Here is a 51,169-nt window from a genome sequence, read left to right as displayed (position 1 = left end):
GGAGGAGTGGAGAAAGGGAAGGAAAAAGAAGAAGAGAAGAGCAAAAGGAAAAAAAAGGGAGAAGCGAGGGGAAAATAAAGGAAAAGAGAAAATGAAGGAAAAGAGAAAGGGAAAAAGTGAAAAATAAAAAAAAACCAAAAAAACCCACGAGAAAATTAACTAGTCTCCCGTTCTAACCGGGATAGGAGTATAAATACAGTGCAAATGATATTCCCACTCGTCAAACAGGTTTTATTGCAGACAAGCTGATTCCTTCCCAAAACTCTTGTTATTTTTAATATTTTTTTACCCTCGTCCTCTTTAAGAAGTAAAGCTTGCAACCCGAGCCAGTTGCTCTGACAGCAAGGCAAGTGTTGACTGTGTAGACAGCAGTGCTGGATGTGTCCTGTAGCTAGCTCCCTGTCCCATGGTGCTGCTGCATATACCTGTCACAGCACTGAAAATTCTTTTAGGCACAAAGGTGTGAATAGCCACACCCGTGGAACTGCAGCTGACACATGTCAAGGAGGCTGAGAGGGTAAGGCCACCAACCCTGATTGCCAGGTCCTTTACAGCATCTAGAATCACAAAAATTAGTGTGGTGAGCTTGGGAAAGCAAAATGTTGTTACAGCAAACTAGATGCTCTCTGCAAAATAATTTCATCAGTACTTTAAAACCTGAGATGTATTGATCAGAGAACTTTGCAAGGATTTAGTACAGTCAAGCAAAAAACTCACAGACATATCTGATAATCTTAGAGGTGCATTGATTTTAGACCAGGACCCTTATTGTGTCACTATAATCATCTGGAAGTCCTTTGTGTGAGATATATGCAAAGACATTTTTCTCTCTCATATTCATGACTAATGTTTACTTCAGATGACAAAAACTCCATCAATATTTTTTAGAAAAGAAAGCCAAAAGCAGCCACACACACAAAATCATAATCTTCCTTCTTACTACCACCAGTACCAAATATGTCTTACAGTTATATGGATATTTAGAAACCAGTTTCTATATAATCTCAAATTGTTTATGCCATTCTGTAGATTAGTAAGAATCCCACTGAAATTCTTCCTCAGTGGTCTATGAATGCCTTGTTAAGTAAAAGTCCAAGTTTGTATCATTATTTTTGTTAGGACATTGAACTATTAAAGGACAATTGTTTGTTATACAACATGCATTAAAAAAGTAATGATTCAACTCTGTTCAAACTTTATTTTTGAAGACATTTTTTAAAAAAATCTGAAAAATTAATATTATTTTTCAAAAATATTTCAGGTTACCTGAATATTCAAAGTTCTTAAAACGAAAATATAAGACGAAATAGTCCAAAGTTTTATGCTAGTTTAAAAAAAGTGTTCGTAGTAATAAAAAGTTCCCCAAATCCTACTGTAAATAACCTAAAAATAATGAAAATAAACCCTTTCTGTTATTCTCTATAAGCAACATTCAGAAAGTTAACTACATAATGTACCCTATGGACTCATGAATTTATTCTTCACCATCTAGTGGCCTGATTCTTACCTCTCACTGGCCTTGCATCAGTGTAACAGTTAGCAAGTCCATGGGTATACTTTTGAATTACAAAGATAAAAAGATATGCCTATTTACGGTCACCTTGCTAAATCTCTAGAGTTGTCAGATTTGTTAAATTAATAAGTGTTTCGAGGAAACAGGTTTCTCTGTAAATAAACAAAACCAGTAAACAAATTGCATTTTTGTCCTGTGGTCAGACCTTCTCTCTTCATTTTACAGTCATAAAATGTGTTATGTTGGATGGGGATCATCTAGTTCAACTCCCTGCTCCTTGCAGGACTATCTAAAACTAAACCGTATGATAGGGCATCATCCAGACAGCCCTTGGCCTCTGACAAGGTTGGTACTGTGACCTCTTCTCTGTGGAGCCTGTTTCAGTGACCAAAAACTCTCTTGACAAAGAACATTTTCCTAATGTTCAACAGGAATTTCCCCTGATGAATCTTCACTCTGTTTCCTCCTGTCCTGTTGCTGGTTGTCAGAGAGACCAGATCCTTCTCCATCACCCTCCATGAGGAAGCTGTAGTGTCTGGTAAGGACAACCCGCAACCTTATCTTCTCAAGGTGAACGAAGAGTGACCTCATATGCCTTGTCCTCAGGCCTTTCACCACCTTGGTCACCCTCCTCTGGATACGCTCTAATAATCTGATGTCCTTCTTTTACTGAGGCACCCACAACTGCACACAGGACTTATTATGGGCTGCACCAGCACACTGTAGAGTGGGATGATCACCTCCCTCGACTGGCTGATGATGCTGTGCTTGATGCACCACAGGACAGGTCTGGCTCTTTTGGCCACCAGGACATATCGTTGACTCATATCCAACTTGCCATCTACTCAAACCAAGGAATCTCTTTGACATTTCTCTCTGGTCTCTCCACCAATTACGTGTAACCAGGATTACTCTGTCCCAGGCAGAAAATCTGGCACTTACTCTTGTGAAATTTCGTGCTGTGGGTGATTGCCCAGCTCTCTAGTTTATCCTCATCTCTCTCTACCCTGGAGGGAGTTTGCAGTTCCTCCTATTTTAATATAATTGGCAAACTTAATATACATTTAATTCCTGCATCTGGGTAATTTATAAAACTACTGAAGATCACTACCCTAAAATTGAGCCCTGGGGAACCCCACTGGTGACTGGCTGTCAGCCTGATATAACCCCACTTACTGACCTGTCAGCCAATTGCTCACCCAATATATTATGAACTTGACTAGCTGTGTGCTGGACATTTTGTCCGGAAGGACACTGTGAGAGACTGTATCAAAAGCTTTGTTAAAATCGAAAAGCCCACATCTACTGCCTTTCCATGGACAACTAGATGGGTGACTTTGTCATAAAAGGAAATTAATTTAGTGAAGCAGGACTTTTCCCTCATGAATCAGTGCTGGCTATCACCAGTAACTGTATTGTGTCTCAAATGTTTTTCACTAACTCCCAGAAAAAACTTATCCATAATTTTACAAGTCACTGAAGTGGGACTGACAGGCCTGTAATTACCAATGTCTTCCTTCCTACAATTTTTGAAAATTGGGAGATCATTTGCTGTGCTTCTAGTCGACTAGGACGTCTCTAGATTCACAGTACTGTTGAAAAATAGTGGAGAGAGGTTCTGCAATGACATTGGCCAGCTTTTTCACTATACTGACAGGGTCTCAGTGGTTCTCATAGATTTATGTGCATGTAGCTGAAACAGTAAGGCCCCAAAAAATTCAGAGTCAGCTGGGAGTTTATAATTTCCCCAATTACAGTCTTCCAAAACAGAGCTCAGGACTCAATGGTGTTAAAGAAAGAGGAAAAAAAGGCACTAAATGCCTCTCCTTTGACTACATCTTGTTTTTGAGGTGACTGACCTAATCGAATAATGGACAACTATTATCTCTGGTTCTTCTTTTTTAGTTAACATATTTAACAAAGGAGCTTCTTTTGTTGTCCTTCACAGTGCTGTTGAGTTTGGACCTTAATTGAGCTTTGGCCACTGGAATTTACTGTCCACAGTGTGAACAGTATCCCTCTTGTCCTTCTGTTTTCTTCAGTCCTGTGCTGTCTAATCTTTATCTGAGATTCAGAGCTTTCTGAATCTCTTACTTTGAATCTCTAAATAAGGTCATTTAGATCAGTCTTTACTAGCTTATTTGTTTGTTTGCTTTTAAGTCCAGATAGACATATTCACCAATTTTAACACCTTGTTAAAGCCTCCTATCAACTCCTTCATTCTTTCTGTAGCCAGAAGTCTTGATATTTCAGTCCAACAAAGTGTGAATTCTTGTGTGTATAAAGAGATGAAGCTGTTCAACTTCTTGTTGGACAGGCTCTCTGTTGTCACACCATCTCATATGCATCCCCTTCAGGGTGTAAGAGTGAAGGAATAAAAGTTTCTTCACATGACTTTACTGAGCATAGCATTAGACTTGCCTTAGGCCAAACAATGATTTTACATAAGAAATTGGAGAGTGCATGTTATGTTAAACATTTTGAAAGTAAAATGAAATTAAACCAGTGTTTAATTTTTCTTGATGCCTTAGACCTTTGAGGTCCAGAACATGGTGCTGTCTTTGTCCAGGAGGGTGAAAATACTGTAAAAAACCCCATAGTGCCATCACGTGACACATGTCTATTTCTGAAGATCACATCGTGACCTTGATTTTATGAACTTCAGGCATGTAATTTAATCAGGTAACTACTTTCAAGCCTGTAAGAGGGGAACCTCATTTTAATGATAGTTCTTTGCAAATTTAGCTCTTGAGTGATTGTTGAAGATAAATGCATGGGAAATAAGAGGACAAAAGTAATGAAACAGGACAACAACGGGCAACTTGAGAAAAGACTTAAAGTCTTGTTCTCAATGTACATCTTTTTTTTTGCTTTCCACAAAAGATGCATGTTGAGGAGTGCTAGACTTCAAAATGGAAAGAAATAACAAAATAAAAGCAAATTTATTTACAGGGATGATATACTTAAGGGATGTTATACTTAGGGGATGAGACACAACAACTCAGGTTATTTATATCATTGATTTTAATAATAATGGATCTCTTCATAATACTTTTTCTTTCAATTTCCATTAAATAAAGTCTTTAAGATGTCTTAGAGGGCAAAAATAGTTGTAATACAATTCTAAAATGTAGGAATTTTCCTGAAGACAGATCCAAAGGGGGGCACCCACAGACAAACCCTCTCTCAACCAGAGTGCATCCAAGATGAACTTGACTCACCTGTGTCGTAAACATTAGCCTAATTCAGAGACTGCTCAAAGTTTTCAGCTGACTGATTGGGCAATCAGTCAGACCTCACCTTTTGACCAACATAAAATGCTCTACCATACTGACCCGAATGCTAGTATATATTGTCATTGCTTTTCCCCTTTTATAAAAATTATGTTGGAAGAATATGTTGGAAGGTACCTAAAGCAAGTACCTAAAGCCTATACAAGTTTATTATTTCCTTAATAGGTTGACAGTGTCAGATAGATTCCTACAGTACAGCAAAAAGTTTCGTTGATATTTAATCTGGAGTTATGTCATATCAGACTGTGAATGTTTAAGGTTCTTTAAAAAATTAATTTCCTGGAGGACAGCCAGTTTTTGGGAGTTATTTCTCATAATGTGATAATGTATTTCTCATAATAACCTTGCCTTGGAAGTATGGGTTACAGAAATGGGGCCTTTGTCTTCTCTTCAAAGGCTGCAGGAGCATTAAGAGAATTCCAAGTATATGACAACACAGGGTGTGGTAGACAGGAGTCCTGCCTTTCCTGCTTTCAACCAGTTACATCACAATGCCAGTATTCTTTGTCAGATGCTTCTAGGAAGCAACCATTATTTGTTTATTCAAACCAACACCCAGAGGAGGGTGAAGTGTATTGAGAGGGATGTTCACTGCTCCTGCTTTGGTGTCACATTGCATGACTCCTGCTTGGGGAGGGTAATGATGAACTTCTTAAGTGGGTCCCTTAAGAGGAATGAAGATACTCTATAACGAAAGAATGACTGCAGATGAGTAAAGTCAGGTAGACTAACAGAAGGTATTAATAATCACCATCAAGATGACTATTCCTCAAATCCACTGCTTGTTTATAGAATAAGATAAGTTTAGGTCATACGAACCAAAGTCCGATTGTGTGGGGGATTCAGTGTGTAGGAAGTTCACTCCAAAGCAGGCTTTCTCCAAATCTGGCTGTGTACAGCTGTAAGAAAAAGAACTATGAAAGCCTGAAATAGCTATCAGGAGCACCTTACTCTGACATACTATTACCTCCACAGCAGCCTCAGGAGGAATACCACTGCTGTGCATTGTCCTGTGTCCAAACTCCAGGGAACACTGGAACATGAACATGGTGATGAGAAAGTAGCAGGCCGTTTTATTTCTGTTAGTTTTGACACACAGTCTCAGTGACACCTTCTAAAAGCTATTAATCTCCTTTCTGGAACTCCTTGGTGTGGTCTGGGAGAAGAGAGCAGAAAAGGGAAAGCAGTAACAGCATTCAGAAAACAGATTATTATTATTTTCTTGCCTTTGTTTAAAGGGAGGAAATGAGACTGCTGCACTTGCTGTTTCACAGGCTTGTACAAGAACCCAGATGAATCAGAACTGAAGGCATACAGAGAAGGTCCAGTTTTTCAACGTGTTCACAGCAACTTGTACCAATGCCTCCTGCTGACTTCAGAAGCATTAATCATTGCACACAGAGAACATAGAAGCGTATCTAAAGCATTATTATTCTTTCTTTGCTGCTTTGCCCATGTACATACATGATTTCCTTAGGTGCTACCGCCACTAGACAGAGATTGTAAATACCATTTATACAATTCACTTTACTTTAAAAATATATGGGACAATGAACTACACCTATGGGTCAAGCTTAGCATAAAAAGCTTAGAGGCTGTGGTAGTTATTTGTGTCAGAGTTACAGTGGCATTGATGTATGTAAGGCTGTAAGCAACACTGGAGACTGTACATAGAATTCTGTGCAACACCCAAGAGCATGCAGGCATCTCAACAACCTTCAAGGCCAGTGGTTTAATTTTTTTTCCCAATTACAAACTTCATAATATTTTCCTGCATAAAGATACATTGCTGCACAATAGCTTTAAATGTCCTGACAGTAGTTTATACAGACAAGTTAGCAAAAGAAACCTAAGAAACCATCTACAGATCTCCCAAGATTTTTGAGCCTCTGATTGAAAAACTATTTCATTGAGCTGTGCTCCCAATGCACCAACAGAACTGAGTCCTTCAGCTGTTGTGAAATTAATAATGTGCGTCAGTTTTACAAATAAAATGAACAAGAGACCTCTAGATGCAACAATCTAAATTTAAGAATTATTTTTTTCTGGGACAAAAAATTCCAAACATCCAGGGTCCCTTAGATTTATGCCAAAACCTTCAAGTCATGGCCAAGTTTTGGGTTACATCACACTTACATAAAAAAACAAATTGAACTTCTAGAATTAGTCAGATCTGACACATAAGGAAGTAGAACAACATCCTATGAATTATCCTCATCTTTTGCAGTTCTGACACATTACAGGAGGAAATGTGACAGTTGCCTAGTGGTATTTCTAAATCCTTCAACTGTCAGCCCTTCTAATATCACGGATGAATCATAACATAAGGCTTGATTATGAGGACTTTTTTTTGCTATGACATTTAATATTATTTTATTGCAACACGAATTCCAGACACCAGTCTTTTGCTGGAGCCATTTTCATGTTTACTGCTGACCTAGTTGGACCTACATACAAGTACCAATAATTTTATTCTATTAAAAATCTCAGCCTGAGCAGTGATTTGAGAAAATGTTATCGAGCATCCACAGTGGGAAATCAGGTGAAAGATGTATAACACGTAAGTTAGAGAAAATTTGTGGGGACAATTTTTTGTTGTGACATATGGAGGTAGGAAGGTTACCTGAAGATCACTTCTTGTCTTGAAGAGGGGAAAAAAACACAGGGGAAAAAGCTGGATGCATTAGTATAACACAGTCAAATAACAATGAATTAGTGTTCAGGAAACCTTGGTTCTCTTTTCACATATTCTGAGGCCTTCAGGAAAATCATTTCAGTTCTATATGTACCATGTCCCTATCAGTAGGGTGAATTCAATTTGGCATCTCAGTTAGAAACTTTTCAAGCCTTATTCTTGCTTATCTGGATATAGAATTATGAAGTACTTTATTATTGCCAGAGGTTATCACTACTTCAGTTTCTAGTACTTTGCTACCCAAATATTGAGTGTCTATCTCTGTTCACAAAGGGAAGGAGTTTCTATGCTACTAAAAATGCAACAACCTTTGTGAGACTCGGAACAGCAGGGTCTTTCCTCATGTTACCTAAAAATCAGGAGAATAAGACTCAGCAGACGATGTCAGTATAGATAAGATAGAGAGCGGATCTTTAATGAAGGCCTTCTGGCATGCACCGTGTCCAGGGCTTCTACAATTTTATGGTACTATCCATCCAATCTGAGAACTAACTTCCCCCAACTCCTCCCCAGAATTGCCCCTCCTGGCACGTCTCCCCGGGACTGGGTGAGGGGTCTCAAGACCCATTTCTTCCTCATCTTCCTGGTTCTCCTTCTGGCACATATTATCTTTGGAACTTCTTCAAGGTTCTGGGCCTTCAACATTGCTTCAGGTACAAGATACTTTGTTATTCCAGTCTAGAGTGCCTATATTCTTAAACAGGATATGTTTGCTATAGACTTTCCTTGAAAAAGAACCTAAACAAGCCTAAAGAATTTAGAAAATTCTGTATGGAGTGTAAGAATAGGACTGGGTAAGTGTCAGCTGCTATTCTAAAGTGTGAGAAACTACACAGCTGTACTAATATCTACAAAAAGCTAAAAATCCTAAAAATCCTAAGGCATCACTCACAGAATCCTCGTGTGCACTCGTGAAAGCATCAACTGTATCCCACTGAGGTACCAAAGATACTCTTTCCTACAACAGTTTTTGTTTAGTTTTTATGAGTAAATTTTCAGTCCTTCTAGTAAGATAAAATCAAACAGTAAAATCAACATGTTTCTTTAAAATTTCCTTAGCAACTTCTAAAGAAAGGAATAGGTGAGTTGGCTGACAGTAAAGTAAGGTGGTCTCAGAAACCGTACACATAAACACTGCTCTGTTTACTGCTTACTCCTAAAAACAAACCAGAAATGATTTTGGAGAACTTGTCCTGAGCCCACAGGAACATGCTAACCTTCCACCTTCTCTCTCTTTTTGCCCATTCCCCTTCTTTTCAGAGTGTGTCAGTAACACTGCATACTGAATTGCAGCCTTGAGGCTCAACCATAAGCAGTCCTGTGCTATGTCCTGGCACAGCTGAGTGAATGGGTCATGGTCAGGTGAAGAATGTTGTAGCAATTCTTTTTGGTTCAGTAATAAGATGAATCTTTGCGGGTGCCAAAGACAGAGATGCCTAGAAAGTCTACATTTATAATGTATTTTTTTCTTGCTTCAAACTTTCTGGTCATTTGCCAAAGTACAGGTACATCTGTATCTTTTTGTATCTTCAGCTTTAGCCAGGGATGCTGATTAGTTGTACAGCCCCATCTTGCTTTCTCAGTAGGGTCTCTGCCAACATCAGCGCACTTCAGGTGGATAGCACTGGTGGGGAAAGCAACTGTTCTACAATGATTTTTAACTGTTTGGTTGAACAGATTCCTTGCACCTGGCTCAATCATTGAGCATTTTCCAGTCCTTGGTGGTAGCAGTCGGACTTGATGACCTTGAAGGTCTTTTCTAACCTAAAAATTCTATGATTCCACAATTTTGTGTTGTGAAAAACAGTTGCTTTGATTTAACTTGTCTTTCTACATTACTAACTATTTACATTATCATGGCTATTCCTGAAACTTCATTTCTTCCTACTATGTATATAAGAAATATTTCTCTGTAAAAAGACTTGTGAAGGTAAGTCATGGGATAAACATGCTCTTGCAGATGAATCCTTCAAACTTTTCTTACTCACCATCTCCAAGACTAACATACATGACAAAATGGTAGACCCCTGTAGCATATGATGAAAACATTCTAACCACAGGGATTATGACACTGGAATCCAGTGTCTTTATACATTGCTTCAAGTCTTTGGAGAAAATGTACACATTTTCTGCTATAACAACTGCAATTAAAGGGCTGTCACTAGGCTGTGTAAGTTTTCAGTTAAGATTTAGCCCTGCTACCTCTTTCCTTGTTAACAAAATTACCTTTTCCTGCAAACAGGATATAGGCACTGTAGTACTAGTCCTAGAAATTAAGCACACAGAAGTTTGGAAAGTGTTGCAAGAATGACTATAACTCTGTGAAGCGCAACTCAAACTGTCTTGTTCTGTATTCTATTACAATTAATTATGTGATCACAGGCTTTAGTTTCAACCACATCTTACTTTTTTACATTCAATTGCTTCCTGACTCAACACAGTTTCTCTCACCCACGTCTTTCAGTTCCTACCCTCTTTTAGGCTTTGTTGTTTCAGTCTTAATTTTCTTACTCTGTTAGCCCTGAGCTAACTGATGAATGTCTGATTTCCATCCTGTCAATGAAGTGCCATTCCAAGACCAATAATATCACAAATTCATAGAATGGTTTGGAAGAGACCTTAAAGAACATCTAGGCTTCCCCTTCTGTTATGATCAGGGACACCATCCACTAGATTAGGTTGCTAAAAAAAAAAAAAAAAAAGAAAACCCATTTCTCATTCTTTCTTCTCTTTCACTTACAGCCCAGTGAGCAGTTAAATTCCCTGTTATAACTCCAAGCCATTAAGAAGCATCATGTGAGACCAGGAAGCTGTTTATTTTCCATCTTTCTTTGCTTAAACCTAGATCCTTTCTAGCTCAGTCTCCTGAAGTTGTATTATTCAGAATCATTTTTCATTTGATAACACTTTCCCCCCTCATCTTCTGTCCACCTGTTTCCCTTCCACTCACTCTCTTCCAGTCTTCTTAACCTACACCTGACTTTCAAGTTTTTGATTTGTGCATTTTTCAGTTTAGTTTTTTTCTGGGGGGGAAATGATTGTTGTTGTTGTTGTTGTAGCTTTGTTTGGATGGCTCAGTAAAAATGAAGAAGAGAGTTCTTTCTGCTTTTGCTCCTGAGACCTGATTTCACATTTAGACTTGTTAAAAGCAAACATCAGTGTCTGTCATACCAGTCAGTGACAGACTCAATGGTGCATGTACCTACTCATTGCACTTGGCTGCAATGGGGTACAGTGAAGACCCTCTCATCATTCAGGAAGCATGTTACATGAAGGAATGAAAGTCATTGAGGATTTTAGTAGTTCAGGGTAGAGAAAGCCAGCTGAGCATCAGTAAGATACCCTTTTCAACAACAGTCAGGTCTACAGCCTTTGTGGGTATATTACATATATTTTAGGTGTAAAGTGAAGAGGTGCTAGAAGAGAAGAAACATGTTATGAGCATGTATCCAAACGTAAAAAAATTGACTTGTCAGTTTGTTAGTTGGGTTTTTAGCTATTACCTCCCCCATTTTCTTCTGCATGGTAAAAAGTGTTTCTTTGAGTTTCCACATCTCTTCTACCTCTCCTCTGTTAAACAAAGAGAGAAAAACCCCCAAAACTTCAAAATTTCTCTAATCTTATTTCAATAGCTGCCATGAAAATCTTCTGTTTTACTAGGCTACATAAACTTGCTCAAGGCTGTTGCAGGTGAACTGTGTTCAACAGGCCAAAATGATGTCAGTGCCATAACTGATTTCCCTGGACCAGCTCAGAAGAACCATGAACCCTTGAAGTTTGCTTTCTATTTTAGTGATGCCAATATTGTTCCAGTTTCAGCCTTGCTAATGGAAAGGGACAGACATCTGATCATGTCCCATCTGGTCATTGTTTCAATACTGTGAAAGAGTTTAGACTTTTTAAGAGATTTGTAGAAAAAAAAACCATTCTGTGGCTTTAGGATTTGTGGTTTGACCCTGGAAAGAATTAAGATTTAAAGGCTGAAGTTGTGTCTCTGGGATACAGTGCATTGCTGAGAAGTTGAAAGAACTAATCTTCCTAAGAACTAGCCATTTTTTCCCCATGTTAATGTTTGCATATTAATTTTCAGATATTAATCCAATATGGGCTGAGATGAAAAAAGGCTGTATTTTAAGAAAGATCTATCACTGCTACTAAGCATAGAACTGGACTGCAGAAAATATGGTTCTACTCAGGGCCTGAAGAATTGTTAAAAGGAGTTCATATGCTCAGTAAAGTACTGGGAGCACAGCCATTCTAATATTGTGAGAAACGCCAAAGCAGCTAAATAGTGTTTGGTTCAAGCAGAGGCCAGTTATATCAAACCTACTGGGTAAACTGTAGGTACCACACCCTACCTTTCAGTGTTTATAATGGAAACATCTTTTCATATTATATTGAAGTGAAATAAAGTCTGTTTATTTGTAATATAATAGTGATTATATAAAATTAAATAATGTAAATTAAAAGAGGAAAGCATGGGAAGCAGCAGCATTAATGCAAAGCAGAGCTATAATAACAGCACATGCACTACAAAGAGTAGTGTAAGATTCTTTTTATTAGACAGATTCATAAGGAGAACATGACTTGCAAAGCCATTCAAATTTCTTTTTGTTCAGCTTGGATGGTCAGTTTAAACTTCCTGGCTTTGTAAGCCAATTGTGATATATTACTACTGTCTGGAACAATGAAGACATTCATTGACATCCTGAAACCTTCCTATCACATGAAACTAAGTAATATTAAGGAGCATATTTTCAGTTTTAGCAAAATGTCAGGGAACAAACTGCTCATTCCTCTTTTTGTTGTTACAGCAGTGTAAGTGTGAAGTATTCTACACATTTGTCATGTAAGAAGTGGAAGATAGGATTGTTCTTAATTATATGTTTAGAATCAGTATTATGCTTGTTTCTATACTTCAATATAAAAAAATTTTAGCTATATTCCTAGCAGTAGAAACTGGTCATGTATTCAAGGCAAAAATAACTCAAAGAAAAAGAATCACAGTCATAAAGGACAAAATATATATGTTACCAGAGCTCAACACAGTTTCAGCAGAAGCTAAGGCATATTATTCTCAGCATCTGTTAACTCAGTCTATAGAGAGGGTGCTCCTCAATTCTTTGTATATGAAGAAGCTATTGAGGTCCACACACTAAAATTCCTAGCACAATGAAGCCAGGGAACGTAGCTTGACACTGAGACACCCATTAAGCCTGTTTAAATTCTTTTAGGATTGCTTCCCAGCAGGCAGAGGTACACGTAAAACTTGTGCACTCCATAGTTTAGGTATTGTCCCCTTGCTTCTTGTTAGTTCTCCCTACTGCTCCAGGAAATTGCTGATCACTTGCAACAGTACTTCCTTTTGCCACTTAAGCCTTCCTCCGGAGTGCCTCCATGCAGCCATGCAGTGCAGCTTAACAGATCTCTACACTTGTCATTGATCTTCCATCCTCAGAACCTCTGATTGTTCTTGCCAGGTCATGGTTCTGAGGGAATAGCTGGAAAGTCTGACAGTCATTTCTGTTCCATATTTAATTTCACTAAGAAGAATTCCTGTTTTCTGGGACATCATCAAGAAACTGGTTTACAGGTCAAATTTCCATCTAAAACATTCCTATTTCCATCCACTTTGGGAAGGTTGATGGGTAAATGGTGGAAGGAAGACTGAAAAGGCACAAAATGCTTTTGGTAGCACCACTCAATTTGTACAGGTTCTAAAGGTGTGATTACTTTCCGGTCTCAAAAAATTTCTATTGAAGAACTATTATTTTTAATTCAAGTACAATGGCCTTTCCCTCCTTTCATTAGAAATGTAAGTGAATGAAGCTGATAGATTTTTGAGACAAGATATTAGGTTCTTTTATTTGTAAAATCCTTTGGATTCTGGTATTTTATAAGTTCAGTTCATGGATTCATAGACTTACAGAATGGTTGAATGTGACTTAAAAGATCCTCTAGTTCCAGCCCTCCTGCCATGAGCACGGAGACCCTCCACTAGATGAGCTTGCTCAAAGCCCCATCCAACCTGGCCTTGTAGAAGATTTGTTTTAGTACATAAGCAAAATAATTTCTTGGATTCGCAAGATTTCATAGGAAGTATCAACTCACTGTTGCTATCAACTGTGAATTGGCTTGCTGCTAAGACAAACCTTCTTTCTTTGGAAATTTCAAGACAATAGCAGACAGGTTCTGTCTTCTGAAGTAGGGCAAAGGTACTCTTGTTGGGAGCATATTACTAGCTTTGGAGCCAGTTCTAGGTTTTGCAAATAGAGCCTCCCAGGGAAATGACAGTAACTCAAACCCAGAACTGGCATGAATCTTGTAGGGTCTCCTAGCAAAGACACCACACTCATTATTTGAAGCACAGGGCCTCTCATTGTCCCCAGATCATGGGAAGTCAGGAAGTGCATGAAGAACAGGTCATATTGCTGTCCTACTTTCTACCTTGTTGTGGAAAGATTTACTTTTGACATCTTAAAGATGTCATGCAACCCTTCCGCTCCTTTTCCTTTGCACACCACTTGATGTCAACTACTCTTTGCTTATTAGATAGAGGGGACAGATGTTTATTCACCACCGCAATAGCAGCTATACAGTCAGGCTCAAGATCTGTCACAAATGCAATAAGATCTGTGTTTGCCCTTGTACTGATTAGAAAAAACAGTGCCACAAGATAAATGTCAAGGAAAGTGGTTCTGAAGGCTGATCCTATTTATTATGGGAAGTGAACAGTGTCATCAAAGTTGTCAGGTGTAGAAGAGTCAGTTAGTACAGACAATGTTGATATTTTTGAAAAGAATAAAATGAAGAGAACACATTCAATTACTGCCAGGAATGAGTCTTCACCCTCCCCCAAGACAATTACTTTAAGTGCTGTAAGGAGAGGAAATAACTCATTATTTTAAGTGTCTTGAATTGCTTCCATCCCTTCCCAGTTCCCTGGAAAATATTTAACCTGAAACAAACACAGTGATATCAGTAGTCTTTATCATCTTTTAACAGTAACAATTATGAGTAGGGATTGAGGGACAAAAAAAATTAAAAAAAAATTCTATGCTGATTTATTTCCTGTCCAGATAGGCAAAGCACACCCTTATTAAGTATAAACAAACTAATGACAAACACCAGTGTCCTTTAAGGTCAAACAAAATATCATTCTCTGTTAGTGATGCTTTTTGGTTTTGTGGGAAGTAGAGATCTATTTCAAGCGTATGTAAGCATGCAGCACACCTCCAACCTCAAAGGATCAGTCCCATCCTCGTGGCTCTGCGCCCCCATCCGACTGACAAGTTCAACAAGGATAATCTGTGGATCTGTCCCAGTGACCTCACCAATACAGTTTTGGATGTTCATCCAATCTTCGGTCCTTGACTTATGGTCCTCCAATAGTCAGGTCTAAACCACTCTCAGACATTCTATGTGCCATTTAGTACATGAGTCTTGCAGTATCATTTGCTCTGAAGCCAGACACAAAATGTAAATTCAGCCTGTGGGATGTTTTCAGCTGCTAAACCAAATTCTGCTAATCCAAATTATGGCTGCCAAAACAACAGTTCAGTCCTTGCTCGTTCGAGACCTAATCTCTTAGTACACCAGTATGGCTTTTATAATTTGATTTATTTATTTTCATATTGATTTGTAGTATTTTCTCTTTGAACGAGCAACCTTAATCCAGATTAACAAATATGTTTCTGGCATTATCTATATCCTAGCACACACCTTTCTACAAAACATCCCTAAAAGGCATCCACTTTAACATATACTCAGCAATCCCAGTCAGGACCACAATGACCTATATTTAAATGCCTCTTGATGATCTGAACCATGTACCCTTCCTCACTACCTTCACTAAATAAAAATGTAGTCTTGAAAACTCTTCTGTTCGAAAAAGTCGTTCTTGCTGCTTTTCTCCCCTGCCAGAACAAATATCAATCCCAATAATATAATTAATTAACCCCCCCACTTTCCAGAAAATAGGGTAAGACCTGGATGAAGCCTTCCAAACCAGTTATGGCGGAGGGAAAACAGTTTTCTCCCTGAAATTATAAAATGGTAAAGCCCCAGGGGGTGGTGACCCTTGGGGTTTGAGCCAATGAGTGCTTCTGCAAAATATAAACATATCACACTTAGACCGGAAAAGAAAGTAGTTGTAGTTGTTGTTGAAGGAGTAGCCATGTTGTGAAGCCACAAGAAGAAAGGGTGGGAGCCCCCCTGGCTGGGGGGCTACAGGGACTTGGAACAGCATGTGGCTGAGAGCTGCAGGAGTTTCTCTACTGTAAGAAGCAGCAGGAGCAGCGGCAGGAGCAATGTACAGAGGGCAGAGAGCCAAGAGATAAGAGAGAAGCAGCAGAGGCATTGCAGCCAAAGATGAGAGACAGAGAGTTGTCTGAAGAGAAAGAGAGCCAGCAGCAGAGAGAGCAGAACTAAGCTCTACAGAGACAGAGTTTGGGGTAAGAACTGAACCAAAACCCCCAAACTCTTTTTGTGACCTCTCCTAAGTGGAGAGGATGGACTCCTACTGAATGGAAGTCCTAAGATGCAGCATGCACTGCAGAGAGGAGCTGAAAAGCTCAGATGTCCTGGAAAGTTAGGCTGGGATGGCCAAAGGAATGTAGAGGAGGGCTTTTGCCCTCCCGCTGCTTTGAGACAGAGCACGGAGCTCTGCAAAGGGGGCTTGAATCCCCTGAAGATAGGGACCATCACGAAGGCTTCTGCATTTCGTTGACATGACGTGGTGAAGTGACCTTTGTCCGGGTGAACGCAACCCACAGAAGATAAGACCCTCGCTTGGAGTCGAAGGGCCACGAGCGCTTGGATACTCCCCTCATGTGTACTGGCAGAGATCCAGCTACAACTGCTGCATGAAGTGAAATATACTGCTGCCCTGGAGAGAGAGAGAGATAGACTGCTGCCCTAGAGATATTGCTGCTCTGAAAGTGGAAAGGATCTCTTCCTTCTTCCCTCCTGGACTTTTATTTGGAAGGGAGAAGAGATTTGATCCATTGTAAATACTATTTTGTCATGGTAGAGATAGTTGAGATTGTGTGTGTAATGTATTGCAATATATATTTGTAAAGTCATTGTAATATATAACCCTTTCCCCCCATTTTGAGTTTTGTGTGGTGTCTGGAAAACCCATCTCACACTGGGTTGAAATGAGGGGGGGGAGTTTGAACTCGAGAATTGGATTTTGGAGTTCTCAAACCATGACAAATATCAATCCCAATACTATAATTAATTTAACCCCCCTACTTTCTATAAAATAAGGTAAGACCTGGATGAAGCCTTCCAAACCAGTTATAATATTGTGCACAATTACTGAAGTCTCCAGTAAGTCTCTAATACAGCCCAGGAAAGTAATCCTCATTTCTTGGAGTCCCCTTCCAGTGTCCACTCCCATACCTCCGAGCAGATCTAACTCAGCTAGACTTAGATCATCAGCAGTAATCTGCAATTACATATTCATGCACTGTGATATCACCCCACTGCTTTGCCTTAGCTGCTGGTGCTTGCATGGCCTAGACTAGAATTATGTAGTTAACAGAAGCCACTGTGAACATTAAACTTCTAGGCAGCCCCTCCAAAGCCCAGCTTTCGAACTGCAGCTGATATCCTTCTACTGTCTTGAAATGGTTCATCTATAGCTTGCTTTAGTTAAGCAAGTAAAAAGACTAATAGCCTCTGATGACAGCAGTTACCTAGCAGAGACTGTAGCCTGAATCTCCTATCCGGATGTTTCCTGATCCTAATTAAACTTTGTCTGCCTTGGGAGAAGAGCCAAATTGCTGCCTCAGGAGGTGACTAAGACTAAAGATCAGGTTTGACTTCAGGTTCAGGTTAATTGCAGCCAGATAATTGTTATCACCACAGATATAAATTTTTCCAAGTGTCTCCGGCTTGATCTGTAAAGTCTTAAATACAGTGAGACCTTTCAAGCCTACTTTTGCTGACTTCAAGATAATCCTACCTGCGGAGTTCTTGGCGGATCTCCTGGCACCAACCTTTCCCTTAGATGGTCTGCTTTGTCCTATGCTTGTTCCTCTGATAACCCATATCTAGGAAGGTGTTGTCTGAAAGCAGTGCTTTTAGATGGAAGAACACCATGCTTGGAATGTGAAGAATGTGTCAACACAAATTCTAACCTTTTAGAAATTTAAGTTTTCTTTCTGATTTGTAAGGAAGTTACTCTCTGTGCTTCATGAAGATGTCCAGACACATGGTCAGTGCCCATAAATAGCCTGGGATAGAGAAATGTGGAGGTTTTACAAACTAGTTCTACATGCTGTTAAGACATAACGAAAGTCTTTTTGATTTAGACATTAATGGTATATTCCTTATACAATGATAAAGTAATTTAAAAACCTGAATCTTTAGGGAAGTATCTATTCACTTACAAATACTTGGTGATGTCAAGCAAATAGTCAAGCAAGCATTTGGCTTTCTTGGCCACAAAGTGTTAGTAAGAAATTCTGTTTTGTTTTTAAAATACAATCTTTGGTCTATGGACCCTTTTCTCTGAAGTAAGTGCAAGTCCAGAAAAACACGCAATACCTCAATATAGTGTCACAGATGTCCTTCCAGACCCTTGTTCCTATGGAGGAACCTAAGCTACAGTCATTATCTCACCCCTTTACCCAGTTTCTTGGTCTCACTCTCCTAGGTGTTGAAGGAACCATGTCTACACAAACCATCTATCATGTGCTCATCCCTTGGGACTATCACAAGTGAGAATTCAATGTCACCAAACTCTGCTGACAGATGATTAAAATTTCCCTCTTCTCCTCCAGACTCTGCATGCCTGGAACATCAACACAGTGTTATTTGAGAACTTCCATTTGCTTCTTTGCCTGGAAAAGCAACACAAGGTGATTGAGAAACCAGAAACTGTGCTGAGAAGTGCTGGACCACAGGGGCTGAAGGTGATCCACTTGTTTATGGCAGGCTTACAATGAGACGCAGAGGGTCTGGAGAGTCCCTGGTCCTGGCCCTGAAAGCACCCTTGGACAAAATAGCTGCGCTGGTTGCTACATCCAGCTCCTGGGGAAGACCCATGAGTATCCAGTGCCATACTGCCTGCCTACCTCTTCCTGGGTTGTAGGAGAGACTATTACCTGCAGAAAGGGGTGATAAGAAAAGGCTGTTTTTTCAGTTTGGTTTTGGAGCTTTTGAGAAAGTTATTAGAAGGTAAAGCACATTTTTTTTGTGTAATACACATGATTATCAAAAAATAAAGAGGATTTTTTGCTATCCTGAAAATAATGCTGTGCTAGAGTGACAGAGCAAGAGCTACTTGAACAGAAAGGCTCATGCAGGAGGGAAAGAAACTACAGGTCTTTAGAGACAGGCAAGTATTTCCATAATGGAATACTCATTATTCCTTTTTAAAACTTAATCTGAAAACTTGATTAAAACAAGAAATATTCGTTTACATTTTAGCTCTCATTTTCCTGTATGGCTTCCCATCCCTTAAACTTTCTTAATTTTTTAATTGTCTTTTTTTTATTTCCTTCATTTTTTCATCTTTTTGTCTGTTTTGTTTTGTTTTCCTTTCACTGGTCAGCAAAGCATTCAATTATCATACTTCGGATGGAAATTTTCAAGTCAAAACTTTGGATGAAAATGTTTTGCAGAAGGCAAAGTTTCCCTTCCAATAAGTGAAGTTCATCCACATGCATAGGACCTGCTTTCAGTAAGGTGATGCCAGCTATCCCAGGTCCGTTGAAAATATGGTAAACAGATCTCATGCACAAAGATAAATTTCCCCGTGAAGGAACCAGAAGCAATTACCGTCTTCCTCTCTTTCATGTTTATGAAGTTCTTCTCACCTGTCCATCTTTCCAATATTGCAATGACCAATAACTTGTTGCAGATTTCCGATCTGCAGGCTGATGAGAGGTTTGAACCACAAACTCTCCCTTTTCCTGTGGTCTGACCCACTAACCTCAGTATTGCTGGGCTTCATCTGAATAAAGGCTGAAGAGAGAAGGCAGAGAAGAGGGGTCTTTACACACTAACAGGACACTGGTCGCCAAGTAGTTGGGTCTGGGAAGTGTCTCCAGCCTCCCATAATTCAAGCAAATGTCAGAGCTGAGCCTCCTGCTCCATGGGAAGTAAAAACATAGAATCATAGAAAATGCAACCCCTGAGGATGATACAGGACATGGCCACGAGAAATCAAGATTCGCAGCATTCATTCTAGATATCCACTATTTGTTGATTACCAAGAACAATATTTGAACTTTGATTTCCATGTCGTTGTTCTTCATTGTCCATCACTTTGCATTGTCTTACCTTCCATAGCTAACAGGACAGACTTATTTTTCCTGTCACTTCACAAACAGGGGTGAGGGTAAGAGCTGTAATTAACATCTATGACTATTTTCTTCTGGATCAGAAATAGTTTTGGGGTAATTTTGAGCAGAAACACCATTTACTGTCTGTAGGGAAGCTGTAATGTGAAATATTCTCTTCTCTGATCCCAAATCTCCACACCTAGAAAAGGGACTTTAAAGAGTCATTAAGGTTAATTGTAACAAGCCTGAGACTGAGGACAGAACATCTGGAAAAGTTATTCAAAAAAGGAATGACAGCTTCTTATTCACTTAAAGTAATGATGCTTTTTTTGCAGGCCTTGCTGCTGCAGCTGCTGACTAGTCTTCAAGACTGCCAAAGACAAATTCAGATCACAAATTTCTAATATCACAACATATCAGTGTTTGATAGGCCACAATTTTCTTACCATTTTAGGTGCAGGGATAAAAAAAGGCAATATGACAATCACTTCTCTGCCTCAGTTAAAAATAATCAAATTATTGATATTATTAATATTATTAATATTAATATTGCTATTAATATTATGAAATAATAACGAGAAATATATAATAATATATTAATATAAAAACAACAACAGCAACAACAACAATACTATTACAACTGCTGCTACTACTACTACTACTACTGATAATATTTACCTTCCCCAGTGGACAGCATTTACTTGCTGTTGTGAACCAGTAATTGCAGATATGGGACATTTAGGCATGCCTTGTTTCCATTAAACATTTGGTTTTAAAATACTGAGCTGCAACAATTGAAGTAGTGTCCCAGAGTAAAAGAAACTAAACTTCTCTTGGAATAGGAAGATGAGGGACACAAATTAAATTATCTCTCCAGAAAATTGTGCTTGGAACTTGAAGTGCCGTTTTAGTTCCGTAGTTTTCTATTCCGTGGTAGAGAACGACTCGGTTGGTTCGGCGGAGCGCTCCCTTGTGTCCAGGAGCACTCCCTGCTCTGTGAGCTCCCTGACAGGGCCCAGGCGCAGCATGGCAGGATGTCTCCGCCTGCGTACTTGAAACCGTGGTGTAAGTAAAACTCATCTTATTTTATGGTCATATTAAATGCAATTCTTAGTAGTAGTCAACAAGGGTGATATTTTCCCCTTATATAAATTAAAAAATAAGGTGTATGGATAGTCCCCGTCATTCGAAGTCCAACTGAAACCAGAATCTTAACTTTTGATTGACACCAGGAATAATTTTCAATCACTTGATGCTATTTAATTTTATGTCATTCTTTGTATTTAACTAGGCTGCTCATACTGAGGATTAATCCTATATATTGATTTTTAGAAGGTGTTACTAAAAGATAAAATTCCACTTGGAGGCTTTAGGTGCAATTATATGGTTTGGAGGGGTTTTCTTAATTTTTTTATTTTTTTTTTTGGTTATATATTATCTGGTAGTCTCAAGAGAGATATTATTCTTCCTGCAAACTTCAAGTTTAATAGCCTGAGTCCATTTTAGCTGCAACATAACTTTCAGGTTCTATACAAACACTTTCTCACTCTCCTCTCTTTTCCTTTGAGATTTTTTATTTGGAGAAATTCTCTTCAACACAAGGCCTTTTTTCTCTATCAGTAGTTTTCTCTGAAACTTTTTGAACTGGAGCAAAATAAAACTTAACACTACTAGTAAACAGACAGGTTGAATGTACAAATTAAAAATCCTCTTAGGTTCTCATCCTATCACCAGTTCAGCCTCAAATTAAGGTTATTTAATTCTGCAGCATCACTTCCATCTTCTTTTGCAGATTTCTTTGCTTCAAGTTCTTGTACTGAACAGGGGCACTGAGTTCAGCAAGATACCAGCCTTATTCCTTGAAGAGCTCTTACTAATTATGAAATCTAAATCCATGCTTGGCTGATTGCCAAAGGTCTTAAAGTCAGTTTCTATGTGCAAGCAAACTTAGCATACTTTAAAATTATGGTTCAGACCCCCTCTTTTGTCCCCAGCATTTGAGGGATGAAGAGGGAAAGGAAATAACTGGAATTGGCAGTGCCTTACCTAAGAATCCTCTGGTCATTAAGGATGGGTTTGGAAGGATGACACAAAGAAATGCACACTATGCTCTATGTTTAAAAATTTATACGTAAATCAATCCAAGGTTTATTTTAGTTGAAACTATGTTACTCTGATTCCCTCCAATGCGCAGCAAGAAGCAAATATTAATAATGTGACTTCCCTTTCACTTTACCTTAAAACAGTGCCTGCACAAAGCATCTGCTAAAGCCTTCACTTTTTTTCTAAAATGAAGGTTGAATGAGATATCAGGTTAAAATTCTGTTTTGAGAGAGGAAATCTATACATTTTGCTTCAAATTAACATTTTGAATCTAAACATCTCAGTTTTATTCAGGCTTCCTTACCAGCTTATTCTTTTGGTAGTCAAATATTTAGCTGGTAGGCATGCTTTGGACATTAAAGAGTGGTAAGATGACAATCAGAATACACTTGAACAAGAAATCTTGTTTTGGTAGTCACTCTCCTTCTATGTCAACATAAGGGGCCATTATTAATCAGTGTTGCTTTGACCTTCCACACACAGAAGAGGTGAGACTTCTGGTGTTAGAAATGTTTCTCTAAGGTATAAAAGTAGTTCAGCTCTGTGCCCAGAGCAAATATTTATGAAAGTTGTTATTTTACTGCCTACCATTAAGAGGAAGTTAACTGGACGGCCTAATCACCCACCAGATTCCACTAAAATCTTTGATCTGCTTTTGAAAATCTTTTCTTTCATTAGAAATACCAGTTTGTAAGGAAATTTTATTTTTTTCCCTGATGGTGCCTTTATTGTAGGCAGCCAACTTACAGAATCTCTTAAACTTTCAGGGTATATAGTACATTTATTGAACAAAATATACTGTATCTTGGAGCCAACTGCCTACTGTTTTCACAGTAGTATCACATTGGTGTCATAAGGTTTTCTATTGCAAGCTTGTTCATAATGCTTTTTTATTCCTTATTGGAAAAGTTTACACGTGGGAATGGAATTCTTCTTCCTAGAATGCAGGAGAAGACAGGTGATATCATTACTGTGCTGTTTTCCTGCCTCTCATCTTTCTTCATCTTTCAGGTTCACAAGGTATTCTGCAGGTCGTCCTTACCCCTCTGCATGTTCTCTTCCAGGTATTACCCTAAGGGGAGGTGACTATGCACTCAGTGCATTTTTGTGCATCAACATCTCTCTTGAAAGAACTAAATAAGGCTGATTCAATCTTCATAAGTCTGCTACGGAGACCAGTCCTGTAGCCCCAGTTCTTCTTTCAATATTGAATCATCCTCTCTGCTCTAGCTAACATTCTTCCCAATCCACAGATCCTGTTCCAATTCCTAACTCTTCAGGCTTAAGCACTTATCACAGAATCACAGAATATGCTGCCTTTGAGAGGACCCACAAGGACCATCAAGTCCAGCACTTAGTCCTGTACAGGGACACTCCCGAGAGTCACACCATGTGCCTGAGATGGCACTTTATGAAAGCCTTCATCATCAATGTAATTCCTAAATAACGTCTTTGGTTTATGTTATCAAAGAAAAATATTAAGCTACCTAGTGTGACCTATCTTTGATAAACTGTGTCATATTTAATCTCAATTGTATATCCATGGTTTGTTTTGAAGACTTGCACACTATTGAGTCTTAATTAATGGTTGTCATCACACAGAACATTTTTACTTTCTCTTCCCCATAAAATATCATTATTCCTAATTACACAATACTTCAGCTGACATGATGAAATTATTCAGACACTTTCCAGATGGACTTACAGCTTTGTAAGTAAATTTTTCAGCTGTTGGATGAAAATTACAAATTATCTTGACTTAGATATATTGTTTAGTTTCTGTCTTGTAAGCCAATTTCTGTCTATCACTCCTTAGCCTTTAACACTTTCTGTACAAGATCAGCATAGTTCTTTGTACTGAAAGCAGAGATAGACTCTCACTGACACAGAAAAATGTATCTGTCTCATGTAAATCTTGACTCTGATTTATTGTATTTTCATTTATATGGTTAAAGAACTTTTCCAATATTTCCTTTCCAAGGTCAAATGCAGCTTTGCAACCTTCTTTTTGTTTCTAAAATTCCTGACCTTAGTTCCATTCCTCTCTTGAATATTCTCAAAACTTCTATTCATTTAATGTTGTCTGGAGAGAATTTTGATTACTGTTTCATTATTTGAATTCACTAGTTACTACCTACTAACTTTTTTTTTATATGAGAAATAAATTACAAAAGCCAAACTCAAACCCTGATAGACAGCTAAGAAGGCAAAAAGTAGTTAAAATCCCCAGTTGTAGGAGGTGCCTAAGAGGCCTAAATTGTTGTGTTTGTTTTGGTTTTTTGTGACACAGCCATTACAATCTAAGTCAAAAGAATATTAAAATACCATAATATTAGGCCAAAAACTATGTATCGAAAAAGGGCCTATCACCAATTAGATCCATGGGTTTTGGTTCCCTTAGCATAATTATCAATACCTAATCAGTAGTCTCCAAATTTTACATAAATTTCACAATTCTGATTCCTGTGAGATTTCCTGTCTGACAAAACTCTGAAGATGTGTAGTTGTATCCAAATCAGAGGCTCCTTTCAGTTTTTCCTTAGTGGGTCATGGTCATCAGTTCACCATGAATTTAGGTCTATTTTCTTGACATTTCTGAGTATTCTTTACAGCTGTCTTATACAACCCTTATAAGAATAAGACTTTATGAGATGAACATGGAGGAAAAGTCATGGGTAAAAGTGACATCACATGTTTCAGAATTGCTGAATCTAGGACTTCTCAGTTAATACTTTTTTTAAGCTTTTCACTTCCTCTCTTCCTTTTTCGTAATTTTTCCTACCTGGCTTTGCCTCCATAGAAAAATTTGAAGATTATAGTTATCACACACTCAATTTTCTGGTCTTTATTTTTTTTCTTAATTTTCTCATGTCCTGGACATTTCAGATTTCAAACTTAAACTAGATTTTCCACATCAGGAAAAAGCACCAGGCAGCTTCAGTGAATGGTAGAAACTTCTTTTCCATACCCAGACATAGTTGAGAGTACTGCAAATAGTGACCAAAAGAAGACTTGTGAGATTATTATCAAGAATGGGTCAAGCACACAGTTCTCCACTTTCCTTGCCTCTCTGATTCCTCCACTTGCTGTCCCTTTTCTTTTTAACTCTGTAATAAAAATCTACCTTTCTTCCCTCATTTATGTGTGGCAGCTCTAACTAGCAGGCAGTTCTCAGTCTCTGACCCTAAAGACTTGTGACCTGCTTAAAACATGAATGTATGCTTTTACTTTAAGGATTGAACAGTTTTAATGACTAACAACCTCTTCTCAAAACCTGATTTCGTCTTGATATTTTCCTTCTCCTCTCAAGCTTCTGTATGCTTCTTTTCATCCATTGAAGTAAAAGCACTTTAGAAAAGAAGCTCTATTATCTTCACATTATAAATGAGTCAAATGAGTCACAGAGGTAAAAATCTGCTAGCTAAGAACTTTCATCAGGTCAGTAACAGCTAAGTATAAAATTCAGGTCTCCTGACCCCAATCCAAAATATGTTGTATCACCCTGCTTTAATCTACTGAAATCAGCAAAGTGGATGACTTGATAAGTTGCTGCTCAGTACAAGCAAGAATGGCAGGAAAAGATATCTAAGTTGGAACACAAGCTGCTGCTTGTGTATGTGAGGTACTTATTGGCTAGACTTTAATTAAAAGCAAGAGCACAACACAAAATACCTTTGTCTAATTAGCTTTTGTGCCATGGGTGCCACAAGTGAGATTTTTCTTCCTAAGTATCAATCATGTTTGTAAATTTTTGTTGCTGTCTGTACCTCATGCTTGGTAAAATTAGACGATAACCCACCTACCATTTGCTTAGCCAAGAGTACTTGTCTTCCTACTTACATAATTCTCAATTTATAAGCTTGTATCTCCTTGCAACTGAGTATGTGGGCCTTGAGCACAGCTGGTACTCACTGAAACCACTGGGGTTAACACAGCATGTGACCCTACTTCTGCCTAGCAACTTACTGTCTAGGAGGGCTGCCTCAGACTGAAGGAGCTCAATCCAAGTTACTTACCATTTCTACTGATGTTGGTCTCAGACAGAGACACAAGGGTCTTTTTGATTTTATAATCTGAGTGCATGGTGTGGGATTCGTTATTCTGAAAGCAGGAACATCTCTGTATGCCAGCTAAGGACTGCTAAATTAGATTCAATAAGACATCATAGAAAGACAACAGATGATTAATTGGTACTCAGTTATGATGAGAGAGGACATGAGGCTTAAAGCCAGATTCCTTAAGCCCTAGCTCAGGAATCAGTTTGTTACACTCTTGTTGGTTTATGTTGAACAAATTCAACAGCAGCTGCTTAAGGCTATTTTTCCAAGTGTATTCTACAACCTGATGCCTAGGACCTTCTTTCAAAGCACAAGAGTGGGTTTAAATTCCAGTATGAGACAACTGAGGCAAAGTCTCTTATTGCTGGAAAAAATGCACTACCATAGGGAGAGTGGGAGAGAGAAGGGGAATGAGAATGAAAAATGAAAATAAAAATAAAAATAAAGCGAAGGATAGTGCCAGCTGTCCTTTCAAATGAATGCACTTTCAGGTAGCTATGTTTGAGCATAGAGCTGAAGTGTCCAAATACTGGAGTGGCTTCAACTGTGAATCTGTTTTCACAGATCAACATAAAAGCAGCAATAAGTTCAAAACTGTGTTTTGTGAATAAAGTTGATTTCAAATATACTGTTCCCCTCAGAACTCCATTTTAATTCCATGCCTGGCATGTGGTTATACTGAAACACATTTCTACTCACTAAGCCAAGGTATCTATCGTACTTTTTAACACATTTCTAGTCACTTAGGCACAAGTAGACACTTAGGGTGTCTACTTGTATTTTGTATTGAGCTTCTGTCCTGTTCTAGACTTGACATTTTCACAAAAGTACCTCATAAAAGAATTCTGAATATTAAGTGAAGTCAGATGGCATTTGCTGTTGTCAAGTCAACTAAATTTTACCAGATTTTACAGAAATATGCATGGCAAAGGCTTGCAGGTGGCCCTTGAAGAATTCTGTTAAAATCAACACAGAATCTGCATTGCAAAGGTGACTTATTGATGCCTAAGTGTGATTAAAGAGGAAGTGAAACCTGAAGCAAACATATCAAGACCACTGACGGTTTATGCTCTTTATTTTAAAGCAGATGGATGACCATCATTTATGAAATACAGCAAAAATAAACAGTTTCAGTCAGATGCAAAAAAGTGTCATCTTTTCAAACAACAGACTGGTTTGGTGTTGATACACCATCATAATCATCTGAGTAGTGCTGATACTGGTCAGTAAGAAGAGGTTGATGCAACTCATCCTTATTTTTCTTGACACGTACAATACATGCAGCAGCAGCAAAGATAATTGCAACAAGAACCAGTGCAGTCACTATTGCTATAGTTATCATCTCTGTGACACGGAGAGCCCGACCTACAGGAAGAAAAAAGAAAGAGACAGTTACTAAAAGTAAATGTCAAGTATATGGATAAACATCATGGGGACAAACTAAAGCTCAACATCTGTCATTATTCAGTGAGTTATGGAATAGAACTTGTTTAAATTTTGTTTCATAATATGTGAGGAAATTCAGTCTATCTTGTTCCACTCTAAAGCCAGTTCTGGATTTTTCTTCTTCCCTCTGGTTTGTGAGGCATTTGCATTCTCTGTTGTGATTTAATGAAGGCATATGGTATAGGAATAAGGACCTTCTGCAAGATTAAGATCCAAATGAGAACTTCTCTCAGAATTGAAGTGGATAGTGGGAACTTCATACTGAAACAATCTCTGATCAGTACCTACACTTAATGACAAAAACACATTTGGAAAGTTAGGCAGAAAGGAGAAAAAGACTTTTACAAAGACAACAAGTATTGTTTGTGAAATTTGAATAACTTTGTTATATGATGCATAAACTTAAAGGGACAAAGACATGATGAGAAAAAAAGGAAGAAAAAGTATCTAGATATTACAGATTACCTGGCCACTCGACTTCATAACTATATCCCAGGTTTTCTGGTGCAGTAACAAACATTTCATTATTGGTAACAGGAGGCCAGAAAGGTACCATGTTGTACTGTCGGTTATGTCCAATAGGGGCATTCTCCAGTGGATATGTTGAGATATCTAAATTTTAAATTCAAATCACATTTCTGTAAACAAAATTAAAGTAACTTGCCCTATTTAATTTTTTTTTCCATCTCAGGATTTTGAGTACCTCAGTTTTTTCTTTCTAACCTAAGCTATTCCAGGAGGATTGTTTTTCCAGTGCGATGCGTACAGAGCAGAGGGCTCTGCACTGTGCAAAAGAAAGATCACTAATGATATCTCTTTATTTTTTTATGGAAACCACCAATAAATTCTAAAAATTTCTGCCCATTGTGGGCTTTTAATTTCTTCTCACGTGGAAAAGGACAAATATGTATACATGGAGGACTGGGAAAGGCTTTTTTTCTACATTCTAGTTTTGCCTGATTGTAACAGTGGTGAACAGCTCTCTCATCCAGTTCCAGAAGACAGCTAACATAAGTTCCAGTGGAATTCTTTTGCAACATTTTGTTAAATCAGAAGAAAACTGAAGTAAACCAAACCAACCGAACAAACAACCCCAAGCAAAAAAGGACAAAAATAAAAAAGAAAGTTCACCTTGGTAAGATGATGAAAAACCTTGTGATAGTTCATGCAAATACCACAAGGGGATACAATTGCTCTCTGAGAGCTATGTGGGAAAATTACATGAGGTAGGTTGTTGTGGAAACTACACAAAGAAGTCTCAGTTGTGCAACAACAGTTGTCTTCTATAGAAGAAGGAAGAGGGGGATGGATTATTCCAAGAGGAATACAGTTGCTGCATTGCTGCATGGACATAAATGCTATACAGAACTCTCCCCCTAGTACACTGACGCCAGTCTCCTTCCTTCTTTATTTCTTTTTTTTCCTTCCTTCCTTGTAATTCCTTCCTTCTGTTCTCCCTTTCCCCATCTCTTTCACTTTCACCCTTATTACATTTCTGTATTCTTTTGGGAGTTAAAGAAGCAAGAGCTGCAACAGTGATCATCCCTTAGAAGTATATGGAGATGGTTATTGAATACTGGTAGTATATCACAGATGTGGTAAAAATGAATCTACATGGCATCTGTTCTTCTTTGACAAGAAAAAACATAAATATTTGATCCACAAAATAGTGGAATGTCCTTCCAGGGTTACACTGACAACTACCCACCCTGCCTCTGTCTGTGAGAACATCTTACCTGCAGAGTGCCGTCTCAGCCACTCATCAAAAAGAGCATCTGTAAATGTGTGCAGGAGGACAAAAATGGGATCATTTGGTGATAAATGAGTTTGCCCTCCTGTTCCATTCAAAAATAGATGAGCCAAGTTGTGAAGACTTCGAACTGCTGGATCATATTTTCCAGAAGGATCACTGTACCCTGAATATGCAAAAAAAGGAGTAACACAAAAAAAATCCTGTGTTAATGTTGCTTGGAATCTGCATTTGCAGATGAATATTTCTTTTTTTCTCTGAGGGAGTTTTGAGTTGTTATGTTGCCTTGCTTAAAATAAATGGTTAGCTAATCCTTTACCTACTGGTATTTGAGAAATGTCCCTAGCATGCATAATTTTCAGATTAAAATAGCCTTTACAAAAGAATGCTGACGATATGGAGTGCAAGGCTGCTGGGATCTAATGGAAAATGGACAAAATAAACCACATCATAGCATGAAAGTAAAGGTATATATTTAGACCCTAATATATCTTTCAACATAACTAAAATAGTTGCACGTGTTTTCTATTTGCTGACTAAAGTGGGTATATTTTCTCATCTATTCTAATGAGCCAGCTATTAAGTTTCCATACATCATTTCCATGTGTACTGGGAATACATGTCAGAAAGCTTCACATGCTCCGTTTTCACTTTTTCAGTGAAGATAGTGCCTCTGTAACTTTGTTAGTGCCCAAAACATCATACCTCATGTCAGATGTCAGGATCTGAAACATCATGAAAAGTCCTCCTGCTTTCAAGCTTTGGCCAGTCTTTCCAGAAAGGGATACATACAGTTAATTGACTAAAGCCGTATTTAGATACCTAGGTATTGATAGCCCATTTGTCAGACTTGGTAAGCATTCAGAACTTTCAGATATGTTTAGAAAGTTGGTGCATTGTCTTGGTTTTGTTCTTCAAGAGAAAGAAAAGGGAGCAGATCCTGCGCGTAGTAGGAGTTACGCTTCTTTAAAAGAGACAGAGTATCTATGGGAGGTCTGGCAGGGGACTGAACTGTCACTTTGTGATCTCTTCCTGTTACAAAATAGGGATTATTGAAGTACAAAAGTTTCAGGATATCAGCTGAACAGTATAAATCAAATATTTATGCTAGTTTCTCTGTTGGAGCTATGTCTGTTCAGATATCAGTGACTGAAAATTTAATTTTAAATGTGTAAAGCTTATAGAAGAACAGAGTTATACGGTCCAGAGAGTAGGACTAACGTGTTTAGCAATAAATCCTATACCCAGACATCAATACCACTGCAGTAAATACTACCAAAGCTTAAAATTTATTTTACTTTTTTTATTTGTTTTAATTCGGATACAGGAATAGCTGCTAGAAGCACATGTTAGCCTCATTTAAAGATGCAGCTGAATCAATCTGCAGGGAAGGTCTGTCTATTTCCAGCAACAGCAACCTATTAACTGTGTTTCAAGAACTTGATTTCAGCACATTTCTACTTAGTATGCCAGCAACAGGTTTTTGAGGCTTTTACACATTTGAAGAGACACAAGCTATGGCTATAAAGCAATTTAGCCAGAGCTTATTTCCACTTAATACTAAGCTAATACTTAATGCTAAGAACAATGTGTTCTTAGTGTCCAATAACCCGCCTCCAAACTCATACTTCCAGTAGGAATAATGGCAAGCCTGCTTCTTGCCTTGTTTGGAGTTGCTACAGGTCTTCTTGTTTGCCATGTTTACCTTCTACTGTGTTACGAAAACTGTCTGTTGAATTGGAATAGAAAGGAGGAGTGTCAAATACACCAACTTCCAAACACTGGGCAACATCCTCAGGCTCTGGGAGACGCTGTACCATAGGTCGTGCGACATTTCCAGCAGGATTTCTTCGGATGGGACCACCCTCAGTGCCTGGGGATGGAGAGAAGAGAGAAAACAATACACAGAAAGTATCCTTTGCATGACTGAACCATGGAGAAAAAAATCCCTCACAAATGACTTTACACTGAATGAATGGGTCAGTTCCTTGTGTCAGGCTAAGAATCTTCATGCAGTCCTGTGTTCTGGAACCTTTGTACCAGGATGTAAAAAAAACATCTAGAGGCCTCTTACTGAAGTTTGTTGTTCTCTAAGTGCTTTGGGGAAATTTTCTATAGATTTTCAATGTGATTTCCTGATGAGATGGAGGACAACTTTTGAGGATATCCTGACAGAGTAGCCGGGGAAAGGACTATAGCTGATTATGTGTATGACCAACCCAATACTGGATTGGGTTGTAGGAATTTTCAAATTTTTTCCCCTATTTCCATGACAGTGCTGAGTTGTGGCTTAAGGGTGATGAATGTACAAGAAACCAACTGGGATTTTTTTAACTTTTTTAGTTTGGGTAGGTGTGCTAGAATCCAATATTACTCACATTCACATGGTTAACATGGGGATTTGTTAGGTGTTTGCATTTTAGGTGCAGAATGCCATGAAGGTGATAAGTGGAGTAGTCAGAAGAACACTTAAGCTTCATTTAAGAAATTACACTATCAGATTTCGCCATTTATAGTGCAGGAGCTGAATAGATACTCCACAAGAAGAGAAGGGAAGAATTTTGTTCTTCTTCTGCTACAAGTTCCTGATCAAATTTTGAACTACTTGGTGTAAGACAGATGACGGGACGTGGATCATAAGAATATTAAAGACTAAGAATATTAAATATTAATATTATATTCTTTATGTATTTATATCCTTATATAAATATTAAGAATATTTAAGAATATTAAAAAAACGCTTTAAGACTTTTTCACTGGGAAAAGCCATTGCATTGTAAAGTACTATATTTATTTATTATTAAGAGGATTTTCTCTCCAGATGTCTTCCATCATTCATACTTACTGTTACAGATGGTTCCCAAAGTTTCATAGTCTTCCACATTTTCACATAGCACTCTCCACTGAGAGAAGATTGAGTTTTGGCTGATAAGAGTGACATCAAAATTGCTTCTAGCTCCCATCAAGTCATCTGAGCAGATATCACAAGTATTTTGTCCTGTTGCAAAGTTCCAGTAGGGCAATCCAAAACTAGGATCCTGTAACATGTTCTAAACCAAATAAATATAGTGTTATTACACATGTGATGCAGACAGCTATAATATTTACTGCTAGAAGGATGTTAAAAACAGTTAAATTAATCTTAATAAGATTCAGAAAATTGCCTCATAGAGGAGAGGAACTCTATGGAAAAATTATGTAAAACCTTTTGGTAGTTTTTCACATTGATGCCTTTTTCAACAGAACAGATGGTTGGACTATTGAACTGAGTCATGGATCTCTCTCATTAATAAGACAGTACGTCTTCCATGAAACCATACTGTGAATAGTAAGAAAAAGAAATTTATGCTGAGACACCATTTTCCAAATATTTTTAATGGCCTGTGAGAAAGAGCAGTGTTTGTAGCACACAATAACTAAGACAACTGTGGAATGACTGATGGAAAAGTAAAGAACAGGAGTAGTGGCTCTTCAAATTGTCATGGTTTGATTCCAGTACAGGTTGGAGTTGAGCAGTTGTGGAGATGGTAAACCAAATTACTTTTACTAATGATCAAGTCTAGTGACATAAATAGGAATATATGTTAAATCACAAAGAGATAGAACTTCTTAGGTCTTCCAAATAGTGAAATTACACTGATGTCAAATATAAGCTTTGGAAGGGAGTTTGTGCCTCAGTCTAAAGTAAAGCCATTAAAGCTGATGAAAACACTGCGGTTATTTCAGGCACTATTTAATCGTTACCTTGAAAACCTAATTCTTGTTTTTTTAAGAGGGATGATGGTCCATAAAATGCTATATTTTATTTATGGATAGGCCTGCATAAGAGAAGGGAAACAAGAGAATTGCTGATTTATGGAACAAGGTATAACAAAACATTAATTTCTCTAACCAGTTAAGTAAACAAAATGCGATTCTGAATTCCCAAACCATCTCTGTTTCCCTTTCTGTAAAATTTCTGATGATTTGGTCATTTTTATTCAAGAATCATGACCTCTAGATTAAAAATACCACCAGAAATAATATTGTTGGTACAATAAAATGTCTTATATAGATATATATAGAACTTGTATCTATTTTTATGAGAGATTTTTATGCAATTACTCTGATTAAAATATTACTTTTAGAAACTCTATAAAAATGACTGTCTAAAATCTAAATGCACTTAATTAAATTCAGTGTACCCAGTCAGTTGCTGAAATTGAAGCAAAATTATTTCATGATGTAGAAGAAGCTGCTATCATTTTTTTGCCTATTGTAATATAGAGAGAAATTATTTAACTGTACAAAACATAGCATGAACACATGACTCAACAGTAATATGAACTTCACCTGCATGTCTCTTTCAAGTTGCAATAGATGGTACCTATGCCATGTGACAAAAGCTGGTCCCTCATGAGAGAAATCAACTCCTCCGAAACTCTGCTGCCCTGCACCAAGGAAAGTTTTCCTGACAGAATAATAATGAGACCACACAAAGTAGTTATAAATGGAGATATTCTCGAACTGTGGTGTGTTGCCATCTGGTCCAAATATTTCTTCACGTCGTCGTGTGGCAATGACAATGTCAGGGTGGATTGTCACCTTGGCCTGGTGCAAGGCATTCACAAAACGATTCCTTTCTTCTGTGCTTAGATCCAAAAGATTCCTTCTGACTGTGATAATACAGAAGAAGCAAGTTACCAAAGTTACTCATCTGAACCCACAGAACTAATTTATTGTGTTCCTAATATCTCTGTCTAAGTCCCTTTTTCACAAAGAATTCATATTTTTTTTTTTTTTATTGGGACAATTCGCTGAGCATAAATAGCAAAAGTTATTTATCATGAGAAAGGCTGAAACAAAAATAAAACCTCAAACCTTGAGATTTTAGTGCTTTTAGAAGTACTGTTGCAGATTATCTTTCCATTCTGTCAGAGTAATTACAAAGTGCTTTGTCGTACAAACCTTTCAGAACCTCATCCAATATACTTAAGGTCTCCTATGGTACTACTCTACAAGAAATGAATACTATAAAACAATTTATAATAACCAGAAATTCTGATGTTTGGCAAGATAGTGAAGAAGTGCATCATTTATGCTTGAACCTTTGTAGGAAAAATGGGATATTCACCAGTGAATTATTGTGAATTTATCACAGTACACTATGTCTCTTTAATGTCATTACATGACATTATTAACAGTAGCCATTTATTAGTCCTTTTTACTAATATACTCAAAATAATTTAAAAATATCGTTATCCACATAGAGAAAGTGAAACAAGGAAGTAAACTGACTCTTTGAAATACCAGTATTTCAGCAAGTAGAACAGAGTTCAGACCACCTCAACCCCTCTTTCATCTGGTCTGAGAAGATTTCGGTCTAAGTTTAGACTAAGATGCAGGCAGAAGTCCTTACAGTTATTCTTCAATGTGTACTTATTTTCATTATAAAAAAAATACTGTAAAAATCAGTGATTGTCCAAATGAGTGATAGATTATGTTGACACATGAAGCAACAGGTCTTCAGCATGAATCTACATGAAGAATACAAGGGAATTTCATTTCACTAGATAAGCTTGTTTGGGTGAGGAATATTTTGATTTTTTTGAACTTTAAATATATACTTCTGTGAAACATGAATTTCATTTCATCCTGAAATGCTTTTCTTTTTTGCATAACTGAAGTGATATGCTAACCCTCATCACTGAAGAATTATTTGGGAGTGTTTTAAGTAGTGAACTACAAATGTCCATCTAATTTTGATTTATGTATGCTTCTTAACCTTTTTCTTTTTCAAAGTATATGCCTGAAACACAAGAAATAACTGTGACTATTATTAAAACTAGTCATGAATTGAGAAGATTTGAAGACACAAAACTACATCTTAGAACTATTTAATATGGATATGCGAACAGTAATCCAGTAATTATTTTTAAAATCTGACCAGATAGACCCAGGGCTAAGGATGGTCCAAAGAGGTGACTTCCATGGGGAAACTTAAAGTATAATAAGAAGCTAATTTACTCTTTTTAAACCCATGTTATTATGCATGATATATCTGATTTGCTTAGGGTTTTACTGAGTAGTAAAGGATTTAATAAGAGAGAAAAATGAAAAGTATCCTTGTATACTCTAGAAAATCAGCTAAATTTGCTTTTTACCTGTCTCTAGATTTAGATTGCTAGGTTTGTGCATGTTAACATTTGTTTCTTTGTTATCCTTCAGAGTTATCATCATTGTAATACAGAACAGACCAGAACACCAGAGAGTACAAGCCGGTTTAGCAGATCCAAGACATGAGTCATAATTTCTGCTTTCTAATTTGCTTCTTGGAGTTAAAAGGATGAAAAAAATTTCCTAAGATCTTTCTTATAGCCTACAGGATTTTTTAAAAGGAAATCTTCTTGTTAAAAGTTTGATTTAGTAAACAGTGCTTTGTTAGCCATTGTTGTAACATGCATTCATATTCATGGAACATTTTCTATCTGGTGAAAACAATGTCAGCTGATATCTGTTTCTGCACTGCACATTTGTGCTAGAAACCTCTTGTTTCTCATGTCAATAGAACCCATATCTCATTTGAGGATTTATGGATTTTACAGGATTTCAGTAACACCTTTAAAATTAAAAGTGTGTAAGTTTGAAAATAAAGGCTGAAACCTTCTTCGTTCAGATGATTTTGACTTGAGAATAAGGATCTCTCCCCAAGCCTTCTTGTCTTTTTCAATTTACCTACAGTGCAACAATTTTCCTGAAAGGATTGCATATCCATTTAAAAAAATTTTAGACATTTGTTTACTGATATTTGGGACTAAACTGAAACTGATTAACTCTCAGAAAGGTTCATTTGTTCATCTGAACAGTTCATAGTTGTGACTCAATACCTTTAAAGAAATTGACAGCAACGTAGAAAGGAAAAATTTACAAGGTCAGATACATAGTTTAGAAATGTATTAAGAAGTTTTGAATGAAAAGAGCTGCTGTCACTACTACTTAAAGTAGTCATAAGGTATTAAACATAGTATTATTCCCAGACATACTGACAAACACATATACATGTCTATATACATTGTTTTACTTTTAAATAATTCTAAAAAATATATTTATTTTCTTAATTAATTTCAAATAATTCTTTTTTTTTTTTTTTCAGCTTAGATGTTCTATCCTTTAATGGACTTGGTCCTAATCCTGCATTGCCTACAGGTTTCATTTCTTCCTTTTGTGGGGTAGTAAATGTAAGTATTAGATACACAAGCTGTACAGCTCATGTAGCACCTGCCTTAATAGATCCTACAGCAACATAACATTGCTAAATGAATATAAGAGATATTTTGTATTTTAAAGAAGAGAAACACTCCAGATACATTCAGAAGCAAGTGCTGATAAGGCAATTTTCATCTCATATTTCTGATGCTCTTACCTATATTAATCTGTTGGCTACAGGTGGGTCCAGTCCAGCCAGGTCGACATGACCCACAGTTGTAGCCAGAGAAGTTACCATTGCACCGGCAGGTTTGGTTAAAGAAACGAATGGGCCATTGCTCACGGTCATCCCGCCCATCATGGATGTACTGTGGGCCGTGTGGGCGTGAATCCGCAGTCACCTGCACACACCGGCCCCTTCCCGTGGACACGCCACACCGGTCAGTACCTGGCCCGAACACAGGGAAATAGTCTGGGCAACACATGCCGCTCCTCAGGGACTCAACAGTTGCACACTGACGAGGGAACTGAGCTCCAACTTGGTTCAACATGCTAAGTGGTAGCAGAGAAAGGAAGAGCAGCGTGGGGATCTGCATGACAGCAGGTCAAGCAGAGCCGGCTCGTTCCAAGAGCTGGCTGTCCACAAATGCTGACTTTCCTCTCCTGTGATGGGACACCCAGGTCCCTCTATGGAGAGAGTGAGAAAGAGAGAGAGAAAGAGAGAGAGAGAAGAATGAAAACAAGTAATACAAATCTCCCGTAGGCTACCCCTTCCATGCCAGAAAATTCCTTTTAACTGTACACTTCAGTACACCGTCTGAAAAGGCAAACAATTCTGACCACAGATGCTAATGTTCTTCTAACAACCTGCACGAGATACAGTAACTATACAGATATATATTTGCTCATTGACTTCTAAGTTCTTACAAATTGTTCATTCACAATGCACGCCTACTGGTCAGATTTGCTTCACTATCACAACATGCTAAAACTTGATTAAGACACCAGTTTTCTGAACCTTTTATTTTCACCCTCCCTCCCCTCCCCCTAGTTCATGCCTTTCTTTTCTGAATTAAACTAGTGCATCTTGTTCTACACTCAGCAGTTCTCCTCTGTATTCCCTTGCTGCTTTCTAATGACAGCTTGATCAAAAGGTGAAGTTACACTGCTGCATGCATTGTACCTGTTCTCTCTTCCTGGTGTCCCTCCACTGCTGAGATCCTGCTCTACCTCTGCACGTCCTGCTGCTGTGTCTCACCCAAAATAAGCACGGCTAAATTCTCTCCTGGTTCAGTCTGATTGCTAATCCTTCTTCTACCAACACAGTATGGCTTGGCCTCACCCTCCTTCCTCTATTAATCCCCTTTCTACTTCAGTGCATTTCTCTGGACTTTAAGTACTTGAACAGCACATGATTTCTTTCATGCTTATCTCCTTGTGATTTTACAAGTTTTAGCAAAGGTCAGAGACAAATACTTGAATTCAAAACAGAACAAATGTGAAGGTTTGGTTTTTGATTTTTTTTTTTTTTTAATTACTTGCAAAGAAAGGCTCACTTGAAAACAGACAAAGAACACTTGGGAAAATCACATTTAACAGACACTAAAAAAAAATTCTTCAAATGGCATTTTCAACATCAGCCAGAAGTAGGTGACTAAGATACGTTATTTGTAAAATAAAACACTCTAATCTCAAATTTACAGTTTTTATTTTAAGTATTTATTTTGATGCTAAAATAAAAAAGCAATGATCATATTGAAATTTCCCAAAATGCTAAGTTCTGAGAAGGTGCTATGAAACAAAAACATAGAGAGGTAACGAAACAGAGAAAAACCATCCCTGAAATGAATTAAGTGCTTCTTTCACCTTTGCAAGGACAACTTTCACTGAGTAAAAATGACCTTATTCAAACTCTAACTCTCTTTCTGAACTTTCAGTAAGAATGGATTTCAGTGAGGTGAAGATATTTTGTGAAGAAACATCTTAACTGGCACCAGGATAAAACACTAACAAGTTTTCCGGGAAAAGGTTCAACCACCGTATAACTGACATCAAGCAGAAAACAGATTACCTACTTCTTCTTCTGCTTCCCTATAAGCAAGTCACAGTGCAAGAGTGGGCCCAGTTCTGCCAGAACACAGAAATAGCTTTTTTGGTCGTTTATTCTTACCAACCTGCAGTGCAACACAGCCGTGAACTTTGGCCCCTGTACCATGTATAACTGAACATGCTATAGCTTGCTTCAGTGTAGGACTTAGGCTTTGAGTATACTTCTCCATATCTTTAGTATACTTCTCCATATCTTTAGTATACTTCTCCATATCTTTAGTATACATTCTCCATTTGCAGAAGGGAATATTTACTAATCCTTAAATTAACTTTTTTCCTTTTCTGACTTTTGTTTCATTCTCCATTTTAGCATATATTCATTTCTTTACTAGTTTTTTCTGCTTCTTTTCAACCTAAAACTTTTTCTCTTTGAACATGTCTATTGGGACACATGTGACACAATTAGAAGGTAAACCATAGGTAGTAAAAAAACTCTTGAGATTTTATCTGAAAAGAACTCCAAGTTCAAAGAATAAAACAGGTTTTAGCTGTGAATATTTAGCAAATACAGCAAATTCATAATAAGCTTAGAGGGTATAAATCCTGTTCCTTAGACAAAACCTCAGTAAACCAGAACAAACAGATGTACTGACGGGGGTTTGCTGGCATCATAAAACTTTCCCTTGTAATGATGGACATGTTTTAGAGCTTTTGCATAGAACATACCTATGAATGTTTTACAACAAACTACTAGAGCTTCACCATTGTGGATCATTTCTATTGTTTGCCCCCAGGTGTTCCCTTGAGTTTCCTGTTGGAAATATTGCAGAACAGTTTGGTGAAACACAATCCTTTTTATAATTTTTATTTTGATATTCTTGCCTTTAGAGACTCTTGCACCCCTACTGTGCCTGGGGTGATTTGACCTTGGAGATTATCCAGATCTGTGTTTCTGTGGCTCTGTTCTGATAGGGCTTGTCTATAAAAGTAGGATAAGTAGGAAGAAGTCAATGTCTGAACCTCTAGCTCACTAATTGCCCGTGTGGACTAAAATACCTGAAAAGAGAGTTTAGCTGTGGTCTGTAGTCTAATCTACCGGAGAAGGTTTTGAAAATCTAACCAGTTCTATTTGAGCTTCAGCGGTGATTAAAGCTGAGTTACTGATTCTAACTGACCTCATGCTGTTAGCTGTACAGTCAAATATCATTTCTCTGGGAGCTACCGTAGGGTTTTTGCTAAGTGCCCAAGATTTACAAATTCTTTAAAACAATATATACTTTGAGAGTTACCACAGTTCATTAAAAATTTTATTCCCAATCACAAGACACGCAGACCTCTAGATATAGCAGATTTTGCCAACTTTGTCGAAGTTGCATGGGAAAGAGTTTGGTATTATTACTATTGTATATCTCCTCGTGTGATGACACTAAGCTGCAAGTATTTTTCAGCTGAATATTGGAGCAGTCAAGTGGGTGAATTTGGCAGCTGGTAAATGAGCAGCTGAAATGCAGGTAACAGACTCATCTTCAACTGATGGCAACTGACCCATGATTTACATTACCTGTCGGTCTTGGCTAGGTCTCAAATGTCTTAGCTTCTACTTGTTAGTGTTGGTTTGGATTTATTTTTCTATTTTCCTTTTCCTTGTAAGTACCATCACTATTCAATCTTTTCACAAAATAATCCAGCCCCTGAGTTTGCAAAGACAGCTTTGAATTTTTTTGAGTTTCTTTTTCGTTCCCACTAGAAGAAAATAATACTGATTATATGAAAACCAAAACAAACTACTGTGATAACTGGGGGTTTTGAAGAGCAGTCAGAACTGACCTTCTAAATACATCGTTTTCCTTCCCATATCCAAACATCTCAGTACAAATACAAACATTCAGAAAATTTAGGATCACAAAGAAATCCAAGTTATGCAGGGGAATTTTCTTTATGAAAAGAGAATTATGAGAACACATTTAATCTTCATCTCTCTCTAGGTGTGAAAACATGAAAATATAATTTTCCAGAATGCAACTGTGTGTGTTATAAAATAAAATTCAAGGAAAGTTTGTTTTAACTCATTACATCTCACAAATATTAAAATGAGTTTGAGAAAACCTTGTCACATTTTCATTTGAACTGGGAAATATAATTTCAGATATTTGTATATAAAACTGACATTCTGATTCACTGAATAGGATATATTGTTTCATAAAGAAATTTTTTTTCTATTGTTAACACAGAGGGCTTACTATTTCTTTGTTCTATAACTACACATATATAAAATAAGGTTTATTGAAAGTGCAGGCAAGTTGTCAGAAGAGTACTGGAAAAAAACCCCCTACTTCTTGCAATAATTTTTAAAATTAAACTTGCATTTTTAATGGAAAATTATTACCTGAGATGGTAGGTATGCTAAAGTTTGCTGATGGATAATATAGTCTTGCAAGACCTTTGCCTCTTGAAAATGTCGGTATTTCTTGAGATTTGTCATGGTATGTGATGTGTACACTCTAAAATGTGAAATGTCATTTTTCTTTTTCCTTTTTCCTGATGTAGTGTGGTTTTCACATTCAAAGTAAAGAAACGAGGTCATTTTAACTGTTCCTCCCCCTCTCCCCTCCAAAAAAGAAAAAAAAAGTTCAATTGCAGCTGCAGTGCTTCTTCTAAGGAAATTAAAAGGCAAGATGTAAGAGCAGCACCTCCTGTGAAGCTGGCAGAACCTCTGAAACATTTGTGAAAAATCTGAGTAGGATCCTATTTTCTGTCAGCACCCCGGGGTACATACCCTCTCATGGAGGCCTCAATGGAATAGGTTTGGGGGCTCAGTGCCATAGATTAAGGTGCTCAGTAGGACAAGCTGAAGGGTAGCTCTGTTGCTGATGAGAAGCCAGAAACCCGGGGTGCCCTCCTTCCCTGGGGAGCTCTTTTTCAGCAGTCTATCCCTGTTTCGCATGCCAGAGCCATGTCGCAGCTGCTCAGCAGCCATACCTGCACCCAGGCTGACTGGCATTTACTCTCATCTCCTGGCTCCCCTGTTGTAGCAGCCAGACCTTGCTCCTCCCTGATACCTTCGCTTTCCATCCTTGTGTCCCTGTCATTGCAAGGTGTCCCTGTGCCATATGCCCAATGGCTGCTCTGTGCTATGTAGAGGAAGAATTTGGGACTCTGCTCCGTGCTTGTTCTTGGAATGTGCTTAGGCGTCCTTCAGTAGCAAAGTTTGCCTATTTACATGCATCATCACAGTGTAATATTGCATTGTTAGATAACTGATATAGATAAAGAGTGTGTGAGAACACAAGAAACAAATGTTTCAAGTTGTGAATTTAACAACTTCTGCTTTAACAATCCCCAAACAAATGTTCATGTCTGCAACAAAAGTATCATATATTAAGCCATAGAATAACTGTATATACATAGTGTAACTGTGTACTAGTTTCACAGCCAACACAGAAATTATTTTTACAGGAGATATCTTGGCTACAACCACTGGGATTTTAATATAATTTCTCGTAATGTTTCTTGGAAAAGCATATGTCTGAAAAAGTTAAGAATTACATAAATTTTAGTTATCGGAAGAAAGGAAAATTTCAAAATGAACGCATTTGAATAGATTTTACAGGTTTAACTCTAAGATAATTCCATTCTACTTCAGTAAGCTAAAGAAATAAACTAGGCAAACTTTGGAACCAATTGACATCTCACATCTTAAAAAATAAGAAGTTTAACGAAAAAGCTGTTTTAAAAACAATGAAGATATACATTAATAAACAACCAAATTTCTGAGTTTTCAAAGGAACAGAATTTTTCATAAACACATAGAGACTAATGGCACAGGTAGATTATGACAGCACTAAGCACATTTTCAGAGGACTTGAATATATTTTTTAGCAGATGTCAGGATACTGAGTTTGACAACCCAAATATTTTAAAACTTATTTTCTTTCTTGTTTACTTTTTTTTCAGCTTCTACTTTTTCATCGGGTACTTTTGAAGAAATGTCTCCTTCGTATGAATAAGGATTGAAAAAACAAAATCTGGTTGCTCACAGTACAAGCCAAGTTTTCTCACACTTCATGTTGCTTAATGCCCATTGATGGATGTGTACCTGCCCAAAATGAAGTACTTCCCTGTCACATGCATCCACATCACTAGAAAGAAGCTGTCCACATACAGTAGTGATATTGGATCCTATAATTATGTTTTTTTGGATGGGGGCATTTCTATTTTTTCGTTTCTTACTTGATACCAGCCTACTCACTTTAAAAGTGTGGTTTTTCCAGTTTTCTTCTAGATCTACTCTTTTTCCTTCATTCTTTCTAGTATATCCTTTTCATTTTCATGTTGACAGCTGCATTTTATGCTCTAAAATTTTTCTTTATGTTGCAAGCACCTAACCTGGGCCTTGCACAGTTTCTTACCCCTTGTCCCTACAGGACTCTTTCCTCTTTTGATTTATGGCACTCATAGACCTTTCTGGCCACTCTTTAGTGGTCCTATTAATTTCTGAAGATCTAGTTCCAGTTTTGAATAGGATGTGACTCATCTCGGGTAAGTGCCAGTGCAGTATCACTTTTAGGTGCAGCACTGAGCTAGTCACATATACTCAATGCACCAGTTCTGTATTATCTACAACATCAACTGATTTTTTTGACAGTTTAGGAAACATAGTATCAGATATGATTAAATTAGGCTTTCATCTCTACTTTTGTTGTCCTTTTCTGACTAAATTCTCTACTCTTTAGGTTTTTTCCTCATATGTATATCTTACAAGCCCTTAATTGTTTTTTCTTGCTCTTCTAACACCCTTTTAGAGTTTGTACTAATGAGACTCATTCATAGAATGACATTAGAGGTAGTTAAGATGATGTTTCAACATGTAAGAATTTCACTTTTGTTTTTTCCTCCAATTGTTGAATTTAATATTACCAGTGATTTCAACTGGACTATTTTAAAGAAGAATTACAAAATATACAGAAGTTCCTGTCTAGAACCTTAGGTTCCAAGGTCCAAGGGAGGAAAATCACAAAATGAGACGATCACTGGGGCTTGAAAGGACCTGGTCTGATTAGTCCAACCTGCTGCTTAAAGTGGGGTTGACACTGTATTCTGAAAAGGTTGTGTGGGTTACTAGACATATTAGAATTATAATAGAATATATTATGGAATTTATAGAAATATAATAAATAATTTATTATGATATATAAGACAAATATTGCACTATATTATGTATAATACATAATATTATATTATATAAAATATATGGAATATATATAATATAAGGAATAATAAAAATAAAATAATAATAATCTTCTAATATACATCTGAATATTGGAAAAATCAAAGGATGGAAATGGCTCAACCTGTCTGTGCTGCTGTTCCACTTCTGGGCTGCCCTTGAGGTGACTATTTTTCCTTCCTTAATCTAGACCAGAGCAAGTCTTATGTTTTTCGATGTGAACACTGACAGGCTGCTGTTGGGTGACAGCAAAGCCATGCTCTTCACCTAACTGAAATACCTCCAGTTTTGCAGTTTCTCCTTGTAGGATAAAGGATCTGGCCCCACCACCTCGGTGACCACCACTGAATTTGTTCTAATGCAAGGATCTCAGAGGTACTGAGTAGAGAGAATTATCCACAGCCATCCCCCAGAGCTAATTCCTGGCCCTGCTGACTCCAGCCCACACCCAGCTCTCTCTTTCCAGGACAGGACTTGACCTCACTGCTCTGTTTCCTGAGGTCTTTTCAGCTTCTTTCTCTCCATATCCAGGTCCTACAGGGACTGCAGCCTGGCTCTCAAGTTTGGTGACTACTCCCCCTTGGTGTCAGCTGTAAATTTGATGTACTTGTCCTTAGTACCTTCTCTGGGTCACTGGTAGAAATGTCAAGCAGTACAAGTCCCAGGTTAGGCCCTGTGGCACCCTGCTTGTTTCCCACCAGAGCATGACACATTTTCCTTGTTTTTACCTTTTATTGTTAGAATGAGAGTAGAAGCTCTTCCTTCTCTGGACTTTGGTTTTCCTAATACCATACTGGAATGCCTAGGCAGTGGTTTTCTCTCTTTTGTTGCCGGTCTCCATTTCTACCTTCCATACACTTTAATTTTCTATCACAGCTGTTGTGAGTATTGTGTTTTTTCATATTGGTGTCTCGCTTTGTATATCCTTTTTCCACAGAGAAGAATGGCTCTTGTGGCCCTATGATACTGTTCTCAAGACCTGTCAGATTTTCTTTGCCCTTCAGTGCTGCCTTCAATGGGATTTACTACACCAGTTCTGTGAACAATCCAACATTTTCCTCAAAGCCAGGCTCTGTGCTCTGCTGCTCTCATTCATTTCTCTCCTCAGGACCTCAAACTCCACTGTTTCATGGTCACTACAATCAGTGGTTGTCACATCCACAACTAATTCTTCCTTATTAGTGAATACTAGATCCAACTGTGTGTGGAAACCCTAACTGATCCATAGAGTAGCTGTGCCGTTGGAAATCTCTCCATATCCACACATATCCATACCCATATCTTATACAGAAATTTTCTTGACCGTGATACTTTGTCAGTAGTAATGGGAGTTTAAAGTCTCCCATGTAAACCAGGATTTTTGACTCTGAGGCTTCCTCCAGTGGCTTGAAGAAGTCTTTACTCACTTCTTCACCCTATTTGTGTGGAAGCAATCTCACTTTGTCACCACTACTGCTCTGGGCCTAAGTCATATAGCCTGTAGTCCTTCACATTAAAAACATACATTTGAACACTTCCTTCACATACAGGGCAACCTGTCATTCTCCGTGTCATGTCTGTCTGTCTTTTCTGAACAGCCTGTATCCCACCATCAGAGAACACTTTTAGTGCTAGTATTAGCATCAATATTCATTTTAGTGGTAGCATAGCTCTGTGACAACATACAACATACTGTGACAGCAAGAGCTCTAACTCCTCTTGCTTGTTTCCAAAGTTGCGTTCATTTGTGTGAAGGCACTTGAAGTGAGTCTCTTTGAAACCTATTTCATCCTTTTAAAAAACTGCCTTGCTTCTATCATTTGCATATATCACCTGTGACCTCTGTTTCTTGAGTTAATTGCAAAGAGCTATTATCAGATTTTCTGCTACCTAGTTTAAAATCCTTTTTGCAAGACTGGATAACTGTTGTAAAAGATGTTCTTACTCCACTTTGTCAAGCAGATTCATCCTGTTTATAATGGTCCTAATGCCTCAGACAGGCATTTGTGACTATAAAAGCCAAAGTGCTGCCTGTAATACCAGCCCTTCAGACAACCGTCAATTTTCAAGCTGTATCCTTTTCTACTCAAGTTTTTCCTTTTCATCTGTAGAATGCAGGTGAACACTACTCAGGCTTCGAGTCATCTCTGGTAGTCTTGTTTGCATCCAGAATTTTGTAATACCTTTCCATTTAGTCCAAGTGTCCCTTGACAGCACCACTGTTGTCCACGTGGATGACCAACAAAGAGTATCATTCTGAGACTCAGATAAAACTTGAAAGTATCTCTCTAACATCCCATATCTGAGCATCTGGCAATCAGCAAGTCACCTGTGACAAATGCCAGGTCAGCAGCAGGTGGTCCAATACCTGCAGGAGAAAACATCCAGCCACTGTCATCTCCAATTTCTTCTTCCTGTGCTCAGTGCTTAAGTGTAATGTGCTCTGAAAACATCTCTAGCAGAATTTTCTCCCCTTTCAAAACTATTTGGATACTATACCAGTTGTAAAATTTAAGTTTCCAAGGCAGACAAGTAAACTGTCTTCTGCTCCTCTAGTATATCACAATCTTTTAACATCTCCCTCTTGAAATTCTCCAATCATCATATGCTGAAGTACAAACCAGACTTTAAGTAATTTGTAGCATCTTCACCCCTCTCTTCTCCAGTTGGTTAGGTTCATTGATTTACAGTAAAAGGTAAGCAGACTCCCAAAGAGTTTGCTGTTGTGTGCTCAAATACTTTCATCTTGGATCAGCTCAGCATGTCTTACCATAAATGAACCATACCTCTTACCATACCAATGAATTATACAAGACTGAAGGACAGCTCTGAATACCACAGATGGCTTGCTATCTAAGGTCACTTTCTCTCTGAAATAAGAGTGGATCTGGAATGACAGATATTGCTTAAATGAAGTGCTCTTCTTTCCTAGAGTAGCCTACTGAAAAAGGCTTTTTAGGACATTTTCGAAGTAGGCAAAAAATCTGGATCTGAAATACAAACATCTGTTTGTTTAAAGTATGAGAACACAGTATTCATTCAGAAACTCCTTTCTCTGACACATGAAAAGACATATGATTGTAGTGATACTGCTACAAGTATTTTTATTCCTGTGAAAGAGTACTTTAAAGAAGCATTAAAGGTCAGTGACAGGAAATAGATCCTTATCAACCAAACTCATGGAGACTATATGATGGAACAAGGTTGCCTATTCAGGTAAACTGTCTCTTCATAATTCTTCAGTTGTCATAGTCTTATTCAGTTCTACACATTTGAATAAGCACATTATATTTTGGGTTTTGGGTTATTTCTTCTATTTGGTTGGTACATTCTAACAGTACAGAGCAAGATTAATGTAAAAGAGAGTAAAATTTATTGAATTTCTTTCCCCTGATGAGTAGTGGAAAACAAAGAAAATAAGAATCTATCATTTTAGTGTTTTTCTAGCTTATAATAAGTAAAAAGCATTCAAAACTACTTTCTCAATGCATCAGTAGACAGCTGCAGAGTTTACAATTACCCAGATTTCAGGATATCATGCTGGAGTTTCATTAACTGAACATGTGGAGGTAAAAGAGTATTAATTTATAAATAAATTCTGAAATGACAGGGCAACAAACAACACTGATGTTATTTGATGTGCAGCAGAGAATTTTCTATTTATAACTGGAAACACAACCAATGAAAAACTTCCTGCTGAAAATCTTTTACTTAGATTAGCACTTGCAATGAAACTGATACAAGGTGGTCTTACTGATGTTTGCCATGCAAACTGTAGAAGTACATAATCATAAGCGGCATATAATCTCATTTCTCCTATCTGTACAAACCGCAGGTTTTATCAAATTACTTCTAGCTACAATTACTAAGTGCAATTATAAACATCTAAACCTTAGTACCCTGTTAAATAACCAATTTGCTATAGTAGAAAGGCAGTGGGCCAGTCTCAGCTAATGCAAATCAACACAACCCTATTGGTTTTAATAACACAGAGAACTACAGGCAGCCTGAGGGAGCTTTGCTCATTTGCAATGAAGAGTCGGCTCATTTGTGTAGGTTAACCTTCATCAGGCTTATTTGCTGACAAGAATGCTACAAAAGTAATACTGTTACAAGAAAGTCCTAGACATTCCCAGTTAATTCTGTAATGTACTAGTCTATATTATCTCTCTTTTTGTTAAACAATTGAAAGCCAAAACAGTGACCAACATGAAAATCCACTCAGAGTAACTTTAAAAAACTGGAAATACCATTCTAAAGAAGGGAAATAAAAATATTTCTTTTTACACGTTTTGGAGTATGCATGAGGTTTCTACACACTCTTTAAATTGTTCAGTCTCCTCCTTGTGTCTTTCCTTTGTTGTGTCAGATTTTGAAAGCCCCATAGTAGATAAGATATATCTCATACGTGGAGAAATATTACCAATTTTTCTAGGAAGTTATGTGTATGTTGTACTGTACATTACTCTAAGATTGAAATCTGGATTAATTTTAATTAAAATAGTCAACTATCTTATTGGCAATAATTTTCTCATCTTCATCCAGCAGACGGCATGATGTTTTTCTCAGAGTACTTCTCTTTTTTTTTTGACAAATAAGGAAAATTCTATTTTGACCTGGAGAAAAATGGTATTACTTTTCTTGAAAGCTGGACCTATAAATTCAAGTATAAGAAAGATAAATAAAACAAAGAACAAGATTTTATTTGAACTTTTGATAACCTGACTAAGGAAAACATGTTAAACCAAGTCAAGCAATATTTTAGACAAATTGATATTGCTTTTCTTTAAAGTATCAAATTTTCATAATTAGTCTTACATATGCTGGAAACAGTTTAATAATATAATAATAAAACAAATTAATATAAATAAATAATAATAAATGTGTTTTATAATAATGCTAATGATTTCTGTACATGTCCTCCATATTTAACAACTTTTGTTGTTCTGGAATGGTATCAATGGGCTGAAGTATGGCTGAAAGATGAAACTGGCCAGCAGTTACTTCTGCAAAGCTAAGTGCAGAAAATTTAGTCCATCTTTGTAGTTCAAAAGTTCACCTTCAGCAGGGAAACATATAAGTAATTAGAGTCTTTATTGCTCTCACCAAATACAGTCTAGTACCTAGAGAGACATCTGCGGTTTCAAAATGATGCAATAGAGTTGACAAATGACTACCTACAGAGAAATGAGTGAGACCTAAAAGAGTGTTGCAGATAGGCATAAAAACAAGTAGCACTTGTCTAAGAGTTTGAAATAGCTGCAAAATAGCACACATCACTATTGACTCTTGAAAATGTATGTAAGATTTGAGAGCAGTACTTCAGAGAAACAGACTTACAAAACCACAAGATTATATAGAGCTTCCAGAAAGCAGAAAAAGTGCTGTTGAGCTGGGAATCAGAAGTTTTACTTATGAGTAACTGTTGATGGAATCCAACTCTTCTAGCAGCCCAAGATGGAGGAAGTAAGGTACATTATAGTCCTAGGGACAAACGTGGTTTTAAAGTTGACTTTGTGTTGAGCATATAGTGTGAAGATACTGCTTTGATTGTCACACTGCAGTGGCAGCTGGGCCACATAAAGCTCTGAACTATAGAACAGGAAATTGTCTAACATACTTTCCTATGGGCATTGAACCTGGAATGGCTGCCAGTGGGGAGTGGGGGTGGGGAGTGTCTCTACACACATACAGAGTTTATAGGAATTAAGGCATCCATCACCAACAGTGCTCTGCATCTGCCATGCTACCCCATGATCTCATCTATTTGACTGCCAATGCAAGCTTCAGGAAATTCCTCCTCCTCTGACCCCACTCTGGGGAGCTACTTATCAAGAGGGCATCATAGATGCATTTTGGGCAAGACCACGAGCTACTGAAGTCAAAGGGAATTTTACTGCTTATTTAAAAGTTAACAATGTGAAAGCCATTATGAAAACAAACCTTCAGTAAAATAAACCCAAAACAAAGCAGATAATTCTGTTCATTTATATTATCTACTCTTCTGCCCTTACAAATTGAGTCATCTTCAAGGACAAACACATTGTTTTTCTAACACATCCCTTATAAAACGTCACAAAATTGAAGGCATAAGAGGCGAGATTATTGTTTGGAGTAAACTGTCATAGCTCCAACAAATTATACTGTTCAGGATGTGACCACTGACTTCCAAGAAGTTATGGAAATTTATGTTTAGTAAGAATCAAGTCTTCTGTGCTTCAAGAAACTGAATCTGTATTTTTCTCTTTGCTGAAACAAAGTGGTTTTTTCATGAAAAACAATCTTTCAATGTTATAAATTGAAAGACCTGCTGGATTATACATGCTATCTTGTGGAATTTTGTTCCAGGCCTTGAAAAATGTGAAAAATACTGGCAGAAGATTAATTTTTTCCTTAAAATTTTGTTTTTCCTTTGATAGCCACATAGCCTTTTGACTAAAGAAATTAATTGTGCACTGGTTAATGTAGCTCAATATCTTATATTTCACAGATCAAAACGCTTTGTAGAGAAGTATCCTACCAAGCTAATATATAATTGTTTTGTATATTATCTTTAATGAGTAATCACTGACATATTTGCAAAGTAAGTGGAAAACAACTCAGTGCAAGGAAAACCTCTTAGCTACTTATAGACAAGAGAAAACTAAATGATGTCAATGTTTTTCCCAAAGCACACTGAAATTAATATCAGTTTTTCCTTTGACTCTTCTGGACTGTAGACCAGACCCATCATGACAGGGATTCCTAATATGCAACCACAAATGTCTTGCTCTAAGAAACAGAATGTTTAAGCCTCTCAGTGAGCTTTATAAATTAGCTTAATAGCTTTGATGACAATCACTTAACATTTATGAATTAAATTGGGGAAGATTTTCTGGTTTTATGCAATCTTTGCGACATTTTTGTCATGTCAGTAGCCTGGGAAGCGTTTTCATTTGCTGAGGTAGAGAAACTGGTGCTGGTGCATTTGAAATCAAGACTAAAAGACAGAGCGAAATGTTCCTAATTATAGGAAAAAGAAATACTTTTTATTATTTTTATAACCCAGATATCAAAATAGAAAGCATTACTTTCCATTTTTACCACTACTTTAAATCAGGTCTCATAATTAAGTTAAAATCAGGGAATCACAGAGTATGCCAAATTGGAAGGACCACTGAGTCCAATTCCTGGCCCTGGACACAACCATCCCCAAGAGTCACATCATGCGCCTGAGAGCATTGTCCAAATACTCCTTGAACTCTGTCAGGCTTGATGCTGTGACCACTTTCCTGGGAAGCCTGTTCCCAACCACTTCCTGGGTGAAGAACCCTTTCCTAATATCCAACTGAAATCTCCCCTGACATAGTTTCAGCCCATTCCCCCAGGTCCTGCCACTGGTCACCAGAGAGAGGAGATCAGTGCCTGCCTCTCCTATTCTCCTCACAAGGAAGTTGTAACTGCAATGAGGTCTCCCCTCAGTCTCCTCTTCCCCAGGTTGAACAGAACAAGTAATCTCAACCACTTCTCATATGGTTTTCCCTCAAGGCCCTTCACCATCTTCATTGCCCTCCTTTGGACACTATCTAAGAGCTT

General features: G+C 37.6%; 1 protein-coding gene across 1 annotated transcript; it reads right to left on the bottom strand.

The window, feature by feature from the left end:
* Positions 1 to 27,107: 27,107 nt before the first annotated feature.
* Positions 27,108 to 37,708, bottom strand: TYRP1 (tyrosinase related protein 1). Its single transcript, XM_027635259.1, has 9 exons — positions 37,570 to 37,708; positions 37,523 to 37,531; positions 36,557 to 37,026; positions 33,487 to 33,809; positions 32,000 to 32,204; positions 30,860 to 31,027; positions 29,141 to 29,320; positions 27,870 to 28,016; positions 27,108 to 27,323 (listed from the first exon to the last, which is right to left on the bottom strand). Exons 3-9 carry the CDS (start codon positions 36,933 to 36,935, stop codon positions 27,118 to 27,120), a joined length of 1,608 nt encoding a protein of 535 aa, XP_027491060.1. The 5' UTR covers positions 36,936 to 37,026; positions 37,523 to 37,531; positions 37,570 to 37,708; the 3' UTR covers positions 27,108 to 27,117.
* Between the last annotated feature and the right edge of the window lie 13,461 nt (positions 37,709 to 51,169).

The sequence above is a fragment of the Corapipo altera genome, unplaced genomic scaffold (assembly GCF_003945725.1).
Source record: "Corapipo altera isolate COAL_440 unplaced genomic scaffold, ASM394572v1 61411, whole genome shotgun sequence".
In the NCBI taxonomy this organism is placed as follows: Eukaryota; Metazoa; Chordata; class Aves; order Passeriformes; family Pipridae; genus Corapipo; species Corapipo altera.
The sequence above is the reverse complement of the archived record's forward strand: the minus strand, read 5'-3'. Positions and strand labels throughout refer to the sequence as shown.

Excerpts from the sequence above, each read along its gene's own strand:
- TYRP1 (XM_027635259.1), bottom strand. The coding sequence starts at position 36,935 with ATGCAGATCCCCACGCTGCTCTTCCTTTCTCTGCTACCACTTAGCATG. Across the intron at positions 32,205-33,486 it reads AACTTGAAAGAGACATGCAG|AACATGTTACAGGATCCTAG; the intron begins GTGAAGTTCATA and ends TATTTGGTTTAG. Across the intron at positions 31,028-31,999 it reads TTTGGGAACCATCTGTAACA|GCACTGAGGGTGGTCCCATC; the intron begins GTAAGTATGAAT and ends CTCCATCCCCAG.